The 66,398-nt window shown below is 36.7% G+C and overlaps 5 protein-coding genes across 5 annotated transcripts; 4 read left to right on the top strand and 1 right to left on the bottom strand.

Moving 5' to 3' along the window:
• Positions 1-9,694: 9,694 nt before the first annotated feature.
• LOC131973095 (ceramide kinase-like) lies at positions 9,695-32,874 on the bottom strand. Its single transcript, XM_059334944.1, has 13 exons — positions 32,535-32,874; positions 24,842-24,982; positions 23,586-23,708; positions 23,043-23,168; positions 22,890-22,956; positions 22,558-22,703; positions 21,736-21,810; positions 20,963-21,115; positions 20,386-20,491; positions 19,109-19,188; positions 18,133-18,338; positions 17,811-18,025; positions 9,695-16,914 (listed from the first exon to the last, which is right to left on the bottom strand). The coding sequence occupies exons 1-13, from the start codon at positions 32,668-32,670 to the stop codon at positions 16,827-16,829; spliced, it is 1,662 nt and encodes a 553-aa protein (XP_059190927.1). The 5' UTR covers positions 32,671-32,874; the 3' UTR covers positions 9,695-16,826.
• A 6,087-nt stretch (positions 32,875-38,961) lies between these two features.
• Positions 38,962-40,771, top strand: LOC131973329 (E3 ubiquitin-protein ligase TRIM21-like). The gene is made up of 2 exons (XM_059335300.1): positions 38,962-39,191; positions 39,228-40,771. The coding sequence occupies exons 1-2, from the start codon at positions 38,962-38,964 to the stop codon at positions 40,606-40,608; spliced, it is 1,611 nt and encodes a 536-aa protein (XP_059191283.1). The 3' UTR covers positions 40,609-40,771.
• A 4,056-nt stretch (positions 40,772-44,827) lies between these two features.
• LOC131973760 (nuclear factor 7, brain-like) lies at positions 44,828-48,149 on the top strand. Its single transcript, XM_059335835.1, has 4 exons — positions 44,828-44,877; positions 46,150-46,380; positions 46,826-47,152; positions 47,227-48,149. Exons 2-4 carry the CDS (start codon positions 46,159-46,161, stop codon positions 47,872-47,874), a joined length of 1,197 nt encoding a protein of 398 aa, XP_059191818.1. The 5' UTR covers positions 44,828-44,877; positions 46,150-46,158; the 3' UTR covers positions 47,875-48,149.
• A 6,282-nt stretch (positions 48,150-54,431) lies between these two features.
• Positions 54,432-60,836, top strand: LOC131973386 (E3 ubiquitin-protein ligase TRIM39-like). The gene is made up of 2 exons (XM_059335369.1): positions 54,432-54,507; positions 58,575-60,836. The coding sequence occupies exon 2, from the start codon at positions 58,589-58,591 to the stop codon at positions 60,227-60,229; it is 1,641 nt and encodes a 546-aa protein (XP_059191352.1). The 5' UTR covers positions 54,432-54,507; positions 58,575-58,588; the 3' UTR covers positions 60,230-60,836.
• A 2,648-nt stretch (positions 60,837-63,484) lies between these two features.
• Positions 63,485-65,182, top strand: LOC131973729 (E3 ubiquitin-protein ligase TRIM39-like). The gene has a single exon (XM_059335790.1). The coding sequence runs from the start codon at positions 63,512-63,514 to the stop codon at positions 65,180-65,182; it is 1,671 nt and encodes a 556-aa protein (XP_059191773.1). The 5' UTR covers positions 63,485-63,511.
• The last annotated feature ends 1,216 nt before the right edge of the window (positions 65,183-66,398 follow it).

Raw genomic sequence — 66,398 nt, 5'->3', positions numbered from 1 at the left:
AACATATTTTTAATAACAAATGTTAAAAAAAATCAGTGTTTCAACATTAAATATGATTACAGCTGCGTATACAGAGACTCATTCATGTCATTAGTAACATGTTTGTCTTTCTATCGCAGCTTCAATCTTTTATCTTTTGTCTTCTACAAGTCGGTGGGCCAGTTGTTGTAGACGGACGGACACATGTACTGTCTGAGCAGCAGGTTGACCCTCTCCACGTCTCCTCCCGCCCCGCTGAGGACAAACACACAAACGATTAAAAAATGGAGGGAAAAAACCCAAACATTTTATTGTCATAACATTTGTAAAGCAACTTACCGACTAATCTTCAACTGCTGACTGTCTACATTGTAAATACTGTTCCTAAATATTCTGTTTTTGTTTAAATTGTTAATACTTTTTATATTTCTACTTGTTTAATTGTAAATCGCTAATAACTTTTTATATTTCTTCTTGTGTAAATTGTAAATTGCTTATAACCTATTATACTTAGTTAAATTGTAAATTGCTAATAACTTTTTATATTTCTACTTAGTTAAATTGTAAATTGCTAATAACTTTTTACATTTCTACTTGTGTAAATTGGAAATTGCTAATAACTTTTTATATTTCTTCTTGTGTAAATTGTAAATTGCAAATTGCTTATAACCTATTATACTTAGTTAAATTGTAAATTGCTAATAACTTTTTATATTTCTACTTAGTTAAATTGTGAATTGCTAATAACTTTTTATATTTCTACTTGTGTAAGTTGTAAATTGCTAATACGTTTTTATATTTCTTCTTGTGTAAATTGTAAATTGCTAATAAGTTTTTATATTTCTTCTTGTGTAAATTGTAAATTGCTAATAACTTTCATATTTCTATTTGTGTAAGTTGTAAATTGCTAATAAGTTTTTATATTTCTATTTGTGTAAGTTGTAAATTGCTAACAACTTTTTATATTTCTACTTGTTTAAATTGTAAATTGCTAATGACTTTTTATATTTCTAGTTTATACTGCTTGTTTACTAATTATTGGTATTTTGCTATCCACTTTGCTGCTGTAATTCTGGAAATGTCCCCATTGTTGGACTAATAAAGGAAATCTTGATCATAATCTTGTTTTACAGTAAGAAGAAATCTTTCAGGATAAGTTAATGTGGTTATAAAAGGAAGCATTCACTCTGAGTTATCAGTTTCTCATAACAGAACTTTTTTATTATATCACGTCTCAATAATCCAGCCTGGAGGAAGAACTACACCTGTTCTTGTAACCAGTGGTGGAAAATAATAAAGTTAAAAATAATAAAGTTAATAATAATGAAGTTGTACGTTACTTGAGTATTTCCATTTTATGTTACTTTATACTTCTACTTCACTACATTTTGAGGCAGATATTGTTTTAGTTGTGCTTTAGTTACTTTTGAGGTCAAGATTTACCATAAAACACACAATACATTTAAAGTAACTTTTTAAATTAAACCTCATAACAGTATATCAAGTTAAAATGAGAAAATGTACCTAGAGAAAATTAAAACGCTGCTTACATAAATGCATCAATAATAATAAGTTAATTATATATTTGTAATATATATTATTCTGGAAAAAAATAAGGAATATATAAAACAATCTGAGTGGGGCCATTCTGCATCACCAGTACTTTTGATACTTTCAGTACATTTTGATGCTGATACTTTTGTACTTTTACTTCAGTAGGTTTTGAATGCAGGACTTTTACTTGTAGTGGAGTAATTTCACAGTGTGGTATCACTACTTTTACTTAAGTAAAGGCTCTGAAAATTTTTATTTTTCCACCTCTGCATATACTACATACGGTCATGGGAAAAACATTAGATCACCCTTGTTTCCTTCCTTTGTTTCTTGTTCATTTCAATACCTGGTACATGGTTTTCTTGATAATGATTTTGGTTATTATCAAGAAAACCATGGAAAATATCTAGATATCAGCTCTTAAATTAAACTCTTATGAGCTATTTTTGTTGTTATCATTATATTTGTCCAAACAAATGTACCTTTAGTTGTACCAGACATTAAAATGAACAAGAAAATGAAGAAAACAAGAGTGGTCTAAGAATTTTTCCATGACTGTATCTGATGTTTTTCAAAGTGACCTCAGTCTGAACGGTAATGTCGCATTTTATCCGACTTTTACGTCACTCTAAAGCTCCCTGACTGTAGTCAAAAAGCCCAGGGGAGATGAGTTTCCCTCCAGGATGAACTCCTTCACTTTTAACATAAAGAAACAATGCACTGGAGCTCCACCTAGTGTTGAGAAGCTGCACACTTAGTAATAACTTATAACTGCACATTTACTGCTGAAATGACCACACACACACACACACACACTCACACACACTCTTGTACTTCTATATCTGTGAGGACCCTCATTGGAATGGTGAATTCCCTAATAGTTTTGGATTTTTCATTAGTTTTAGTTTTAAATTTTACTAGTTTTAGTTTTTTGTAATGGGGTATTTGTTGGGTGGGAGATTAAAAGAGGTCACAGTAAATTTTGCCTTCATTTCCTTTGTCTTATCCATCTTCGTTATGTATGAAAAAACTTGACAAAGACAAAAACGAAGGACATTTTCACTATAATTTTAGTCATTTTTAGTTAGTTTTGTAAACACACAATACAGTTTCAGTTAGCTAATTAATTATCTTTTTTTAAACATAAACCTAATTGTAACGTGAGCCCTTAAAACAAAGTCTGAAATCTCAAAAAAGCCTTTAAAGAAGTGAGGACCGGCCGAAATGTCCTCACTTTGCAAAAATGTCCTCATTCTGTTAGTTAAAAACGTGTTCCGGTCCTCACTATGTAGGAAGTGCAAGAACACACACACACACACACACACACACACACACACACACACACACACACACACACACACACACACACACACACACACAATTACATCCACACAAATACACTTTCATAAATGTAAACACATGTACTACCGTGACCTCATCATAACAGTAAACACATTTGCAGTACAGTACATATTACATAAAAACATGCATAATCAAACTGAATGGCATCCATATAAACATAGGTTAAAAATGTACACACACACACACACACACACACAGCCTCTTAAAGGAGCCACGCCATTCTTATAACGCAAAGTTAAAAACATTGCTCCATCCAGTGTTGGAAAAACATGCAGAAAACATGATGGCTAAGCAGCTCTTGTTTGATTTGCAGTTATTAACACTTCCTCTATGTTGAGGCCTACCTGCAACACTGATACTACTTTCAATCTTTTCTACTTTGCAGTGTTTTTTTTGTCAAGCAGTAGAAGCAGAGCAGCCAGTGCAGACTGTTCTGCAGACCACAGTGTGTGTTTAGTGTCTCACCTCTTCTTGACGCCCTGCATGCGGCGCAGGAAGGCGCAGATGGAGCTGTGTTTGGCTTTGGAGCGCAGGAACTCTGCGTATCTGTTGGAGAACTCGATGTCTCCCAGCTGCCTCCTGCGGTCCAGCCCTGCAGACAGCAGCTGCCTAAAACACGCACAATAAAATTAGTGTACTGTTTTTTTTAATGTTCATGTTGTTATGTTTTTTTATTTTATGCTCTTAAGGTTTTTTTTAATCAATAAGTGACAATATACATCATCTACTAGACGTTTGCTACTATATAAAGAAATTTCCATCACAAAGTTTAAATTAACATCTGCAAAAACATGATTCAACAGTAGATAAAAAAGCTTTTTCTGCTGAAATAAACACCTTGTTAGCCGTGAGAGAAAACCAGAACAGTAAAGTTGCAGCCATAAAAATAAACAATGAGCTGATAATCACTTTACAGCTCCTTAATACCACAAGGAGCTCCAAATTCAGCTGATAAGTTCAGTAGACTCCTGTCCCAATCCAGCTCCACCAAGAGACTCAAAAAACTATTTGACAACATACAATTTAAATCTGTTTTGCACCATTTTCCTGCAAATGTTTAAATTTCTCTGCAACTGTTTAAATTTCTCTGCTAATCTTTAATTTATCTGCAAATGTTTAATTTCTCAGCTAATGTTTAATTTCTCTGCAAATGTTAAATGTCCTTGCACATGCTGTAATTTCCTGCAAATGTTTACATTTCTGTGCAAAGTACAATTTCTCTGCAAATGTTTAAATTTCTCTGCAAATGTTTAATTTCTCTGCAACTGTTTAAATTTCTCTGCTAATGTTTAATTTCTTGCAAATGTTTAATTTCCTTGCACATGCTGTAATTTCCTGCACGTGTTTACATTTCTGTGCAAAGTAAAATTCCTCTGCAAATGTTTAATATTTTAGAAAAGGTTTTAATTAAACTTATTATTTAAAAAAAAAAAAAGATCTTAGGTTAAATTTAATGTAGGCCTATGGCTACTGTTATAGGTCAAGTTCAATTTTAATGTAGGCTATGCATAATGTGTGTTCAATGTATGTTTGCATGCTGCTCCTGGATGCTTGAAGTTCCCCCGGAAGTACTTATCTATTTACTATCCTCTTGAAATTGCCATTTCCTGCTCTGTTATGATAAAATATCAACGATTGCTGCTTTAAGGGACATTTTAAGCCCAAACTTTGCAGCAGTGGTGCCTTTAAGAGCTCCACAGGGAGGAGCAGATTAATTTTGTTTGTTTGTTATAACTCACCTGAGTTTGGCCTCCAGCAGAGCGTCTGCAATGTTCGTCCCCGACAGAGACCACGGTGCGTTCAGGTGTCTGATCTCAGTCAGGAAACTGTCCGCCTCATCTTCATCTCTGAGGTCACACGACGGGAAGAAACAAGATTTAAACAAACAGAATAATATCAGAAAACTATGTTTAAAAAAAAGAAAAAGTTTTTAAGTTTTAAAGGAGAAGATTTCTCTGTAATGGAGAGCGTACACAGAGGAAAATAGGACATTAAACAAGATGATAATAAGCTTTTCTGATATTATTGCCAGCTATTGGTGTTAAAAAAGAACCAAAACAAAAAATAAAATTAAAAAAATCCCTGTGTGGAAATTGGGTAACATTACAGTTGATCCCACCTTAGAATATAAATATATGCAGACATGGAGAGAAATTAAAATAAATAGAAATAAAAAATAGGGCAATTAAAAAACCCCAACAATATTTAAAATGTTATTTCTTTATTTTAATTGTATTGTTATTTGGTCAGTCTCTTTTTAATGTGTCTTCTCTTTTATTAAAAAACAATTTTCTGGTGTTTGTGCAGAGCGTTTGGCAACAACTTATAGTGTTTAAAAGTGCTATATAAATAAACTTGACAATACAAAATCGAAAATCAGAAAAATAAATATATGGAAACATTTATAATACAACAGTAATATACAACAGTGTAAATAATAATGATGCTGAAGGTCTAGGCTTAACTCTATTAAAGTGCAAGGACATTATAAATAGGAATATTGGTTTAAATTCAGTATAAATACATTCAGTATTAATTTCAGACGAAAAAAGGGTTTTGTACGGTTAAGAAATACTATTGCACATAATATTGCACATTTAATTATTGAACATTTAATTATTGCACAAAATGATAAAGTTAAAGTCACTCTTGCACAGATATGAAAATGTAAATAAATAATATTAAAACACAATAATTAATACAAATAACTTTTCTTCTTCTCTGATGATGTAGAAGTGGAGTTCGTGATCATATTTCTATTTTTACAGCAGCTTCAGGTGACGTACCTGACAGGAAGTGATGTAATGACGTTGAGGAGAACTAGGAGCACAAACACCTGAGTCACACTGACGGACGGCATCATGAGGAGGATGAAGATGAGGATGATGATTTCCTGTGGAGACACAAAGAGTTTTTACAAGAGCAGAATCCCAGCAGCTTTGGAACATTTTATCAATTTTTTTATTCCTTGTATGGAAGGAAGCTTGTATGTTACAAATGTGAACCTGTAGGAAAGCGTGTATGTTTTGTGTCTATATTTAGTGCACTGTAATAAATTATTCTTATTACTTAATATATTTGATAAAATGTATTGAATATAAATGCGTCCTTGATTTTGAGGCACTTGTTTAAGTAACTTTAATATAAAAATGTTTGAGATAGAATCAACTCATTTTGATGACAATAAACATAATCTTTATGTGTATGTAATTCTAAATCAAGAGAATTTTGAATGAATCCAACACAATAGAATTAGTCCTTTGTAATTGAAAGGCACTTCCTGTTAAGTTATTAACTCAACTTGTAACGTAGTTAGATTTAATTAATAATATTGCGCGCAATCTGTTGCCTCAATTTTATTGAGTAGCTATTATTTATCTTTTTTTTTTTTTTTTTTTTTTTACAGTGTGGTTAAAATGAGCCCTGGCTTGAGAAAATAGACCACTGCTTAGATAACTGCATCAATAATAATAACCTGCTAATAAATTTGACAACCTGTCACTGTTCTGCATAACAAGTAATTTTACTTTTGATACTTTAAGTACTTTTTGATGCTGATACTTTTGTACTTTTACTTCAGTAAGTTTTGAATGCAGGACTTTTACTTGTAGTGGAGTAATTTCACAGTTTGGTATTAATACTTTTACTTCAGTAAAGGATCTGAATATTTTAATTTTTCCACCTCTGCATATACTACATAGTCATGGAAAAAAAAATAGATCACCCTTGTTCTAACTAAAGGTACATTTGTTTGGACAAATATAATAACAACAAAAATAGCTCATAAGAGTTTAATTTAACAGCTGATATCTAGACATTTTCCATGGTTTTCTTGATAATGATTTGGTTATTATCAAGAAAACCATGGAAAATTGCTCGATATCAGCTCTTTAATTAAACTCTTATGAGCTATTTTTGTTGCTATCATTGTATTTGTCCAACCAAATGTATCTTTAGTTGTACCATGCATTAAAATGAACAAGAAAATGAAGAAAACAATGGTGGTCTAAGATTTTTTACTTAAGTAAAGGGACTGAATACTTCTTCCACCACTGATTATTTCTATTTTTATACAGAAGCAAATCTAAAAGCAATCACCCCATGTATCAATAAAGTATTTCTGATCCTGATAAAAGGCGCAAACAACAGTGTGGATGCTGAAGAGACTCACCTGGACAGATCCTGCTCAGAGACCAGATCAGACCTGCAGACTGGGTTTCTGGGTCTGAGCTGCCTCCCTTTGTACCCCTCAGGTATCGACCCTCTGACAGACTTCCCTCTCATTATTTTATCACTCTGATTATTTTATCGGTCTGGTTATTTACTGAGTCAACTCATCGAGTTTGGAGCCAGGTTTAACAGCCGTTTCTCTTCCTGAAATCTTAATGAAATTATTGGATCCGACTTCCTTAATGAGCATTAATCACCTGTGAGAGCTGCCTGAGTATCGATCCTCAAACACACATTTATATCTTTTTATGACTCTGATCTGAGCTTCTGTTTGCTCAGTTCACCATCTGTCCACAAGTGACAAAACTTAATGTCAAACATGAGTCACAGGGGCAATTTTAAATAATGAGCACTTTTATTTTTACATTTTGCTGTAAAAAATTTAGTTTTTTTGCTTTTGAATGCAGGACTTTTACTAGTAATGATGATTTTTTATGGTATATCTACATAAAGGATTGGAGTACTTCTTTCACAACTTTACAGACAATTCTTAAAAGCAAAAATACTTTAGATATACTATAGATAATATATACTATACTTTGGATTTATTTGACTTAATTTATAACACACGACAGGCTGATCATACCAGTTTTAATATAAGAATAAAAATGTTGAGAATCAAAATACAAAATAAAGCCAGAGGTCCTTGCAAGTTTTTTTTCCCTGATTTTTTTTTCTTATTTGTGTTTGCTTTTGTTAAATAGATTGTAACTGTTTATTTGTTTGATTTAATTATTATTATTTATTTTATTTTATCCCTTTATTGTATTGCCATTTTTGTTATTACTGATAATGTAAGGGCACTTTATTGTTAAATTTTCTTTTGCAACAGTCACCTTTTTAAAATAAAAATCAATGCAGGTAATTTATCAAAATTTTGACATAATCTTATTCAAGGCATTAAGATTTAATAAATTATGATTAAAAAAACAACTGTTTTTGACTTGTGATATAACTGATTGGGATCAGCAACTTTCCAACGCAGGTGTGTTCCTCCTTGTTCTCATTAAAATAATTTATATATTGTTATTATTACCTATTTTGTTCATTGATTTTCTTATATTATCCTATACTGTGAATGTTTTTGTAACTTTGGAGAGATCTGGAACCAGAATTTCCTTCAGGATTAATAAAGTTCTATCTTATCTTAAAAAAAAGGAAAAATATCAAATGTTTTGGGGCTTCAGCTCATAAAAATAAATTGTCTGTGGGCTCCACACAGCAGGTCAAACAAATCATCACTACTCTGTACCAAAACTATATAAAAAAGAAAAATGGAGAAACTAATTTGAAGATTAATTAACAATAAAAACAATTATTATTTGCAGCCAGGAAGAAAATGAGGAAATATCTTAAATGGTAAATCAGTAATGGGAGATAGAGAACGGTAAGTGGGGAGAAAATACATAAAAACATGTACATTTTTTAAACAATCAATCATTAAACTGTCTTTCAGATACCTCAACAATAAAATAATGAACTTGGTACACGGAGGAGTTGAATATGTTTTTAATTCCTGATATCTGAAATGGCTACAGCAGAAGGTAAAGATCATATAACAACATCGAGGTCGACTGATTCAAACTGGTTTTCATTGTCAGATTAGAACTTCAGTGTTGAAAATAAAATAAAAACTCTCCGTCAGCTGGAGAGGACTCACTGAGCTAAATGACTTTTATTTTGAAAGAGTTTGAAGACTCACTTCACTGGACATCTGAGTTCAATTATTAACATTTTAGAGAAAACTGAAAAGACAAGAAAGAATAATCAATACTAAATAATCTGTAACTGCACAACTAATCCATCATCCTTCATGCTCTTCATGCTGACACAACACTGGAGAGGTTCTCCTCATTTAATTTACATAACAGCTAAAATAATACAAAATAGCTCATAAGAGTTTAATTTAAGAGCTGATATCTAGACATTTTCCATGGTTTTCTTGATAATAACCAAAATCATTATTAAGAAAACCATGGAAAACGTCTAGATATCAGATCTTAAATTAAACTCTTAAGAGCTATTTTTGTTTTAATCCTTATATTTGTCCAAACAAATGTACTTTTAGTTGTACCAGGTATTAAAATTAACAGGAAATTGAAGAAAACAACGGTCTAATACTTTTGTCCATGACTGTATTTCACTCTGTGCTGCTTTAAAGTCCCAGCATTCATATATCAGCTAAATTTAATGGCAAAATCTGATCATTTCAGTCTTTCTGCTGCAAACAGTGGATGCACAAAAGGGAGAGAATCAAATTTCTGAGTGTTGACCTTTTTGGAAAATTTTGGAGGCCCTTTTTTCACCATTCAGATTTCTAATAAAGCAGCTGGTAAATATAGCCGGGTCTCATCAACATTTAAATCTGAATTTTGCAGTAATTTGCTTCAGTTGTCTTGCTTGAACAATAGGCTGTAAAATAGCAAAATCATTTTTGTTTAACCAGAAACAGCAGCTATATCGTGCTCGCCACATACACCAGACTCCATTGACTAAACCAGTAATTTTACCTTGTTGTGAAACATACTTCGATCAAAGTCAACAGAAACAAAATAAAACTCACTAGGAGGTGAATTAAGAGTTTATTTTTGACCAAACCAGAGACAGTGATTGTTGGAGCAGGAGAAAGAGAAACAAACGGCAGTTCTGTGAGTTTTATTTTGTTTATGTCGTCTTTGAATGACACAGTAAAATGACTGTTTTTATTAATGGAGTCTGGTGTATTTGGTGAGCTGCTGTTTCCGGCACAATAAAAAAAAAAAATTTATTTGCTGTTTTATTTACAGTAAAATACCGGCAGCTGTGGTTGCCAGAACTTCACTACAAAAAAAATACAATGAGTGGGTTTTCTGAAAATTTAAATATTATCTGACTGAACAGTCCCTCTTTTAGGGGAATTCTGTCCTTGTGACATTGTAGTATTTCTCTTTTAATTTTACATGGGAAAAAAATTGTTTTCTCCAGTTTAAAAGTTTTGTACTCTTTCTTGATTTATGGTAATTATAATTGTCTACTATGGTGATATTCGATTTTTAGTTTTTGCGCCCTATTTCTGAGGCAATTTGACAATTTTACTGTAATTTCTACAAACATTTTTTACAGTGTGTTAAACAAAACTGATTTTACTTTTCAGCATAAATGTCTTATTCACTGTTACAATGATTAAAAAGCAGCCAGAGTCTGCTAAGTAGGAAGTTTACCTGCAAAATCTCGCCAATCAGAGCACAATGCGAGCTGTCAATCATGATGCTACAAGCTGTTTTATTGAAATGTATAATTAAAACCAAATTTATCAGAAAAATTAACACTTGAACAAACATTAGCGTGATACGAGAAAAAATTATTTGACGTCTTTTAGCTCATGTCTTATCCACTGGGTGCTGTACTGCAGCCCGCCACCAGGGGGCGCCCCAGATATTTTGGTTTTATCTCTATATACAGTCGATGCTACTGTCGGTTATGTTCACTGCCTGTTCACAAAAACATGCAAATTAACGGGCCGGTTCCAGGTTTGACCGGACGCTAAATCTACTGTACTAAAGCACAAAACATTTAATTAATAATTACATGCCGCTAAATGTCAATAAATATTTTCATCCTCTCATAATAATAATAAAAAATACTAAATCCACCTCATTCATCCGTCATCAGTCGACCTCTGTTCTGTGTGCACATGTTGACACATTTGGTTTGTTGTTGTTGTTTGGAGGTTTTACAGCAAACATTCAGACTCTGATTGTACATCGTTACAACTTAAGAGATAAATCAACACGATACAGACGGCCGAGCTAAAGGTCTTCACAGGTTCCTACTAACATTATGGTCAATTTAATCAGCTCTTTTTAGGGCTGTGTTGTTGCACTAATGCTGCTGTTCTCTGTTTTCAATTTGTTATTCTTTGAAAATGAATTGCGGTACCTGTCAGGTGCCCAATAGAGAACAGTTCTTTGGTTCTCCACCGCCAAAGAACCGGCTCCTGGCCGGGAAATCGGGTTCCACAGCGGCACCAACTTTCTGCTGGTCTTGAACCACAAACCGCTAGTCAGGGACTGGGGGCGGGGCTATCAGACCAACAAGATGCCGTTGGTGCTGTTGTAAGAGACCAACTAAGACCATCATTCATTTATTAAATTTGTTTAACTGCAATGTGATTGATACACGATATCGTGCTAATGTTAGCGGCCGATCGATAGCGTGCTAATGTTAGCGACTGATCATATTGTGCTAGCGTTAGCGGGCTAGCAAGACCAACACCAAATCTGTGCCTTTGAGAGAGACCAACTCAAACGTGTATCATTCATTTATTTGATTTGTTTATCTGCAATGTAATCAATAGGCGCTATCCTGCCAACGTTAGCGGCCGAGCATAGCGTCCTTATGTTAGCGGCCAATCATATCGTGCCAACGTTAGCGGCTGATCATAGCATGCCAACGTTAGCGGCCGATCATAGCTTCCTTGTGTTAGCAGCCGATTGATAGGGTGCTAGCATTAGCGGGCTAGCAAGACCAAGACCAACTAAAACGTGTATCATTCATTTATTTGATTTGTTTAACTGCAATGTGATTGATATGTGCTAGTGGGCTATTGGGCTAGCAGTAGCCTGCTAGCGTTAGCTTACAACTAAGTCCAACACTAACATCTTAAGCTTAGTGTTAATAAGAATGTATTCGGCGTCCATAGTGATTAAAATAAGCAGCACAGATGTGTTGTAGAGACATGTAGTCTCCTGTTGTTATTATACTTGCAGAGAGTGGAGACATATAAAGAAGTTAGCAGTGACATAGTGACGTGGCTCTTGAGCCTGTGGAAGAGCAAACAGTTCAGAGCTGGTCTCAAGTTGAACTAACTGCGAACCACACAAGCACCGGCAAGCACCGGCAAGCACCTCATCGAAAACCCCTATATGTATGGTTCTGGTAGAGTTTCCATCCAGGATTTTGCACCTGTGAAGACCTCGAGGCTGAGCTACAGCTGTCAGACAGCTACATGATAAACTTCGGCTGGTATTTGGTCAGATTGGGATCAAGAAAAAAAGCTGATTGGTTGGTGGTTTGGAGCACCGTGAGCTGCTACTGGTTCCCTCTAAGCTGCATCTGATTGAGTCCAGCTCGACGTCAGCAGAGAGGAAACTGGATTTTCTTTTGTCAACAAACAAACAAACACACAAAGTAACAAACAGCATCGACAGTCTGACAGTCCAGTGCTGATACTCGACTTCTTGTCTGGTCAAAGTTACGATTAATCAAAACATGTGAAATTTGTCCTTAAGGGGGTGCTGAGGGTCATAAAATCTAAAAGTTTCATCCTTCGAGACATTTTCCAGTGATCTGAAAAGATCTGAGAACCAAACTGACATCCTTATCCTGAGAAAATGCAACTTCACTGTGATTAATATTAGTAAAGATGGAAAAATAATGTTACAGATGATGCAGCTACATGTTGTATTGTGATCAACACAGCGAGCAGCAGCTACAGAGACTTTAGCATCAGGCTACGACATGCTCAGAGCTGTGAGAGTTCAACATTAAACAAAGCAAAAATAAGACTTAGTGAACATGTTATTTTGTGAGATTATGGTTGAATATCAACACTGGACTTTACAGTGCAGCTTCCTTTCACAAACCCAGAATCAACTGAACTTCAAATCAATAAAATGAACCTTCCACAAAGAAAATACAAGTCCTAATTGTTGTTTGTGTGTGAGGTAATCAGCTTTTTTCACATTTAGATAAATTGAAATGTTGAGAATATTCTCTTTTTTGTGTTTTAGTTGAGAAAATGTGTAGTTTTTGTTGAAAAATATTCAAAAACTAAACGCCCAAAATAACTATTATTGCAGTGATTGTCAACTTTTTGGCGAGTGACACTTTATAAACAAGGTTAAGTCTGCTGTGACCTCATCACTGGTTGCATATGTTTACTGGTTGTGAGAAGTGAGTTTGAAAGAATTATATTATTATTATTATTATTATTATAGAATTATTGACTGGATACAGTGTTGGAGGCAGGGACCTGTTCATTCCTATGAAAGTTGATCAGTGGGGCATAAAACCAAAAAAAGTAAGACTTTAATGCATAAAATAACTTGTATCTTTCACATCTATTGGACTTCATAAAGCTGTAGAGTCTCAGGCTCATTCACATGAACGGAGAAAGTAAATATTCAGCTTTAGTTAACTTTTAAGTCTTTTTGGGCCCCATGGCATCACGTTATGGACCTGGAAGTTGTATTTCTAAGGTTTGGCCTCTTTTACAGAGATTTTTGCTACATTAGTGTAATGAACATTTGCTGGTATGCTGGCTTTTCTACACTGAACCAAACAGTGTGTGAGTTATGATAGCATGTGGGCATTCTGGCAGAAAAAGAGCTGCGACATGTGAACAACAGTGTCAAAGTTAGATTTTAATGCATAAAATGACGCGTATATTTCACATCTATTGGGCTCCATAAAGGTGTAGAGTCTCAAGCTCATTCACATGAACGGAGGAAGGAAATATTCAGCTTTAGTGCACTTGTAGGACATGGAAAACTGATATATTCTGGGAAGTTGATGTGCCTCAAAAAAGGAAATATCTGCTGATGATAGGAAAAAGTCTTTTTGGGCCCCATGGCATCACATGATGGACCTGGAAGTTGTAATTCAAGGATTGGGCCTCTTTTACAGTGAGTTTTGCTACATTAGTGTAATGATTGATTGCTGGTAATCTGACTTTTAAACCAAACAGTGTGTGATTTATGAGCTTGTTGGCATTCTGGCAGAAAAAGAGCTGCGACAAGTGAACAACAGCGTTGGCTTAGTGTGTTTAAGAGCTAATCCGCCTGCCCAACCTGCAAAAATATGCTTTAATCAACGACCCAGATCTGGCTATAAACCACTAACTTCCTACATTATTGTAGCTCTTTCAGATAGCATGCTGCAGCTGAAGCTCATGGGAAAATTGCTACTTTTGCCGGTTTTATTGGACAAACTGAAAAACTCAATTTTGACCTGATAATGACACTAGAGGCTGGAGCTATGACGCCAAGAAACAACCAAAAACATTGTTTTTTTTGGTCGTTTTTGTTTCTTTACTGGGGGGTTTCGTCAACCTGATGAGCCAGATTGTTTTTTACACAGAAGCCGTCAACCTGGCAGCTGATTGGATGAACCATCTGTCTGTTGCCTAAACCGTCTCTGGTGGTGTGACACAAAAGCACTACTTGAAACTTGAAATCCCTTGATTCTGCGATTCTTGCATGATTTCTCACTACGACGAGAATCCAGCTGCCGTGCAAGGAAATAGTTTAGTATTCTTTTGGTCTTTTGATGTATGCAAATCTTTGATTTGTGGAAGGTTCAGATGATTAACTTGAGGTTTTACAAAACAGAATAAGTTCAGAACATCACGCCACTCTGAGATCAGATTTAACAGCTACAACTTTGTTTTGATTGAAGAATATCTGCACAGTTTGAGTGAAACATTGGTGTTAAAGCAGTGCTCTTTCAGGAGATTTGCTTCGAGTCCTGCGTTTGCTCAGTTCATTTGCATATTGAGATGTAATGGAAGATTTAAATTACATTCAGCTCGCTCAGCCACGACCAGCTTGACTGACAGAAAAAACTAAAATTTGAAATTTGTCAAGGTTTGTCTTTTTCTTCTGAAGTGCTGGGAATTTAACTTTGTAAAAATATAACTTCACAGCTACGACTGAACTCGAAAGAAACATGAAGGACTGGAGACAAATCTGTTTGAAAAGCAGAAAGTTCTGGAAACCTTCACACAGCTGAAGAGGAAAGTTCAGCAGTGGAAAATAAATCTCCTGTCTGCCGACCATGTGAAGGGGATTTACTTTCTACTTTTCGGGACTGGGATTCAACCCCTGACCCTGAATAATCACATGACGCTGAACATGAATGACTTGGCAGGTGTCTGGCATCCTTAAAACATGTAACAGATTATTCCAAATCCAGGATCATTTTGGAGTATTCAAAATAATTCAAACTATTTGAAAAGTGCAAATAAGCCAAAATTTCTGTAACAGCGTCTACTCTACTTATATGCTGAATAAATAAAATAACTAGCAGTCTGCTATCTGCAGCAGGGCTATATTGAAGCAATTCATCTACGAAACAAGAGGAAAAAAACGTCTTGAGACAATATCCTCGAGAACTGATTTGAGCACTAATAATCTGAAAAAATACAGTAGCAAACATAGCGAATGAAAAACAATCTAGGCATTATTCAACAGTATTTGAGACGAGTCCCAGTCAAATAAAGTCAAAATAAGAAGATCGCTGTAACAGATGAGAATAACCAGTGGCCAAGGTCAGGACAAGTCAGAGTAAAAACACCAAAAGAAAACAAAATCAAATAATTGTCAAGACTGCGCCGAGTCCAAAATACTGGAAAAAAACAACCTCTCTAGACAGAAATGGGAGTCGAGGACTTCAGAACAATAAAGAATGGAAGAAAGGCTATACATATAGCATAAGTCAAAGTCTGAGCAGTTTTATAATCACCTCAAAGCCAGGTCCAAATATGGGTCGAGTCGGAGGATTGCAAAATTCTTTCCGATCTGGACTGAGAGAAAACATTTAGACTCAGAAAACAGCCGGACACAGAGAAAACACATCTGGACTGAGAAAACATCTGCACTGAGAGAAAACATCTGGACTGAGAGAAAACACCTGGACTGAGAGAAAACACCTGGACTGAGAGAAAACACCTGGACTGAGAGAAAACATCTGGACTCAGAGAAAACCCATCTGGACTGAGAAAACATCTGGACTGAGAGAAAAAATCTGGACTAAGAGAAGTCAGGTTCGAGACTGAAACCAGAGTGAGTCCAAGTCAAGACTCCTAACAGATGAGATAAGTCAGTAAGAGTGTAACAATTTCAGTTTGAAATCGAAAATGGATCTCAATGACCTTTCAATTTCAGTCATCTATCAAAAGCAGGATCGGCGAAATCTACATTTGACCATATGGCCAGAAAAACATGTCAGTATGTCACACTTTATACCATATAAGCTACATTTTAGATTTTCAAGATTAATTTGAAAATGTAAAGGACATGTCATCTGTTGATCCTTACGAATCAAGACTTGATAGTCTAACAATGGCAGAGCCAGTTTAAAATAAAAAAATTCAATCAAATCAGGACCTTAAAATCCAAAGTCATTTAGAAATGTGGATTAAGAGAATTGTGAGACTCTAGAGGCTGATCCATGCTGCTCCTTTACTCATTGTTACTGTAACATTTGTAACCTGGAGGTGACAAGATCACCAAGTCATGATCGGAGGAGAAGAATCTGATCAAACAGGGCAGGTCTCAGTTCAATAATAAAAATAAATCAGGTGCCAGACACCAGCAACCATTCGACACCAACAAACATAATCTGAGGGCGGAGCTTTTCTCTCCAAGCCAATCATTTTCTGATTATGTGTTTAAAACAGCTGCTAGTTTTCAGGGAATAACTCAACTGAACTTTGAAGAGACTACACCTCACTTCCGAATCACTTTTGGACCCAGAAAAGTAAAGTTTTGTCTCCTTCCCTGGTGCTTATTTGTGTTGCGTAACACCCAAACTTGAGTCTGTAAATCCTGTCGAGTCTCCCGGTGAGAAGGATGTGGTGAGTGTCGCGTGACAGCGGGCAGCAAAAGTGACGCAGAGCGATGACTCCAGTGTCTGACAGGGAATATAATCGGGGTGTGGGCCTATATTGCACAGGGGTTGGTGAGATCCTCAAACACTGTCGGCTCTTCGATCCCTCGTGCGAACAGCTTGATCAACTGGCAGTTCACTCTGAGGAACAAAAACAAAAGAGAAGCTTGTTTCTCAAACCTAACACAATGTTGAACATTTGACAGCAGCATAAACACCCTAAAGTTCAGCCTTTTCTCCTTAAACTGGATTGATTTCAACAAGTGTGGATCAAATTAAGGAAAACTGTGGTTTCAGGGAATCTTGTCTATGCTGGACACTGTTTGATGGTTATAATCGTTTTTAAATGTTTTTATAATGAAGCTCTCTCCCTCTCTCACTGCTTTATTGCCTTTTTTCTAATAGATTTGGTATAGTGCTCGACCTCAATGGAATCAGCACAATTGTGGCTAGAAGTAGGGAGAATTCAGAAATGTCTTTTGTGCGGAATAACACAGCTATAATAAAATAAAGAATAAAAAAAGAAGCAAGCTTAAACTGATCCTGAGCTGAGCTGAACTGAAAAATTTGAATAAAATTGAACCTTTATATTAAACTTGTTTCCAAGTGGCCACAAGTGTTCGAAAAAAAATGAGGGCTCCACATGCTGTACATATTGACCTGTCTCCATTTTATTAACTACGTTTTTGCTGAATTTTTGTCACATTACTGTTAATCTCAGCTGCGTCATTCATGCCTTCCCAGTTCTGCTGAGGAGCGCAGAATTTAATGTTTTTTACAGAATCTTGTTAGTGCAAATGGTTTATTTTTTGCTGAATTTTAAATTAGACATGTCGAATAAAGTGATTTTGATAAAATACCACTATTTTAAGCTTCTATTAAGCTACTTTTTCTGACAGAAGCATTTGTCGCACATGATTTCTACCATTTTTCAAACCTGCCAGCAGGTCCTCGGGGTTCAGAGGGTTAAAGAGTTTGAACCTGGGTTTAAATATTTGACAAGATCAAAGTAAGAGACTCCAGGAGGGTCGCTGTACCTGACATCGATGGCTGTGTGGTTCAGGATCTCGCCATCGCAGTTCCAGCTGCTGTAGGCGGGGGCACAGCCGCAGGCCGGGTGGTCTCGGCAGATCTGGCTGAAGATCTGGTGTTTGCCGCTCTCCCGCAGGTCCAGGTCCGAATCACTCTGGCAGTGACGCGGCGTGAAGCGGAAACGGCGAACCCGGTGGACCTCGACAAAGGTCAGGTCAAACTGCACGGGACAGAACAAGGCGAGGTCAGGAGGACGGCAGGTGTTTGGGATTTTTGGTGTTTTTTTATTATGATGATATGGAGAAAACCAGAATACTGATTCATCACCTGGTCGTCTTTGCTGGTGTGTCGTAGGAGGTGTCTGAGGAAGTTGAAGCGGGAACATTTTCGGACCATGATGAGGTCGGTGGTGCCGTCAGCCAGGTGAGCGGCAGGCGAGAGGCCTTTGGGACTGCGAGGACAAGCGCAGCTCATACTGGCAGCGTTAATAGCCAGAAACTTCCCTCGGATCGTCCTCCACTCACTGTCACTCTCTAAAACCAAAACCAGCCCAAAAAACACAGATATGAGTCTTTTTCTCATACTCTCCATCTTAGTGAATACTCCCTAGTTTTATTCCCTTTATTATTTATATAACAAACCCCACAGCTCCGCAGAACGGTCTTGAAATTGTTAGTTTTAATAAAGTATTAATAAATCATTACTGTTTTGTTATGTTTTTCCCTGGTGTAAAACCTAAAAAATACACTGTTCATTCTCTCTTAAACATTAATAAAGGATTAATCACCTACTTGTTAATGCCAGAGAGGTAATTTATATATTCTGAAGGTTTTTACAGAAAGATTTGTTCATATATCATTCATAGCCTGATTTATATTTATATCACATTCAGTATTTTCTGATTTATGGAGGGATAAAAATAAACATCCAGAATTCCCTCAGTAAAAACCTTTGATTCTAATAAGCCCACAAAATGAAACAATAATTGTAAACCCGGTTTCTTTTGTACAGGCGTGCCTCAGGGCTCTGCTCACGGGCCACTTTCACTTTCAAATACAGTTTAAATATATTTTAACATTTAACAACATGTAAATCCGTCAGCTCTGGATGTATTAAAAGGTGTATTTTTATCACTTTTGTTGAAACCAGGCTTCCATTTTCCAGCTGCTTCCAGTATTTGTGACTTTCAGGTAAAAATCAAACAGTTTCACATGATATCTAGTACTATTCAGTATTTCTCTTTTTTTTCCTATTTCTTTTAACAGTATTTGAGAAGTGCGGGATGAGAATTTGTTGGACTCACCGCTCTCTGATGTTTCGTCCACCTCGTACCTCTCAGCTTTCTCTGAAAGGAGCCTCCCGTTGTGCTGACAAACCAAACAGCTGCAAAATGTACAGACACGCTGATGTTATTTTAAAGTAAAAATAATTAAAACTCACACTAACACATCTGTTTTAGCTACAACTGTTAGATCGCCTGAGCCTACTCGTTATATAGCCCTCACTGAATTCAAACTGAACCAAACTGTTTCACTTTTACGCAACCTGAACAGAATTAAACATTTGCAGCTTATCTGAAATTAACTAAACACAGTAGGATACTAAATTAAATTGTTATCTAACCGGATCCAAATTGTTTTAGCTGCTAAATTTATTGAGAAACTTTATTTAACCAGGAAGATCCCACTGAGATTAAGAACCTCTTTTTCAAGGCCAAGATAGGAAGCAGCAATCACGAAACACAGTTAAAAAATTACACAGTTAAAACACAAACAAAAGGCAACAAATGAAAGGATTATTTACAAGCAGATTATGGAAAACACATACATATTGTAGAGTCGGCCTACAGGTGGGCGATACGGCAAAAAAAAAAAAAAGACCCAAAATAAGCACATTGTGAGAAAAAATTTGTTGTCAGAAAGCCCACTCTGTTTATGTTTTGCTAACTTGTTTATTGAACCAAGTTCCATTTAGTAATAACTTGTTTCTCTGTAAGTTTTCATATGTCCAACGCTCTTGAACGCACCATAGCCGTTCCGACGCTACTGAATGCACCATACCTGTGTGTGAAGTGCTGTGCTGTGAATGTTAGTTTTCTCTCGATAGAGCAGCAGATAGATTGTAATTTCCTTTGCTATTTCCCAACATTCACCTGAACCTCCCTGGTTTATTGCTCCAAGTCATGGCAGACATCTATTTTGTTGCCCTCAGCTCCACGTTTAGCTCCACATTCCGTCTTTCTGTTTCTTTCTCCGGCAACTTACAAACAGCAGTGGAGCAGGAAAAGGTTGACTCTGATTGGCTGTTGTCACGCACATTTTCGACATGTTTGATCGAGTAAATATGCTCACAGCTGATCACCGTAATCGACCTGAAATTTCTTGTGATCATATAATCACCCAGGCCTCAAGTACTCTAAGTTTAGATTTAAAACTGCTTAATTAAATTAATTTCCACTCATTCTGCACCATATCCCATGCAAAAAGTGCAGAGTGGACAAAAAACAGTGTATCAGTGTGAACCAGACTCTGAGTCTTTCTTTCTTCTTCTTATTTAACATGTGTAAAGCATCTCTCTCACCCGGATCGACACTTGTTGGCGTCCCGTGGCGTTCCCATGATGCCTCTGGCCGGCAGGTAGGACACAGTTCCTTCGTAGTAGTGATGAGTCAGAAACATCTTCACACCTGCAGAGCGGGAACATGAAACATCACAGCTAAATAAACAGGACAACCAATGATTACCCTTGAGATTTTTTAAAAATAATGACGGAAAGGCCGTCCGTCATTTCAATAGATTAGAAAACTGGGGTCGATCTACCATAATTAAAGTAATTCCCACTCCTGTCCAGCAGGTGGCGTGTGCATATTAATAAACTATTGCTTAGTTAGTTTATCTGGATCTCACAAGCGAGAGTAAGTAAAAGTTTAAAATTTTGTAAAAATAGAGAAGTATTGGTAACAAAATGTCCTTAAATGATTAAAAGTTCTCACATTGCAGAGTGGATACTGTCAGTTTTATACCATTATATTATTGGATCATTATTACTGATTATTTATTACTTCATATACTTTTGAAAGCTCTAACAATGGAACATATTTCACACTTATTTTGAAAATTCATTAAAAAAAATACATGTATATGTGAAATGTCTGTACCTGAGAGGTCGTATCTGGCCGGTCCCATCCATCTCTTCCTCTCGCTGTCAGTCAGTACGTCGCCGTAGAAACCATATCCCAGCAGGGAGACGGAGTATCTCAGGAAGGTGTTGTTGTTGTGAACCGAGCACACGTCCATCGGCTGCGAGTCTCCTGAACACACATTTTATTCATGTTATTATTATTTTTATTATAGTAATTATTATACTTGTGTGGTGCTATGATCATAAAATATTTTAATTTATTCTAATATAAACTATTATTAATAATAGTAATTTGTATTATTTATAATAATACAAATTATTGTACCAAAATAAATTAATAAAATACTAATAATTGTATTATCTATATATAATATGTATATAAATATAATAATTATTGTCATTATTATTTTTTTGTTATTACTGCACTACTTTTATTTGTACATTAAGCCCTCCAACAAGCGTGTGTTTGCAGCCTATTTCCTAAAAGAACACCAGATGGCAGCATCACACCCTGAAATCAAAGTAAACTCGGTGACATCACATTTGATGCAACTATGTTGGAGGATAACCTGGATACAAAATGATCTTGAGATACCAGGAAAAAGGAATCATAGTGCCCAAAATTACTTAAATTAGACTCCATTAAAATGTTTGCAAATGAGTAAAAACTGCTGTGAAATGGGCAGAACCTGCAGATGCAGCTCTTTATGGAAAACACGTCTTTTGTCCTGTGTATAAGATGTTAATCAACCTGTGTGCTGCTGAACTGGGTGAGATCATGTTACTGACCCACAATGATGTGCAGTGCAGAGGTGACGGGGTCATTGGTGCCCACCGTGGCGAAGCAGATACAGTCAGTTGAACCTGAAAGAAATATGCTGATTATTTTCATAACTGTTGCCTGTTTAAATAGAAAGTTGCACATTTTAAACAACAACACTGCAGCAACGAGCATCAGCAGCCATTAATTAACCAGGTGAGGTGCTTCTCCACTGCTGCAGAGATAATTAATGTCTCCCCGATGACTGAGTGTGTGTGTGTGTGTGTGTGTGTGTGTGTGTGTATATTTATGGAGCACTAAAGCAGAACAACAGAACAACACAAAAGGACACAAATGAAACCAAACAGAAAAAAACATCCTGAGAAACGAGGCCACAGTCGGTACCTGCCTTTATACCCCGGTAACAAGAGAATCCTGCTCTCTGATTGGCTGTCAACTGTCTTTCTAAGATCACATCAGTGTCCACCTCGGTTCAGTTCACATCAACATTTTAACCTCCGTTCCAAATCTGAGCTTTATAAATAAACCTCTGGAGATGGCTCTTTACTGAGTGTGTTGTATTAATAGGAATAAAAGTTTTTTAATATATCAGTAGAGACAGACTGATAAAAAAACAATTGACAGTGCTGATGTGTGCCTTTCATCTGTACACCTTATACATATTTCCACTTTTCTTGTTGTATTTGTGTTTATAAATAGTGAAACTATATTACTTAAAAACTGTGAGCTGTTCTATAACTTAAGGACCTCTAAAAACTCCTCAAGGACCTCTACAGCCTCCTCAAGGGCCCACTGAAAAAGCAGTATTTTTTCACATCTGTGTTTCTGACCTGCGGGGATGATTCCGATGCGGAGCGAGCAGGGGAGCAGAGCCTCATCCAGACAGTTTGGATCCACGCCGCCGTCGATCTGCGTCCTCCACACCAGCCCGTGGATGATCTCACTGAACATGCCATCCCCTCCGACACACACAACCCTGAACCGGGGTTAAAAAAACCATGTTAGAGGGTGCAGTGAGTCTTTTATTTAATCTTTTTTTCTGCCTAATCAGCATGTTTACTGTCATTCCAACTGCCTGACCAATGTGTGTTCTCTCTGTGGTGCTTTTATTTTGGCGGTTCACCAACATTAGCTGTCTGGCTGTCGGGGACATGACACTCACCCGTCAAACTTCTTCAGCTCCGCCTCCGTCCTCAGGTGGTCCCTTGCATAATTGGCGTACTCCGTCACTATGGAGACACACACACACAGTGTTAGATTTATAGTCCCTGAGTCGGGGAAGCCAAGAACAGGAAGTGAGCGATACGAGACGTACCAATAACGTGCGTTGAAACGCCTGCCTGGGCGAACAGCGGGGCGACTTTCTGCTCGTAGATGCGTTTCCCCTGTCGCTTCCCGCCGTACGGGTTGATGTAGACCAGCAGGTGTTTGGGTCTGCTGGCTGCACACAACAACAACAACAACAACAACATTACTAGGGTTGTCACAACACTAAAATTTTTAACTCGATACCGATACTCAGGAAAATAAATATATAGATAATATAGATAAAAACAAAGACCCCAAAATTTAACAGAAATATTTTTATCAACAAGAAAAATGCAACATGTAAAAATTAACAGAACCACAGGTTAAACATTTATAATTAAAAAAAACAGTTGTGCAAAAAGAAACTGCAACTATGATAACAAGCTTCAGATACTCGATACTTTTGAAAATGAGCATCGTATCCGGATACAACGTTTTAGTATCGATACTTTTTTGAGTATTGATACTTTTGACAACCATAGATGTTACTGACAGTTTCTGGAAACAGTCACACGTATGTTAGTCAGATTGTGTTGGTGTGGAGTCGTACCGATGGCTGCGAGCTGCTCCCTGATGCTGGAGACCCATTGTTGACACAGCGCCCCCTCTGGACAGGTGAAGGTAACCTCAGCACACCGCCAGCGGTGCTGCTGAGCCCTCTCCACGTACAACACTGACACACAGACAAAAGACACAAAGTCAGAACTGATCCTTCTAGAACTGAACAGGCTCATTTCTCAGTGTGTTTCCAGATGTTTTTACTACATCAACAGGTGTGTTGGTCGTTATTCTTTGGAGTATTTTCCAGGTGTATCTACTATACATACAGATGTTCTAGTTTATTGGTTTTGCTTTCAGATGCGTTTTCTTTGTTTCAAGATGTGTTTTTCAAGTGCGTTCTAGATCTGTTTACTAGTGTTTTTGAATTGTCTCTTCACATCTGTTTATTGTTCTTCCAGGTGTGTGTACAAGTTTATTTCCACTTTTTTTTTTACTGTGTTTCATCCAGATGCTGTGTTTTCTTTCTTCTATTCTTGTATATTTCCACATGTGTACAGATGTGTTTCCAAATTTTATTTTACTGTTTCCAGGTGTTTAATGTGTTTCCTGATTCATTCATTCATGTTTTAAGACGTGTTTTCATGTATGTTTAAGTTTGTGTACAGATGTGTTTCACTATGTAATCTACTATTTCTAGGTGCCTGTGTAGATGTGTTTCCACATCTGTTTATTGTACTGCCAGATACATTTCCAGATGATTTTCTATTTATGCGTTTCAATGTTTGATTTTTCATGTATGTTTCCATGTGCAACATATGTCCTACCAGATGTGTTTCCATTCACATTTCCAGGTGTACAGATGTGTTTCTCAAAGTTATTTTACTGATTCCAGGTGTTTTCATTTTTGTTTCCAGATGTGTTTAATGTGTTTCCAGATGTGTTTAATGTGTGTCTAGATGTGTTTAATGTGTTTCTAGATGTGTTTAATGTGTTTCTAGATGTGTTTAATGTGTTTCTAGATGTGTTACTAGATGTGTTTAATGTGTTTCTAGATGTGTTTAATGTGTTTCCAGATGTGTTTCTAGATGTGTTTAATGTGTTTCCAGATGTGTTTCTAGATGTGTTTAATGTGTTTCTAGATGTGTTTAATGTGTTTCCAGATGTGTTTAATGTGTTTCTAGATGTGTTTAATGTGTTTCCAGATGTGTTTAATGTGTTTCTAGATGTGTTTAATGTGTTTCCAGATGTGCTTAATGTGTTTCTAGATGTGTTTAATGTGTTTAATGTGTTTCTAGATGTGTTTACCTGTGAAGGCCTGCCTGCAGTCCTTTCCTTGTCTCTCTTTGATTTTTTTCCAGCTGCCATCGTCTTTTCGTCTGCTGATGTCCCCATCCTCTTCCTCTCTGACAGAGATGATCTCTGACACTGGCACACTGTGACACACACCTGTACACAAACAGACACACACACACACACACACACAACACACACACACACACACACACACACACACACACACACACACACACACACACACACACACACACACACACACACACACACACACACACACACACACACACACACACACACACACACACACACACACAGATGGTTTGTTATCTTTAGACTCCAGCAGCGACCTCTCATGCTTCATATTTCGGAGCCACTCTGCAGCACATGACCGCACCATGAACTTCCAGCTTTTACAGAATATTTAGAGAAATGAACTGAAACCTGAACAGGAACCAAATGAAAACAACACAATAAAAGATTCAAAGTGGAACTGACATGAAACCATAACCTCCAGGTTCTGCTCCAGAAGAAATGCAACCTCATCTGAAATCGAAATAATTACTTATTTGTAATTAATAACCTGCACTCTATGTTAGATGTGCATTTAAATTGATTGCATGTAATTAATAATGTCCATCTTTGTGTTATTGAAATGTATTTTCATTTAATTTACTTAATTTTATTGTACTTTTTCTTATTTTATTTCACACTGATCTTGTTAAGCTTGGTGTCTTTTATAAAATACTTTTTTAGTTGGTAAATGGTATTTTGGTATTTACTCAAAAACAGACATTTCGGTGTTTACAGGCTTTTAATAAATAAATATATTTAATACAAGCTAAATTAATACATCATTAGGCCTATCACAGTAATTATAGAAATAAGTGCGATATATTTTTGTCATTTAAGAACCATTTTACGCCACTGATGTAATGATAATATAATAGCAAAAATATCATAAATGAATAAAACATGAACAAAATAATACCACACAACCAAATCAACAAATCAAAAATAAATTACAAAAAATACAATTAAATAAATACATAATAACAGCATATGTATGATGAAAATGATAATAATAATATATTAAAATAAATAATAAATAAATAAATAAATAATTATAATAATAATAATAATATCTAAAGCAACCACTGTGTTTAAAGAAACAACCAATTCTTATAATGAAAAGAAAAAAACCTGCTGTTTTTCTGGCATTTTGTTGGTTTAAATATTGGTGACGTTCTTATTTAACGTGCATGTAAACACAACAGGTGATATCTGAGGATATTAAGACATGACTCTGATCATTTTTGCCGGCTTTGACAGGTTAAACATACTTTAAATCATTAAACGAAGGCGTCTCCTCACAATCTAAAAATGAACACACTTAACTGGTTTACAAGTAAACATTTACAGTTTGTCTGTGTTTTTTGTGACTAAGTAAAACAATAAACACACTCACAACACGGACCACCTGAGGCCTTCAGTCAGTGACTCACATTCCCGTAATACACAACGTTAACTATGAGGAAGGAGTGAGAAAACTGTGATGACGGAGGGAAAAATGAGGTCTGCTGTGACGCCCTCAGGCACGATCACTTCTGTGACTCAAATTAAAATACAATCTCATAGTATAGTGTCAGTAATCATCTTGTTAGCCTGTAATCTGGCTACTACAATTATGGAAAGATTATTAGATCATTGTTTTCTTCAGTTCCTTGTTCATTTTAATACCTGGTACATTTAAAGGCACATTCATTTGGACAAATATAATGATAACAACAAAAAAATGCTCATAATAGTTTAAGAGCTGATATCTAGACATTTTCGATGGTTTTCTTGATAATAACCTCAATCATAATCAAGAAAACCATGGAAAATGTCTAGATATCAGCTCTTAAATTAAACTATTATGATCTATTTTTGTTGTTATCATTATATTTCTCCAAACAAATGTACCTTAAGTTGTACCAGGCATAAAAATGAACAAGAAATTGAAGAAAACAAGGGTGGTCTAATAATGTTTTTTCACGACTGTATATACAGTAATATGCAAAAGCCAGTTTTGATAACAGATGCTTTTATTTTGAAAGGACAAAAAGAGACTTGATCCTGTCAATCGTAAAACTAAACTGTAAATATAACGTCAAGGAGTTCAATGTTTTATATTCTAGGCCCCGAAGAGGCATGAGGTTAGTTTTCACAGTAATCTTGAATGTGTTTTGTGTTTAAATAAGTTTTAGATAAAATTAAACTCAGTAATTCATGCTAACAAGGTTTGATACAGTAAGCTAGTTTTGCTCAAATTAATACTCTTGTATTTCTGTGTGTTTTATAATTGTTATTGCAACGTTCAGTTTGCAAACTGCAGCTTTATCCAACTTAAATGAACAAATACTGATGATCTGTTTCAGTGTTTGTTGCACCTCTGCGTCTCCTCTGATTCATTTTCTCAGGTGCTTTGACTGTCACCATGACAGAAACAACAACAGTGTAGACCTGAGTGTGTGTGTGTGTGTGTGTGTGTGTGTGTGTGTGTGTGTGATTATGTTTCAGGTGTGAATCTTTAATGATTTACTCAGACAAAAGAAACAACAAAAAATATCACAGACTAAATTATAATTCAGTTATCCATGAAAATAACTGGCAGATTGCAGTTTTCTGACTGCCAGCTTGCAAATAATTAATTTATCTTGAGAATGATCATTTGAACATCTCACTCTCACAAGGATTTTCCAAAATGTTGAATATTCCTTGTAAGATCAAACAGTTTCCCCCCCTGAAAGCAGCAGCAGCGGATTAAACTACAAACTAAACAAACTACTGAAACTATTCAACCAAACTACACATCAATCACTGCACCAGGAGGACAGCATGTTTCTGCTGGATGTTGATGGAAAACAGCAACAAAACTGACTTTATCTACTGTGAAAACATGAGTTTTATTCCAAAATGGGAGTTTTAAAAAACTCATGAATGAAGGATGAAGCCAGTTTCTATCTTTTAGATTTTAGGATGCATTTTTTAGTGCTAATCAAGAAGCAGGATGTGAAAATTTGAATCATTTTGGAACGTAACTGCAGGTTAAGTTCAGCCATCACACGCAGAAACATGTTTTTTTGAAACAGCAGCACCACAAACTAAACTACAGGCTGCACCGTGGCACCGTGGGAGCTAAATCTCCTACCTGAGTCTGGTCGACGAGTGAATGAAGGAACACAAAACCCTGCAGGAGAACCACACAGTTACCAAACACTCCACAGAGCAGCGCTCAGCCAGGACGGCCTAAATAAAACACGCTCAACAATAAATAAACCAGCTTCTCTGCAGAGAGTCGACAGTGAGGAGTCCCAAAACTAATAAAAAGCAGTAAAAATCAGCTAAGTGAAGAAATTTATATCAAGTAAAATAATTAAAAAAAAAGTAATAATAAAAATAAATGATAACAATAATGATGATTATTATTATGATTATAATAATAATTATTATTATTATGATTGTAATAATAATAATAATAATAAATAACAAATAAATTAAGAAATTTTTTTATAATAAATAAAATATATCTTAGTATTTCAAGTCTGTGCACAAAATAAAACTAAAGGGGGGAAGAAGTCAACTACATCTCCCAAAATGCATTTCAGTCAAAGCAAAAACAAAAAAACAACAATAAATCAGCTTCTCTGGGGAGAGTCAAGAGAGAGAGGAGTCCCAAAACTAATAAAAAACAGTAAAAATCAGCTAAGTAAAGGAATTCATATCAAGTAAAAAAAAAAAAAAAAAAAAAAGTAATAATAAAAATCAATGAATAAATTATAATCATAATAATAACAATATTATTAATAATAATAATAATGATAATAAATAACAGATACATTAAGAAAGAAAATGAATAATAATAAATAAAATATATCTTACTATTTCAAGTCTGTGCACAAAAAAACTAAAGGGGGGAAGAAGTAAACTACATCTCCCAAAATGCATTTCAGTAAAAAAACAACAAAAAAACCCAACTTAAAAACCCCCAAATAACAAAGTTTCAAAATCTGTTGTTTCTCCAAAGTATTCAAATCATTTACTGAAGTAAAAGTACAAAAGTACTTAAAGTATCAAAAGTAAAAGTACTCATTATTATTATTATTATTATTATTATTATATTAATTTTCTCAAGGTAAGGCTCATTTGACCTACTTAATATACTGTTGTGAGGTTTAATAAATATAAATGTCCAATCACTTTAAATTGATCATGTTTTTTTTATGTTAAATCTCGACCTGAAAAGTAACTAAAGCTGTCAGCTAAATGTAGTGGAGTGGAGAAGTATAAGTTGACATAAAATGGAAATACTCAAGTAAAGTGCAAGTACCTCAACATTGTAAATAAAGGGTTAAAATATTTAAAAATCAATGAGTGTTTGACATCAAGTATTAAGTCAGATGTCGGTGAAAAAAATCAGTACAATGAAAGTAGAATATAATAATAATGTATATTTTTATGGCTTGCTTTTAAAGAGCACACTTTATGACACTGCACAAAATATAATAATGCAACAAAATCAATGTTGCTGCTAATCATTTACAAGTTCAAGGCTGCAATAATTCAACTGTTTTTTATTTTATTTTTTACTTTGCTTTACTTTAAATAATTCATATTTTCTGTTTTTTCCCCCATCTAAAACATGGTGGTATTAAGACAAAAATCATGGCATTTAAAGGGTTAAAATATTTAAAAGTCAATTAGTGTTTGATATCAATTATTAGGTCAGATGTAGGTGAAAAAAATCAGTACAATGAAAGTAGAATGTAATAATGTGTAATATTTTTTATAGATTGCTTTTAAAGAGCACGTTTTATGACACTGCACAAAAAATAATAATGCAACAAAATCAGTGTTGCTGCTAATCATTGAATAGTTCCAGGCTGCAATAATTCAACTGTTTTTTATTTTATTTTTTACTTTGCTTTACTTTAAATAATTCATATTTTCAGTTTTCCCCCCATCTAAAACATGGTGGTATTAAGACAAAAATCATGCCATTTAAAGGGTTAAAATATTTAAAAGTCAATTAGTGTTTGATATCAATTATTAGATCAGATGTAGGGGGAAAAAAATCAGTACAATGAAAGTAGAATGTAATAATGTGTAAAAAATTTTATAGCTTGCTTTAAAAAAAATGCGTTTTATGTGCTAAGCAGTACAAGTTTGCATAAAATTTGAACGGGCCCTGAGGGTTAAGTAGAGTACTAAATTAACTAAATGTACTTAGTTACACTCCACTCCATTGTTTATGTAGGTAAATATTCAGTACATTTACCTACATAAACAATGAGCAGTGTAGAAAAGTGTGAGTCAGTGAACCTGAAGCAGCTTCAGTCTGATCTGCTGCTTTGAATATTCAAAGAGTTTCCTGAACGCAGCTCAGCTGTCAGACTGAGGACACACCTGAATGAACACTGAGGCTCTAATAATAAAGATGAAACGGTCAATAAAAAAAAAATCATAAAAGAAAATATTGCTATTATTATTGTGAGTATTATTATTAGGGCTGGGTAATTAATCTAATATTATTTTGGCTTCCAACTATTATGAAAACAAGATAATCGAGATATAACGAATATTGTGTTGCATTCTGTCTTGTGTTACTAATCAAACGCATCTTGTTTGCCTGTTTTCACAGAGTTACTAACTTGAATGTTAAATATAGTTATATACCAAAATATTGTTTTTAAAGTAATTTATTATTTAATATATTTAATATATGTTTAGTAGTTTTTATTAGATTGATAACATATTTTATCTAATTTATTTTTATTTATTATTTTTATATTGAATATTTTTTTGTAGTTCACTTCACTAATGTTACAGTAAGTTTATTTATTTTCAAATTAAATGTATTTCTTATTCACTTCTTAATTATATATGATTAAATTATATCTAATGACTATGTTTTAATTTTTTTAATATATATATATATATATATATATATATATATATATATATAAATATATAGCTTAAATGTATATATCTAACAGTGGATGATATATATAGCTTAAAAATGTATATATCCAACAGTGGATGATATATATATATATATATATATATATATATATATCCACTGTTGGATATATATTTTTTAAGCTCAGTAAATACATGATGTTCCCAAAGTCAATGAATAATCATGTTGACCAAAATAATTGTGGTTATTATTTTTGCCTTATTTATACTCCCTGTCCATACCGACATTATTAAATTAATATATACTTATTTTCTGAATAGGGCTATACATCCTCTGAATACTTTGTGTTTCTAGTTTGTGGTTGTAAAGTTTCATGAGGCTGTGATTATCCCAGAGGTCACAGCAGCTCATTTTATACAGTGAGGTCAAGTTTCAAGGAATGCTCTCACGCCAACGAACTACCATGGGGACTAACATCAACACACATGGATACAATTGGAGTCTCAGCTTTCCATTGATATCAAATTCATGCAATTCAGAGACTGTGTCGGGACCCCAGTGTGCAGAAATATTCAAATATTATAAAGGAAAAATAAATAACACATTTATACTGTGTGAGAAAAACTGCATGGTTTTTGCCCCAAACTGCATGTTATCAGCACAGAATCCATTTTAACACAGTTTTTTATTTTGCATCCCAACTTTTTTGGAATCGGGGTTGTAGTATTTTTCCAGATTGATGTAATGTTACCAACTTTATATACTGTCAAGGAACTTAAATCCATAATAATACCTAATGATTAATTGGTTAATTTATATTGTATTTTGATGATCTATCTATCTATCTATCTATCTATCTATAGTCATGGAAAAAAAAATTATTAGACCACCATAGTTTTCTCCAATTTCTCATTCATTTTAATACCTCGTACAACTAAAAGGTACATTTGTTTGGACAAATATAATGATAACAACAAAAATAGCTCATAAGAGTTAAGTATCATGAGCATTAATGTTACTTCAAAGTGTCATTAATGTTCATGACACATCCCATGTCATGTTTATGACACGCTCATGTCACTTTTATGTAGACACCTTCAAAATAAAGTGTTACCATATCTTGCTTAAGTCACAAAGGCATGTTCAAAAAAATTGCCTAAGTCACATTTTATTTTGACTTAAGTCACACAATTGACATAGGCCATTATCTTAAAGGGGTGAAACCACATGATGTGATCAACTGAGGATGTAGGAGATTTTACCATAGGTGGCTATGAGGAGATGATTTAGGCAAAAAACAACAACCAAAAAACAACAATTTTGACAAAAAATGACTTAGGCGATTATTTCACATAATAACAGTGTGACGATAGTTAATAATTTAATTGCCTTTATTTACTCCTTGTATCTAAAATACAGCAAAAAACGAATGGGGTCTGGTGTGTTGTTGTTGTGTGTCGCCTGTAGCCTCACTGTGACCTCCACATATCGGGTGTCAGAGTGGATGTTGCGCGTTATGTAACCGGATATATCATATCTCACTCATTGTTACAAGCCGGACTAAATAATGCTGTTTAAAGTACATTAATGTGTGTGTTATCTCCACTTCTGTGTGTCCAACATGTCCTCTGTTTGTCCTTTAAGTCCTTTGTTTATCACACGGGATATCGCGGTGAATTAAAGGCCGACAGACAGAAAGATAAACACACGCGGGCATTAACAGACATATTATTCGGGTCTTACTGGGTCTGAACGGGTGGTACACCGGGCTGGAGGTCCGTCTCTTCCAGGTGAGCAGGGACCGGCTCAGGCTCACATCGTACGCCGCGTTTCTGACGCGCAGCTCGGACAGCAGCAGCAGTCTGCCCGGCCTCTCCATCTGCGTCTGTCCGTCCTGCTCCTGTCCTACAGCCGGCTGAGGAGGCAGCAGCAGCCCGGGGACGGTTACCTCTGTCCGGGCATGTTCTCTCTGTGTGTCCGGTGAGGATACAGACCCCCGTAAAATAACTACAATAAAGAGCGGAGGTGGCAGTAAAAGTGTGTCCGTGTAGCGGATTTCAGCTCGGGATGTTTTTTTTTTCTCCTGACAGATAGCGGTTTCTTACCGGAAGGAGGAGGGACCTGGTGGTGCGTTCAAGTGCTGCCAGAAAACTGACTATTTCAAATGTATCCTAATTTATCAATTTTTGCGGTGCAATTTTATGCAAACCTGTTTGTCCTACATTAATGTTATTGACAGAACATAACATTCTCAAATTCAATCGAATCTGTTTTTTGTCGCTATACTAATATACTAATCCTAATTTAAAATGCAGATAAACTGTTATTATAATAATAACAACAACAACAACAACAACAACAATAATAATAATAATAATAATAAGTATTATTATTATTATTATTATTATTATAGAAAGCTCTATCCATTTTCCATGGTTTTCTTGATAATGATTTGGTTATTATCAAGAAAAAATGAAAAATGGCTAAATATCAGCTCTTAAATTAAACTCTTATGAGATATTTTTGTTGTTATCATTATATTTGTCCAAACAAATGTACCTTTAGTTGTACCTGGCATTAATTGAACAAGAAAGCAAGGAGAAAACAAAGTAGGTCTAATCATTTTTTCCATGACTGTATTTTGCAGTGCACTTTAATGCAAACCTGTTTGTCCTACATAAATGTTATTCACAGAACATTACATTCTCAAATTCAGTTGAATCTTCATTTATTTTTTGTCGCTATACTAATATACTAATCCTAATTTTTATTGCAGATTAAATTAAAATTGGTGAATTATCCTCCTCCCCTCTCACTGATAATTTATTTGTATTGGTTTGTCTTTAAGTCATAATTCCAACATTTTGTACAGCACCTGAATGCATCAGAACTCTTTTGCGTATGTCCTCAGGTACGTCACCACGTCCTCTGACTGATCCTGGAGGAAGAACAAAGCTCCTCTCTGCTAGAAATAGAAAATCAAACTACAACACTAAAATAATACATTTTACATAACTGCAAGATATAATACATCGTAATACATCAGTCACAGAGCACATTTTTCCTTATGGGGTAGTTTGACGCAATGATTTAAGTACATTTCAATGATTATACCTGCATACTTTATACCGAGCTTTACTAACTTATATTTTCACTTTTACTCCAGAGCACATAAGAAAGTGGACTTTGAGTGTTAGATTGTTTGGTCAGCTGTTGAGGAACAGCCGTCTCCTGTTTCTTGATGTATTGGGTTTCCTGTCAGGAGGTTATCTAAAAGTCTAAAAATACACCCTTACAACTCCTGCATCAAAGTCCTATCAAAGTACAGAAGTATCACCGGCTACATTAGTCAGGCAGCTTAGCTAAATAAAGGGGACACGCCAGAAAACAATAACATGAAATAAAATTCCACAAGTCTCCATCACCATAAGTTTCATTTTTTGATCGGAGATGGCAGCCATATAAAATCTATGAGGACCAATATATCTTCCAAGCCACTTAGAAGGTCAATCTTTGTGTCAAAATATACATTTTCTGGGCCAATGAATCATTTAAAGCTATTGAGAATATCACTAGATTCAGAAAACCCAGAAAATGTCTATTTTGACACAAAGATTGACCCTCTAAGTAGCTTGGAAGATATATAGGTTCTCATAGACTTTATATGGCTGCCATATCTGGTCCACAATCTTGATGAAGTGGCTCCCACCAAAAATTGAAACCTATGGTGATAGAGAGCATGTGGAAAAAAATTGGTGCTTTTGTCCGACATGTCCCCATTCTTCTTAAATCTGCCCCTAAGCCGCCTGATTATATGTCCTTAAAAAGGTCATGGTAGAGGTCCTCATTCTGTAGTCAAAGGTCTCCTGTGAATGATGAATATCATTATATCTGAGAAGACCTGGGTTAGTTGGCACTTTCTAGTCTTTTGAGGGTCACAGCAATAAAAAGAAAACATTAAAATGTTTGTTTTCTTTGCCTTCTCTCACCTATGTTAAAACATCTGAAAGTCACTAACTTATTTGGTGAGGGTGCACTAATTTAACTGAAAGTTTAAAAAAAAAAGTGGTACATAGAATAAACAAATAAACCTTATAAAGATACGGGAAATGTGTATCTTCTACTCAAAGATTCACCAAATTTTGATATAAGATTTAAAACTCTGTGATGGGTGATGTTAGCTGGTTAACAAAGTGGCACTTGTGGCACATTTGCTGTTAATTTAACTATTTTAATGGGAAAAAAAATCAGTGTGATTTGTTGAAATAATCACTGCAAACCTGTCGCACAAGATAATATCAACATTTTCAAAGGTTATTTTGACATTTTCCAGGATGTCAAAATCAAAATCAAATAGCCTTTATTGTCATTATATAGTTAACTTTACAATGAAATTGGGAGTGCCACTGCTTAAGGTGCATAGTAAAAGCAATCATAACAACAAAACAAACATAAGTGAAACGTTTAAAAATATGTCTCAATGATTGGAAAGTTCCAGGTTTTCCAGGATGTGTTGCTTTTGTTCAAAGCCAGCAGGGGGCGCTGCTGCTGCACTTTCACTGTGCAAAGTTTCTCTGAGAAGCTTCTAGTAATTTTTCTTTGATATGAGTTCAATTTGAGCCAGTTAGATTTCTGCTAAACTGTACAACTCATCTGTGGTGACAGAAGTATTCAGATCCTTTACTTAAGTAAAAGTACTAATACCACACTGTGAAATTACTCCACTACAAGTAAAAGTTCTGCATTCAAAACTTACTGAAGTAAAAGTACAAAAGTATCAGCATCAAAATGTACTGAAAGTATCAAAAGTAAAAGTACTCGTTATGCAGAATGGACCCACTCAGATTATTTTATATATTCTAAATATATTATTGGATTCAAATTATGATGCTTTTATGTAAGCAGCATTTGCTTTGATTAAGATAGGGCCCATTTTAACTACTTAAAATACTGTTATGAGGTTTAATAAAAGAAAAATGTATTTTTTTTTTTAATGCTAAATCTCGACCTGAAAAGTTCGAAAAGTTGTCAGCTGAATGTAGTGGAGTAAAAAAATACAATATTTGCCTCTAAATGTAGTGGAGTAGAAGTATAAAGTGACATAAAATTGATAAAAAAGATCCAGATGACACTTAAAAGTGATGCACACGTCTGGACGTGCTTGGGATATTATCACGTTATTTCAAGATAATGATAATTTCATGTTATAATGTAATATATAGCATTAGCCCGCTAGTCCATATCAATCACATTGCATTTAAACAAATCAAATAAATGAATGATAAAATAAATAATAATAATAAATTAACATTTTAGTTGGTCTCTCTCAACAGCACAGAGTTGGTCTTGGTCTTGCTAGCCCGCTAACGTTAGCATGCTATGATCGGCCACTAATGTTAGCATGCTATGATCGGCCACTAACGTTAGCATGCTATGATCGGCCACTAACGTTAGCATGCTATGATCGTTGTAACATTATTACGTGAAATTATCTTTATCTTGAAATAACGTGATAATATCGCATGCTTGTTCAGACGTGTGCATCACTTTTAAGTGTCCTCTGGAAACACTTCTTTTGTGTTGTGCTCTATTTGCAGCGCGTTTTCTAAATGCTGCGCTTGTGTTGTCAAATTGATGAAGATTTTTTCTCAATTTGCTTGTGTTTTGTGTATTTGTATGTGTTTTCTTAAGTGGAAGCGCTGTGAGCGCGCAGGGCCACCGTATTTACCTCTTCAATACAGGACGGACTTTCAAGAAGACTGTAAAAAAAACAAAAAACGGTGGTCCGTAGCGTAGTGGGTTACACAGGCGCCCCATGTATAGAGGCTACAGTCCTCGCTGCGGTGGAGCCGGGTTCGAATCCGGCCTGAGCTCCCTTTACCGCATGTCCTCCCCTCTGTCACCCCCTTTCTATCTGTCTCTCACTTTCAATAAAGCATGTAAAATGCCAAAAAAAATAATCTTTAAAAAAACACCAACACTTTTATTTCCTGATTCAATTAAATAAATCGAATGGAATAAATACATCCAGAAAAAAAATCCTCACTGTGACAGAAACACTGAGTTTTCCTAATATGTTAATGACTTTTATTTTGACCCTGTGACTCTCAGTTTCAGGTCACCCAGCCAACAGTCGCCCTCTCCTCCCCCGGGAGGTGGCGAGCAGAGATGGATGAACATGACAGGAAGCCCCTCTCCGCCCCGTGATTGATGCTGCTGCCTCCGACGCTCAACAAAGCGGCCCGAGGAGGGTGTAGGTCAGGGTTATATATAGAAAACAGATGATGAGCCCTTTGCTCCGCCCTTCTCCAGCTGTGTCCACCCAGGTGATGTTATCTAAAATGGACGATGGGCGAAGTGGGAGAACAGCTGTCCCAGTACAGCACAGACTGGGCCCCAGCCACGTAAACTCACCGCAGCACGATGAGGACACCCGACCGGCCAGACTTCAGGTCAAAGGTCACGGTACATTAATGGAGTAAATGGGGCTGTATTCACAAAACATCCTAAACAAATTATTGGCCTTAAAGTAACTTATGAAACATTTAGTCAAGAAACTCCTGCTCATAGTCCAGAGATGGAGGATGTATTGAAGAAACATTTTAAATGCAGGTCAAATATACTGGCGATACTTAGTATTTTGTGGTATTAGTATTTATTTTTACTTCAGTACAGGACCTGATTATTAATCTGTCTCTCCCTCTTTGTGATATACCCTGACAGGTGGAGCAGCAGTGAAACAGGAGAGCTGCAGCCACATCACATTTCCTGAAATGAAACTAAAAGTATGTGAGCCACAGCAGAGCTGCAGTCGAGACAAGTCTCTCTGTTTCTCTCTAAAGAAACTTTCAACTGAATCCAGCAGGTTTTTATCAACAACAGCAGCAGAATCTGGTGAGTAAACTGTCCTACAAAGACAAAATACACTCACTGAAGGTTTAGTCAAAGTTTAGCAGTCAAAGAAGCATATTATATTATATAACCTAATGCCTTATTTTTTGTGATAATTAACATTTGATGTTTCCAGAAGCACAAAACAGAGGTTAAAAAAAATCTAACTCTAGTTCCAGTCAACAGGCCTGTTTCTTGTATGAACTCAAAGCCTCAGATCTAGTCAGACAAGAAGTTATACTCAGACTAAATGTTTAACTGTGATTCATCTGTGGCAGTGGGGGATGTGGAGAGAAATCATGTGACAGTAAATATTGATAAATGTGTTAAAATTAAAAGTTAAAGTGGAATCTCTAATTGAAGAAATCAAATTGTTCAGAGGTGAAACAAGTACTCAGATCTGTTACTACTAGCACAGTGTAGACATACTTTATTACCAGTAAAACTCTTTTACTTCAGTAAAAGTGCAAAAGTTTTAGACTCAACCTTAAGATACTAAAACAACTTATTATGCAGAATGTCCCATCTTAGAACAATGTTTGTTATATAATTGCATTATAATTATTGATGCATTCATTTGTTGATTGCAGATGTTAAAGATGGAGCTGATTTTATTTACTTTATATAAGATTGGGTAGCTTGTAAATTACCCCCAGAGATCAATAATATCTAAACCAATGATGATACACCATCATTAATTCATTTATATTTATTTTATTATTCACTTTAATTTGCAAAGTAACTAAATGTATCTAAATAATGTAGTGAAGTCAAAAAGGACTTAATAAATGCTAAGTTGAGTAGAAGTATAACATAGAAAATAGAAATGTTCAAATAAAGTACCTTAAAAATAGTACTTAAGCAATATAATAAAAAAAAACTTAATTATATATAACTTTTCTTCAAGTTTTATATGCCCTTGTTTTTTCCAATTATATCTTCAATTTGTTCCCCAGACATGCGTGCAAGTTAATGTTTGTTAATGTATTAAAATTAGATTAGGCTCAGGGTTACAATATTATCATTTTTGAGTAAAGTAATTTCTTCTGCAGGCAGACTAAGTAGATGTTTTGCAATTATGATCCTTATGTTATCACTTATTTTCTGAATTTGATGATGTCATAGAAATACAATCACTGAACTGCAGATTTGAGCTTTTGTTCACTTGCAGTAAATTCATGTAACAGGATTCTAGGCTAACTCCTTACATTCCGCTAAACATAGTTTGAATTTATGAAACAAATAATCAAATTTAGTTTTTTGTCCCCAGAGTGTAGCTATGTCTGGTGCTGCCAGCTGTCTGCTGACTGAAGATCAGTTTCTGTGCTCCATCTGTCTGGATGTGTTCACTGATCCAGTCACCATACCATGTGGACACAACTTCTGCAAAACCTGCATCACTAAACACTGGGATATTAATGTCCCCTATCAGTGTCCCAACTGTAACAAGGTTTTCTATACACGACCTGAGCTGCAGGTGAATACTTTCATCTCTGAGATGGCTGCTCAGTTCAGACAGTCAGCTCAACAGAAAGCCAGCAGCAGCAGCTTAGAGCAGCAAGTTTCTGAACCAGGAGATGTTCCCTGTGACGTCTGCAGTGGAACCAAACTGAAGGCCCTGAAGTCCTGCCTGGTGTGTCTGGTCTCCTACTGTGAGTTTCACCTGGAGCCTCATCTGACAGTGTCACGTTTCAAAAGACATCAGCTGATCGACCCTGTGGAGAACCTGGAAGGCAGGATGTGTCCGAAGCACGATAAACTACTGGAGCTGTTCTGCAAGACCGACCAGACGTGTGTCTGCATGCTCTGCACTGTTTTAGATCACAAGACACACAATGTTGTTCCTCTGAAAGAAGAATATGAAGGAAAGAAGGCCGAGCTGGGGAAGACTGAGGCTGAAATTCAGCAGATGATCCAGAAGAGACGAATGAAGATTGAGGAGATCAAACACTCAGTGGAGCTCAGTAAGGAAGATGCAGACAGAGAGACAGCAGATGGTGTTCAGGTCTTCACCGCTCTGAAGGAGTCTGTTGAGAGAAGCCAGGCCGAGCTCATCGACACGATCAAAGAGAAGCAGAGAAAGACAGAGAAACAGGCTGAAGGCTTCATCAAAGAGCTGGAACAGGAAATCTCTGAGCTGAAGAAGAGAAGCACTGAGGTGGAGCAGCTCTCACAGTCTGAAGACCACCTCCACCTCCTCCAGAGCTGCACCTCCCTGAACGCTGCTCCACCCACCAAAGACTGGACAGAAGTCAGCGTCCGTCCACCTTCATATGAGGGGACTGTGGTGAGAGCTGTGAATCAGCTGGAGGAGACGCTCAGTAAACAGATGAAGAAGCTGTTTGAGGCTGAGCTGAAGAGGGTCCAGCAGTCTGCAGTGGATCTGATACTCGATCCTGATACAGCACATCCCTGGCTCATCCTGTCTGATGATGGAAAGCAAGTTAACTGTGGTGATGTATGGAAGAATCTCCCAGACAACCCAGAGAGATTTGATCATTGTTCCTGTGTCTTAGCAAAGCAGAGTTTCTCTTCAGGAAGATTTTACTACGAGGTTCAGGTTAAAGGGAAGACTGAGTGGGATTTAGGAGTGGTCAGAGAGTCGGTCAACAGGAAGGGTAGCATCGCACTGACTCCTCAGAATGGTTACTGGACAATATGTTTGAGGAATGAAAATAAGTACAAAGCTGGTGCTGGCCCTGCAGTCCGTCTCTCTCTGAAGTCTCGGCCTGAGAAGGTGGGGGTGTTTGTGGATTATGAGGAGGGTCTGGTCTCCTTTTATGACGATGATGCTGCAGCTCTTATCTACTCCTTTACTGGCTGCTGCTTCACTGAGAAACTCCACCCATACTTCAGTCCTGATCTTAATCATGGTGGTAAAAACTCTGCCCCTCTGATCATCACACCTGTCAATCACACTGAGTAGAACAACCATTTAATTTTCCATAAAAACGTCCAACGTCCACTATCATTTAATGTAATAAATGTGTATTCACTTCTGATGTAAAGTCTATACATAGTTGATTTAGCAGATTCTGATCAGGACACCATTTACACTTTTTTCTTCAAAGTTTTAGTTATTACATAACAGATTTTAAGACAACGATAGAGTAATTTAGAAAATATGAAATGTACTTTAATGAATGTATTACCTGCTTTCAAGACTGTTAAATCATCAGAAAAATGTACTCATAATCAAGAAGCTTTTTCTGTTATTGCCTGATAATTGTCTTGATAACAATTACTCATTGAGAGTCATGTAAGCCCTTATATGTTAATAGGAGGTTTTCAAAATTAGTTTTTATGGGTTTCATTTCATACCATTTTAAATTGAAGGACAAATTAAGAGATCTCTTTCTGGCACGTTTTCTGGGGTAAATTATGTACATATTTGTTAGTTTTGCAGACGAGAGTAAATTTGTCTGCCTGCTGTTATTTTTTATTTTGTTTTGTGTTCATCTCTCTGTAGACTGTAAAGTTTGAACAAAGTGAATACATTCTCAACTGAATAAAAACAAAGAGTTTCCACTTCCTTTCTCTCAAAGTACCTCCAAATTGGGCCAAATTTTTGAGAGAAATATTCTACTTGAACTTTATTACATTAACCAGTTCTAGATCGTTTTTCAAATTAAGATAATAACAAAACATGATCTTCCTACTTTAAGTACGTTTTGTTGCTTGTACTTATGTACTTGTATTAACTTGAGTGTTTCCTTTTTCTAGTTGTCTGATAGCTTTAGTTATTATTTTTTTGTCCCTTTCCTGTCCCATGAATATCACGTATTTCCAGATGTGATGATGTTGAATGTTTTGATAACCTGAAGAATGAAGTGTTCCTTTATTATGTTTAGAAAATTCTCCAACTTCTTAAGCTAAATAAACTCTTTAAAAGCCCTCTCAGATCAGCTGGAAAATGCATCGTCACAAAGTTAAAAAAGAAGAAGCCATTTTTCTGACCTTTTAGAGATACGTTATAAACAATTGACAATCTTATAGAATATGATGCATTGCTATAGATTAAACTAGCCAACAGCATGTAAATTAGTTAAAATAATCACAACCTCAAACATCTACAGCTGTAAAATGAAACATTAATGCAGCAGTGATATTATATAAAAACTTCTTATGTAATGTTTAGCAGATTTCAGCATCCAACATCTCTCCTCTGGAGAACAGGAGGAAACAGGTAAAGATGATGACAGACAGAAAATTTAAGTCTTTTTGTCTGGGTAGGTGAGACAGAAGTAGATTTGTTTAGATATCAGTATCAGAGACTGCTTACACTGTTACAGTTATATTATTTTAACAAACTGTGGCTTTCCTTGAACAATTTAATAAAGGATCTCTCATTTCTTTCTTGATTTATGTCTGTAAGTTTCTTCTCAGTTATGGCTTCTTTGTTTTTAACAAAGGATCTGAACCTGAGCTAGGCCACACAAAAATAACAGCAATAATACAACAAATAAACACACTGGGAAGGGAAAAATGGTATTGAAACAAGAGAAAAGAGCACAAATTGTCTCATAAAGAATAAATCCAAACCATGCTCCAAAGGAAGTGTATAAAAAAATGAGAATATATGAATAAGAACAAAAAGAAAAGGCATACAAAGAACAGAAACATATACTTTTCTCTTTTGTACTCACCATGTGTCTCTGCCTTCTGCTGTATCTATATACAGTATTATTAGAGGAAAAAAACAATTCTTTGATAAAGTGCGTCATAATGTCAGTTGTCCAGCAGATGGCGGAGTCACACCACAGATCAGAACAAGAGTTTATAGTAAATGACTTTATTGAAAGGCTGAACAGAAAACACTCACATGTCAGTCAGAAGTTTTTAAAACTTCAACAGACACACTTTATGTACATTTATTTAATTTTACACAATAAATACTAATAACAACCTTGTTGAATACTAAAATTGACATATACAGATACAGAAACTTTTTCCTTCAGCAGGACTCAGGTTTAGCGGTGACCTTTGACCTGCGGGTGGTTCAGGCGGGGTTGGCGTTGGGCCGTGTGGACGAGGGTCTGGTGATGGTGCTGTGGCAGATCTGATAGCAGGTTTGGTTCTGTCCCCCGTCGTCCTCTGCTCCGTACGCCGTCAGACACAAATCCATCCACGGACGCTCACCTGATGCAGACACAAGATCAACATTTAACATCTGAGATCAACTTCACACACTCAACACGTTTCCACCACTTTCACAGAGAAACACTGAATATAACTCGTGTTAATGAACCGACTCTTTACTGCTTACTGCTTTCAGGGCACAGGAAAGTCAAAATCATGAATATGTTTTGCTCAATAGGTGTATGTTGTCTTGCCATTCCTGTGAGTGTTGTACATTTGGTGGATTTTTCATCAGAAAACTCCTCAGAGTTTTGAATAAAGGAGGTTTGTGTAGAGAACTGGATTCAAACTGAGCTCCGAACTCTTAGAAATGTCTGTTTATTGCTCCGATGTTGTTTCTTTACCTAAATGTTATGATCTTTTTGCTGTGATTCAGCAAGTGGTGTATATTTGGTGGATTTTTCACCAGAAAAATGAGCTGTGAACTCTTAAGTTCAGGAGGGGTATGTAGCTCTCTGAAAAGCATGAAACAGGGTTAATACTAGCTGACATGAAAGAACAATCAACTGAAACAAATACCTAAAGACCTCACGCCATTTTTTTCACTTGTATAGGGGTTAGATGGAGCTGATGTCTTTTGCTTTACAGCTGGAAACCTCTTCTTCTTCTACTCTACAGGCTTTACCTGCAGCTTACAGCTATGGGTAATGTATAGCTTACAGCCCGAACTTCTGACGAAAGTATGCTTTGTGCAGCCTGGTTATTTTGCTTCAGGTCAGTTGATGGAAATGTGCCTAATTGCACATTTTTTTTCAAAGGTTTCCTCAAAATTTACTTCTGAAACACGACTTGTGACGTTGCTGCCGGACTAAATAGTTTTAGACTTTAAACCAAGCGGAAACCACTTGTCCGGAGCTGTGAAGCTAATGCGGACGTACCAAAAACTGCAATTCCTCAACTCACTGCTTGAGGCTGGCTGCAGAAGGGAGCAATTTAGATTGACTCTCTGAAAAAATGTTAAAATGTCCAATTTCACAGTAGAAATAAACATGTTCACAGCTTGGTTCAAAAGATGCCTCTGTCTGCAGAGCTAATTTCCCTTTCCATGACAACTCGGAGGGGGGTGAATTTTTTCATATTTAACTCATTTAATTCTTGAAAATTCTGCATAATTGAGGGCGCTCTGCTTTGAGTGACAGGTTGGTGCCTATTTTGATACAGTCTATGCTTTAAACTCTTTAATCCAGCTGTTTTAGGGTGTGACAGTTGTACCAGTGCTGCCCCCTGCTGGACAGACAGACTCCATTGTTTGACGGATGATGTTCTGAGCCTCCTGATTGGCTGCTGCCTCCTCTGCCTTCACGCGGAAGAATGACTCCTGATGAAAGACACCAAACATCATCATCCTTCATTAATAAAAAACAACAAAAAACACCTTCTATCAAACAGTTGAACAGGTGGTTTCATCATGTAGTTTATTTTTTTCCCTTTTATTGTTACTTAAAGATGTTTATTTGATGTCAGAACTCTCACCACTGCAGTAGTTTAAGACACCAACGAAGCTGAAATGTTTCAACTGTTTGTGTTATTTTCACTGACCACTTTGACTGCTTTCTGTAGACCTGTGTGTCTCTGCTGGTACCTGCTGCATTCACTGCAGAGACTGTATGAATAAATAAAGGAGCAGATTCACTGTTACTCTCATCACCTCCTGCTCTCTCTTCTCTCGTCCACTCACACATCTACTGTCCTGCCTCTTAAAGGAGCCGCTACTCTTACAACAACTCATTTCTGCTTTTTATACTTTCAGCACATTTTGTTGGTCATACTTACTTTGACTCCAGTCAGGTTTTGAATGTAGGACTTTTCCTTGTAGTGGAGTATTTTCACAGTGCAGTATTAGTACTTTTACTTCATTAAAGGATCTGAATACCTCCTCCACCCCTCCTTCTTTGTCTCTGGTCCACGTCAACTTTCCGGAAACAAAACTGAAAGTTAAGTGAGCGACAGCAGAGCTGCAGTCGAGACAAGTCTCTCTGTTTCTTTCTAAAGAAACTTTCAAATAAATCCAGCAGGTTTTTCTCAACAACAGCAGCAGAATCTGTGTCAAACACTGGTGAGTAAACTGTCCTACAGAGACAAAATACACTCACTAAGTACATTTTGATACTTTTGTATGTTTACTTCCGTAAGTTTTGAATGCAGGACTTTTAATGTAGTGGAGTAATTTTGCAGTGTAGTGTTAGTACTTTTACTTAAGCAAAGGATCTAAATACCTTTTTCTACTACTACTACTACTTTCTACTTCAGTGCAGGTTAACCTCTAACCTTCTTTACAACTTTAAGCCCGACAGAGAAAGTTTCAAGTCACCAAAGGGTCATGAGCTAAATAGATCTGAACAGAATATAATGGAAACTAACAAAAAGGGGGGAAAATGCAGCTACATGAACTAAGACAAAAATTTAACAGTTATTTATCAATTATTACTTGGAGATGAAGGATGGGGTACGACACAAATGTAGCAGGTTCAGATGTGAATTCCACAAAAAACATTTATTTTTGTTTATTATATTTTGTTTTAATCTCCTGCCTGTATGTGAGTTTTACCTGAGTTGTGTGTATGTGTGCGGCGTCTGTCGGCGTGATGACATAGGACTGTACGTGCGTGCTCCGGTCAAATCTGTCTTCTGTTTGACCGGAGGTAGGCACAAAACTACCATTCTCTTCCATTAAAAGTTAATATAAACGTCAGTTACGGTTGAAACAATGTCGGATTAACATATATAACGGGTGATGATGTCACGGATGTTGCCTGTTAGTTTCGCCGTAGTCTGTACAGTTTATGTCGAGTTTTTTGTGTAATTATATCCCGCTAAATGCGCTAGCATTGTTTAGCTCTGTTACTAACGGCATCCGTCTTGCTCCCATCAGAGCTGAGAGACACCACGCCGCTGCTCATCACACTGTATGCTGTTTTGTTTCTTGTGCCACTGCAGTAAAGTGCTGTGTGTGGAAATCTTGGGTCTCATCATTCTTCATTTACCAGAACACAATGCAGAGAAAATACAGACCGGTTACACAAACATACATTTTGTCTCACATTTGGTCTGGTCAGCCTGGTTTAAGCTAATTTACAGACTTAAAATTAATTTTGCCGTAACCACTGATGCAAAAATCAGCTTTCATCCAGTGGAAACATCAGGGAGTTAATCCTTAGTGGAGCTGGATGGAAATGGTATTTGCTTTAAATGCATATTAACATCAAATTGGTCTTTGGGATTATTTTGGGTAAGCAATAGCCTATTTTTATAATCAAATTGTTGTTTGAAACAATTCACTTGAAATACTACACACTCACTAACATACTTTCACCCTTCTTGTCCTCAGAGTGTAGATATGTCTGCTGCTGCCAGCTGTCTGCTGACTGAAGATCAGTTTCTGTGCTCCATCTGTCTGGATGTGTTCACTGATCCAGTCGCCATACCATGTGGACACAACTTCTGCAAAACCTGCATCACTGAACACTGGGATAAAAATGTTCCATGTCAGTGTCCCAACTGCAAAGAGGTTTTTGACTCAAGACCTCAACTGCGGATCAATACTTTCATCTCTGAGATGGTTGCTCAGTTCAGACAGTCAGCTCAACAGAAAGCCAGCAGCAGCAGCTCAGAGCAGCAAGTTTCTAAACCAGGAGAAGTTCCCTGTGACGTCTGCACTGGAACACAACTGAAGGCCCTGAAGTCCTGCCTGGTGTGTCTGGAGTCCTACTGTGAGACTCACCTGCAGCGTCATCTGACTGCGTCAGGCCTGAGAAGACATCAGCTGATCGACCCTGTGGAGAACCTGGAAGGCAGGATGTGTCCGAAGCACGATAAACTGCTGGAGCTGTTCTGTATGTTCTATCATGCTCTGCACTGTTTTAGACCACAAGACACACGATGTTGTTCCTCTGAAAGAAGAATATGAAGGAAAGAAGGCCGAGTTCGGGAAGACAGACGCTGAAATTGAGCAGATGATCCAGAAGAGACGACTGAAGATTGAGGAGATCAAACACTCAGTGGAGCTCAGTAAGGAAGATGCAGACAGAGATATAGCAGATGGTGTTCAGGTCTTCACCGCTCTGAAGGAGTCTGTTGAGAGAAGCCAGGCCGAGCTCATCGACACGATCAAAGAGAAGCACAGAAAGACAGAGAAACAGGCTGAAGGCTTCATCAAAGAGCTGGAACAGGAAATCTCTGAGCTGAAGAAGAGAAGCACTGAGGTGAAGCAGCTCTCACAGTCTGAAGACCACCTCCACCTCCTCCAAAGCTTCACCTCCCTGAACGCTGCTCCACCCACCAAAGACTGGACAGAAGTCACCGTCCATCGATCTTCATATGATGGGACTGTGGTGAGAGCTGTGAGTCAGCTGGAGGAGACGCTCAGTAAACAGATGGCGTTAGCGCGCACCCACCTTCATTTGAGCGGACTGTTTTGAGAGTTGTGAATCAGCTGGAGGAGACGCTCAGTAAACAGATGAAGAAGCTGTTTGAGGCTGAGCTGAAGAGGGTCCAGCAGTCTGCAGTGGATCTGACACTCGATCCTGATACAGCACATCCCAAACTCATCCTGTCTGATGATGGAAAACAAGTTAAACATGGTGATGTAAGGAAGAAACACCCAGACAATCCAGAAAGATTTGATATTTGTCCCTCTGTCTTATCAAAGCAGAGTTTCTCTTCAGGAAGTATTTACTACGAAGTTCAGGTTAAAGGGAAGACTAAGTGGGATTTAGGAGTGGTCAGAGAGTCGATCAACAGGAAGAGAAAAAACATAGTAAATCCTCAGAATGGTTACTGGATGATGTGTTTGAGGAATGAAAATGAGTACAAAGCTTGTGCTGACCCTGTAGTTCGTCTCTCTCTGAAGTCTCGGCCTGAGAAGGTGGGGGTGTTTGTGGATTATGAGGAAGGTCTGGTCTCCTTTTATGACGTTGATGCTGCAGCTCTTATCTACTCCTTTACTGGCTGCTGCTTCACTGAGAAAATCTACGCATACTTCTGTCCATCTCTCAATTATGCTGGTAAAAACTCTGCCCCTCTGATCATCTCTCCTGTCAGTCACACTGAGTAGAACAACCATTTGATTTCTCCTGAAACATTTACTTTCATTTAATATAATGTATATTACTGGTGATATTTTTTCTGTAAATAGTTATCTTTGATGTGTCAAATTATTACAACACAGCGATATTATTACACTGATATTTTCAAATGGAGATTAATCCATTATACTGAGTGCATTATCTTCCTTCAATACTGTTAAAACAAAAACAGTTCTCTCAGAAATAACAATCATTCACACGTTCCTTAAATTTCTGGGTGCTAAATTCAAAACCTTCTGTTTTATGTGCATTTTAAATATAATAAGTGTTTCATACTGTCACTAATTACTGGGGAAAACAATCTTTTTTTTGTTAACAAGATCTTTTCAAAATTAGGTATTTAAGGGTTTTAGATTTTCCACTACCATTATTGTGTTTTATTATGAAGTATTTTTCTGAGACGTATTGATTTATCTGATTTATTTTAACATTATTAAAAACTACTGGTGAATAACTGATGATTGATTTTGATTTGTTGCTGAGAATACAAGTTACAAATGCTAATAAATTTGATGTAGCCTAAAATGAATACTAACCAAGCATGCAAATGTTAATGACAGCACTCGCCCAAAATGCTTGATTTTCTCGAGTGATTTTGTCTTGTTTCTTTGCAGATTATCAATTTGACAGACTCTTTAAAACTCCAACTAGTTGTATGAAAAACTGCTGCTGTATGATAAAAAAAAATGCAATAAATCCAAAGGAAAAGCAAAAGTGTCCAGTGCGTCATATTTCCTTGAAACTGTTTTGGACTTAATGCAGGATGGAATAACTCAGTGTTTTCAGGTGTTGATTAAGTATTAATTCTTCATTCATATTGTTCAAAAAGTAATTGATATTTGAAAATCAACTAAATCTGTTCAAGGAAACCATACAGCTTTTTGTCTCTTTACAAAAGCTTGTCGACTAGCAAGTATTCCTCGTAGTTTAGATTACCACCGTCCATTGTTGATCACAAAAGAACAACTAATACTTGCAAAATAGACACAAGAGCAAACGTTTAGTATACATTTAGTGGAAGTGTGAGAAGAACTGGAGAGGTGCAATGTTCAGGTCGTATGGGTTTTAAGGGTTGACAGAGAAAAAGACAGTTGTGACCGCAGAGTTTAGTTGTGTCGGATTAAAATACTACTTGTTGACAGGGACAGACGTCAACTGATGTGAGGTCTCCATGTTAATTCTGTAGTTATCTAAAAACACCAAAGTCAGTTATATCAAATATTTTAGAAAAAGCATTCAACCCACTGAATCATAACTTGAAAAACATATTTGTACTTGTAATGAAGAAACACAAATCAGGTCTCACAGTATAAAGAGCTTTAATAATAATTCTCACTCACTTCAGTTTTAAGTCCTTGTTATGTTTTTCACTGTAGAGGTCTCTCCTTCACTGTGATCGGTCCAACAGCTGTTTCCTGTTCCCACTGAGGACCTGAGACACAGAAACAACACAAAACATATGTGCATATAAGGATGGAATATGGTGACTTAAGGTCATTTTATGGATCATTTGCTTAGTTTTATTTCTATGAATTTAAACTCCTAAAATGTGTGTTACTTTACCAAGTTTTCAAAGGTAAAACATCCCTTGAATTTGAGAGAGATACCATTAAAAATACTTGAAAAGATTAGTAAATAGTAATGTAATATCCACTCAAAATCAGAGTAAATAATTACATGTGTAATAAACAAGTGGAAGTGGAATTAATTCAATCTAATTTTAAAGCTGTTGGTAAATGTGTTATTTTGTTTCGAGAACAGATACAGATTGATTCACGTTTCATGTGTCGTCTCTGTGATGAATTCCATTGGAGCAGGTAAAACCTGTCCCACTGGTCCTGAGTCCGTCCACTCACCTGTCCCAGCCAGGTGACTCTGACCTCCACAGTCTGTATCACAGCAGCTGCAGACTTGATGGCTGCCACTGGCCTCCCTCCACCTGTCAATCAAAAGCTCTGCTTTTAATAATCGATATACAAGTTAAAAGATAGGTTGCATCTCTTCATATCTGGAGATTTTCATCCATTACCTGACAGCTACATGTAACTTTGAAATCTTGAATAAAGGTGCATAAAGATGACAGTATTTAGTTTTCTTTGAATCACAGATTTTCAGCTGGTCTCAAACAAACTCTGAACTCTGACCCAGGAGACGGTGTTTGTGTCCTGTGTGAACCCAAGAGTCAGTGTTGTCATTTGGAACAGACTTGCATAACTGTGTCTAGAGTTTAATGAGGAAGTGTCTGCTTTAAAGCCCAACCCTGTTCTTTTCTCCTAAACGTTGGTATGTAAACACCTTGAGATTTCAGATAAGTATGTTATTTGTCTCTTAACCATTTAAGAACTACAATTAACTGAGTAGAATATGATATTGTTGTCCATAAAATACTTTAAAAATCTAAATGAAATCACAACACACAGTGGGGAGGTGTGGCCTACAGTCAAGTGCTGTGCGATGTCTATGGAAAACTGAATTCAGTGAGTTCCAGCCATTTTATGGTTTTGAATTATTGTTATCATGTCTTGTTTTTCTGTGTTTTTTTTTTATTTATTTGATTTTTAGGTTAAGCATGTTTTTGTACATTAATAAAATGTTTTTTCATATTTTTATTATTCATGCAATTATTTATTATTCATCATTTTTGTCACTTCTATAATTGTATCATTATTTCATTTATTATTATCATGTATATTATTCACATCATTTTTATGATTCATTAATTTTTCGTTGTTGTTTTTATTATTAATATAATTTGTTAATTGTCATTAAAATAATTTTACCATCACTTTTATCATCATTATGCTCATTCATATTATTATGGTCATGGTTTTATTGTTTATTGTTATTTCATTATTTCACTCGGCCTGTAGAAATACGACAACGTCATCATATTTTGAGTAAAGGAATTTTTTCTGGAGGCAGTTAAAGTGGATGAAACTCTGCCCCTCTGATCATCTCTCCTGTCAATCACTCTGAGTAGAACAAGCATTCAAATTTCTAGAAACAAAAACAGTTCTCTCAGAAATAACAATCATTCACACGTTCCTTAAATTTCTGGGTGCTAAATTCGAATCCTTTTGTTTTCTGTGCATTTTAAATATAAGAAGTGTTTCATACTGTCACTAATTACTGGGGAAAACAATCTTTTTTTTGTTAACAAGATCTTTTCAAAATAAGGTATTTAAGGGTTTTAGATTTTCCATTACCATTATTGTGTTTTATTATAAAGCATTTTTTCTTAGATGTATTGATTTATCTGATTTATTTTAACATTATTAAAAAGCACTGGTGAATAACTGATGATTGATTTTGATTTGTTGCTGAGAATACAAGTTACAAATGCTAATAAATTTGATGTAGCCTAAAATGAATTCTAATCAAGCATGCAAATGTTAATGACAGCACTCACCCAAAATGCTTGATTTTCTCGAGTGATTTTGTTTTGTTTCTTTGTAGATTATCAATTTGACAGACTCTTTAAAACTCCAACTAGTTGTATGAAAAACTGCTGCTGTATGATAAAAAAAATGCAATAAATCCAAAGGAAAAGCAAAAGTGTCCAGTGCGTCATATTTCCTTGAAACCGTTCTGGACTTAATGTAGGATGGAATAACTCAGTGTTTTCAGGTGTTGATGAAGTATTAATTCTTCATTCATATTGTTCAAAAAGTAATTGATATTTGAAAATCAACAAAATCTGTTCAAGGAAACCATTCAGCTTTTAGTCTCTTTACAAAAGGTTGTCGACTAGCAAGTATTCCTCGTAGTTTAGATCACCACCGTCCATTGTCGATCACAAAAGAACAACTAATACTTGCAAAATAGACACAAGAGCAAAAGTTTAGTATACATTTAGTGGAGCTGTGGGAGAAGAACTGGAGAGGTGCCATGTTCAGGTCTTATGGGTTTGAGAGTTGACAGAGAAAAAGACAGTCGGACCACAGAGTTTAGTTGTTTCGGGTTAAAATACTACTTGTTGACAGGGACAGACGTCAACTGATGTGAGGTCTCCATGTTAATTCTGTAATTATCTAAAAACATTCACTTTCATTTAAAATGACGTATATTACTGGTGATATTTTTTTCTGTTAATATTTTTCTTTGTTGTGTCATATTACTACAAAAACACACATATATTATGAGACTGATTGATATTTTCAAATGTTGCCCAATTAATTGTAATGACTGCATGATCTTCCTTCAAGACTGTTTAATCAACAAGAAACGGCTAAATCAGAAATAAGAACTATTCACATGTTCCTTAAATGTCTGGGTGCTAAATTCCAACCTTTTTTCTACCAGTCTACAACTGGTTGTATGAAAAACTACAGTGTACCATTAAAATCTTCAATAAAAACAAAGGACAAAAAAGAGCTTAAGTGTTCAGTGCGTCCTCTTTCCTCTAAACCATTTTGGACTTTAGGCAGACATTGAGGCAGAAAAGGAATAATAACTCAGTGTTTTCAGGGGCAAATAAAGGATTAATAAGTCAGAATGAATTGATATTTGAATATCAAGAAAATATGTTCAAGAAAAACACTCAGCTTTAGTGGTTTTACACACCAGAGAAGAAGAAAAGTTATCTCACTTGAGTTATTTTCACTTCATATTGTCTACAAAGAGTTTGAAATGTTTTGTTTTGTCAAAAAAACATAATTGGAGATGTCATGAAGCAGGGAGCTCTGGAACTCTACTGCAAAGAGTACTAATAAATTAATCAATTTTAATTGCCACAAAAACAGTTCAGGGTACAAGTCCAGTAAATGTGATCCCATCAGTTCCGTTTATTTGTGAAAAAGTCTCTGCTGTCAGATCAGCACACAGAAAGTCACCCAGACAAACTGTGCCATTCAGCACTCTAAGGCTACATCTAGAGTGCAGGAAAATTTGACACAAATCCGATTTTTTGCTCATATGTGACTCAGATCAGATTATTAAGATCCGAGTGTTAACAGCACAAATCTGATTTTTTCCAAATCGGATCCAGGCCACTTCCATATGTGGTCCTAAATCTGACACAAATCTGATGTGTTCTAATGCGACCTCAGTCTGAGCGGTTGTGTTGCATTTGATCCGACTTTTACGTCACTTTAGCTCTCTGACTGTGGTCAGAAAGCCCAGGGGAAATGAATTTTCCTCCAGGGTTAACCCCCTTCACTTTTAACAACAGAAAGTAATACACAGGAGCTCAACTTGGTCTTGAGAAGCTGCATCAGGGCCGGTTCTAGGCAGCATATATGAGGGGGCAGTCAGAAATATGAAGGGGGCATCATGTGTACACATCATGCTCCAGCACTTTTTTTTCTGTGCTTATAGTAACGATGCTTTCTTCATTGAAAGGGGTCCATGTGCACCACAATAAGGTGGCAATCCCTCAGGGGGGGAAACTGAAAAATAAAAATAAAATAAATGAATAAAATAAAATAAAACATCCTTCATCCAGATTTCAACCAACAATCGTGTCTCGCTTTTTCGGTGTATTGTCCACCACTGCAGAACATTTTGTCAAATTGTAATGCATAATAATTTTGTGAGTATATTAAAATGTGCTTTCTCAACTTCTAAAATTTTGATTTGAGGGGGCAAGACATTTATTTAAGTAGAGCTGGCCTTGAGCTGCATACTTTATTACCTTATAACTGTGACTTGTACTGCACATTTACTACTTAGTTGACCACCTTTACTCCTTTCTCCACTTGTTTACTGCTGCAGATCACCTGCTCACTCTCTCTCGCCATTGAGACACGCCATTCTTAAAGTGCAAAGTTAAAAATGTTGCCCTTCTGTGCATGCAGGTCAGTTCGGGGCCGTGAGCAGTCCACACTGGAGTCTGATTGATATATGCCACATTTAAAAAAGAATGAATAGCCAAACAAAAAAATCGTATCCAGGCAAAAAATCTGAATTAAGCATCGAGGCCTGCAGTGTGAATGTAGCATAAGTCTTGGTGAAACTAAAGGACACCACAGATCCTGACATCCTTTTGGAAACAGATGTAGGCACAGAGATCACTCAGCTCACCATCCAACACCTGGCCAGCAGAGGAGCTTCACAGTGTGGAGTTTATTTCCTCCACCTAATTAACACTATTACTAAACTACAGATAATAAAAAGGAAAAGCAGTAAGTGTTAACATTTGTAAAGCTGGAACCCTAAAAGAAATGTTTTGCGTTCAAGCAGTAACATTTTTCAAAAAGCAAAATATATAATAATAAAACACTGAGAAGGAATGTTTTACTGCACAGTGAGTACTTATACTTTCCATACTTTAAGCACATTTTGTTGGTAAAACTTACTTTAAATGCAGAACTTTTGCTTGTAGTGCAGTATTTTCACAGTGTAGTATTAGTACATTTACTTCAGACAAGGATCAGAATACTTCCTCCACCACTCCTTCTTGGTGCCGGGCCACTGGGAGGTGGAGCCACAGTGAAAGAGGAGAGCTGCAGCCCCGTCACATTTCCTGAAATGAAACTGAAAGTTTGTGAGCGACAGCAGAGCTGCAGTCGAGACAAGTCTCTCTGTTTTTTCTCTAAAGAAACTTTCAACTGAATCCAGCAGGTTTTTCTCAACAACAGCAGCAGAATCTGTGTCAAACACTGGTGAGCACACTGTACTACAGAAAGAAAATACACTCACTGAAGATTTAGTCAAAGTTTAGTTCAAACCAGAATCTATTAATTTTGTTTTACCATATAAAATTATTATATCAAATAATCTAATGCATTATTTTTGGAGAAATAACATGGAAATGTTTCCAGAAATACAAAACAGACGTAAAAAACAAACTCTCGTTCCAGTCAACAGGCCTGTTTCCTGTATGAACTCAAAGCCTGAGCTCGAGTCAGACAGGAAGTTCTACTCAGACTGAATGTTTCACTGCGGTTAATCTGTGGCAGTGGTGGATGTGGAGAGAAATTATGTGACAGTAATTTGTATTTAAATGTGTTAAAGTACTCAGATCTGTTACTACTACCACAGTGTAGAAATACTTTATTACCAGTAAAACCTTTTTTACTTTAGGAAAGTGCAAAAGTTTTAGCCTTGACAAGATACCAAAACAACTTATTATGCAGAATGTCCCATCTCAGAACAATGTCTATTATATTATTGCATTATAATTTTTGATGCATTCATGTGTTCACTGCTTTCATGTTACAGATGTTAAAGATGGAGATGATTTTATTTACTTTATTTACTACTGGGTATCTTGTACAATCCCCTCAGAGGGTCAATAATATGTTAAACAATTACGATACACCATCATTTATTAATTTATACTTTAATCTGCAAAGTAACTAAATGTATATAAATAATGTAGTGAAGTTATAAAAAACCCCGTCTTAATTAATGCTGAGTTGAGTAGAAGTATAACTTCGTAGAAAAGGGAAATGTTCAAATAAAGTAAAGGAACCTTAAAAATAGTACTTAAGCAATATAATTTAAAAAAACCTAATTTATATATAACTTTTCTTCAAGTTGTGTGTCCTTTTTTTTCCTATTACATATCGTCTTTGTTTCCCAGACGTGTGTGTAAATTAATGATTGCTAATGTATTAAAATTAGATTAGGCTCAAGGTTAAAATATCATAATTTTTGAGTAAAGTAATTTCTTCTGCAGGCAGATTAAGTAGATGTTTTGCATTATGACCCTTATGTTATCACTTATTTTCTGAGTTTGATGATGTCATTGAAATACCACCACCAAAGTGCAAATATGAGCTTTTGTTCAATGGAACATTTCCCAAAATAAATGTATCGATACCTCTAAACGGGGCACCATTTATGTTGTAACTGGCGTTACCAGGGACGTGCACATGATTATAGAGGGGGAGGGGCTCAAAGTCAGAAAAGTGCAGCATGTGTTCGCCCCCAAAAATGTTTCTGGTCCTTTACACAATATTAATGTAAAATTTTAAAAGTACTGATAGAAAGCTAACTACTTAGCTCTGTGTCCTGTGTAGGTGAAAGTGATATGCAATTGCCATTTATTTTGTGTCAACAAATTATTGTCAACATGAGTTCATTCACATGATCATAGGCTTGGAAGACATGCAAAGCAATAAAACACTGGTTTATTATTAGGCTATTTATTGTTGACAATAAGCACTTTAATATTGAACACTGAACAGTTAAACATGAACTTTGAAAAAAAATACAAAAATAAATAGCCAAATGGAAAAAACTTAAATGTGAAAATCAGTCCTTCCTTCCTTAAAGCAGCAGCCTAACCTTCTGGGGGCCTTAAAGCATAGACGGATTATCATGACCACGGGCCCTGGACACAAACTCGCCACGGGCCCCTGCCTAGCCGGCAAAGGCGCTCTTCCCATTACGCACATAACAACACCGGCCAACACACAACCACACAACATAACTGTCATTTTAGGTCTGTTTTGTTTGGCACCTGCCACGTACAGGACAATATACACATAGACGGATTATCATGACCACGAGCCCCTGTCTGCACACGCATTATGTGAGCGTGCAACGGTGCTCTTTCCATTACACACGTAACAACACCGGAGAGACAGAAAGCTCAAATAGCCAGCCCTTGCAGTATAAATTAAAATATAGGTAACCACCTATTTTAAAAAACGAAACTATCAACCAGCTTATCCCTCGCGCTGGCCGGCGCACACAGACGCACTTACACACACAAATACAGGCACATGCCATGGAGGAGTCATGTTGTAATGGTAATAAACAAATGCACTAAATCGCGCTAATGTGTTCAGACCGACAGTCCGACCGGGGGGTTGAACATGGCACTCGTAGTAGTCGGATACAGTCCTAGAAACTACTCACCTAAACCATCGGCTTTTTCCTGGCATTCTTCGAGGAAAAAACCTTGATAAAGTAATCACAGTCCAACTCTCAGACCAGTTTGGCCTCTACGGCCAGATACATAGTGTAGTTTCAGCCCTTTCAGCTTTTTCTTTCCTCTGTTTTCGTTTAGCTGATCCACTGAGCGCCCACGTCTCCATTTTAAAAACGCACTTTTTCAACTTTGACCCAAGCGACCAGCGTATTGTGTCATCACACATTACTGATTTAATCTTATAATTTCTAAAGCATTTAATTGATTCCATTATCATACTACATTTTCAAAGCCACATTCATTCCAATCTATTTTTAAATTGTACCAAAGAAAAAAAAAATCTGAAGGCCAAGGGCCCCTATTGGCTCTAGGGCCCTGGGCACACGCCCACTTTGCCCATGTGTTAATCCGTCTATGCCTTAAAGCAGTACCCTTCTGGGGGCCATGTCCCTGTAGATAGATAAACTTTATATCTAGACTAGAATAGCAGTTTTCAGAACTGTGGCATGACAAACAGCCCACACTATAGGGGTTGTAAGAACCACAAAACCAAAAACACCTAATTTTAATCCAGAGGCGTAGGAAAATAGTCTCACCACCAGACCTTCCTCTACAGAAGAAAGTAGGACAACAACTCGGTGCAGACCTGTTGATCTGCCTATTTTGTGATGTTAAAACCTCAGACCTGTAGTGAGGGAAATATGATCGGCCGTAAACACGGTGCATTTTATTTTTAAAATGTATTTGAAAAAAAAATAGATATATATTTTGTACACGATTTCCTGCGCCCTGCTCTGACGACTGGTAAAAATAGAGTAGTGATAGAGTAGAGCTGCAGCCGATGGAAGCTGACACATTGACTAAAATAGGGCGTTTTTCTGAAATATGACCCATATTTAAGCGAATAAGTGGACGGCGACGAGTTAGACCATAACTCACAGGTTCAAGTTGCTCCACTGTCACGTCTCCTCAGTTATCCAGGGGGCAGCGGCTTCTCTCCCTCTCACTTACTCGCCCGCTCTCACTCTGTTTCTCTCTCTCTCTGGCGGCGAGTGCACGATGCAACAGACAGAGAAGCGGCAGGCGCAACACACACAACAACCCTGTATTACAAGAAAATGAGTACGGTAAAATAATGTGGAGTTTTTGTTTTTACATCCCTATTTATTCATGTTATTTAAAAAACAAAAAACACTTTTTAATACAAGGCAAAAAGGGCAGGGGCTCAAGCACCCCTCGGGCCCTATGTGTGCACGTGCCTGGGCGTTACCATAAATGCTATCCCTCCCATGGGGAAATCAAATATGTAAGGGTTTATATGCCCTTATTAAGAATGGCCTCTTACTACCTTGGAGGACAAGGAAGATGTATAGGCCTGGAATTCTTCTAGAAAGCTGTAAGTCTGTTAAAAGCCAATTTAAAGTATATTGCGTGTGAATTAGTGTGTCAATCAATTAATTAAGTTGGTAGAATTAGTTTGCATGTACGACTTAATGTTTGTGTAAAGCAAAATCAACATAACTTCAAGTGATGTGGACACACAAATATTACACCAATAATACTTAAAACCACACATAAACCAAACAATTAATTCCAGGTCAATACTTATGCTTAGTCCTTGCTGGATACTACCTTATCAACTGCCCAGTACCAAACCAGTGGAAGGAGGTTTGGTTGCAGGCTGTCTTCCAATAATTTGCTGTCTTGCAAATTAAGTTAAATCATGGTGCTGCATTTTAATTCATGTCAGTTCAAATGTACAAATGAACCAAAGTTCACATGTGGCAGGATCCCAACAATAGTTTGAATTTATTAAACAAATAATCAAGTTCTGTTTTTTGTCCTCAGAGTGTAGATACAGTATGTCTGCTGCTGCCAGCTGTCTGCTGACTGAAGATCAATTTCTGTGCTCCATCTGTCTGGATGTGTTCACTGATCCAATCACCATACCATGTGGACACAACTTCTGCAAAACCTGCATCACTGAACATTGGGATAAAAATGTCCCCTATCAGTGTCCCAACTGTAACAAGGTTTTCTACACAAGACCTGAGCTGCAGGTGAATACTTTCATCTCTGATGTGGCTGCTCAGTTCAGACAGTCAGCTCAACAGAAAGTCAGCAGCAGCAATTTAGAGCAGAAAGTTTCCAAACCAGGAGAAGTTCCCTGTGACGTCTGCACTGGAACCAAACTGAAGGCCCTGAAGTCCTGCCTGGTGTGTCTGGAGTCCTACTGTGAGACTCACCTGGAGCGCCATCTGACGAGGTCAGGCCTGAAAAGACATCAGCTGATCAATCCTTTGGAGAACCTGGAAGGCAGGATGTGTTCGAAGCATGATAAACTGCTGGAGCTGTTCTGTAAGACCGATCAGACGTGTGTCTGCATGCTCTGCACCATTTCAGACCACAAGACACACAATGTTGTTCCTCTGAAAGAAGAATATGAAGGAAAGAAGGCCAAGCTGGGGAAGACAGACGCTGAAGTTAAGCAGATGATCCAGAAGAGACGACTGAAGATTGAGGAGATCAAACACTCAGTGGAGCTCAGTAAGGAAGATGCAGACAGAGAGACAGCAGATGGTGTTCAGGTCTTCACCGCTCTGAAGGAGTCTGTTGAGAGAAGCCAGGCCGAGCTCATCGACACGATCAAAGAGAAGCAGAGAAAGACAGAGAAACAGGCTGAAGGCTTCATCAAAGAGCTGGAACAAGAAATCTCTGAGCTGAAGAAGAGAAGCACTGAGGTGGAGAAGCTCTCACAGTCTGAAGACCACCTCCACCTCCTCCAAAGCTTCACCTCCCTGAACGCTGCTCCACCCACCAAAGACTGGACAGAAGTCAATATCCATCCATCTTCATATGAGGGGACTGTGGTGAGAGCTGTGAATCAGCTGGAGGAGACGCTCAGTAAACAGATGAAGAAGCTGTTTGAGGCTGAGCTGAAGAGGGTCCAGCAGTCTGCAGTGGATCTGACACTCGATCCTGATACAGCACATCCTGATCTCATCCTGTCTGATGATAGGAAACAGGTTAAAGATGGTGATGTAGCGAGGAATCTCCCAGACAACCCAGAGAGATTTGATATTTGTCCCTGTGTCTTAGCAAAGCAGAGTTTCTCTTCAGGAAGATTTTACTACGAGATTCAGGTTAAAGGGAAAACTAGGTGGAATTTAGGAGTGGCCAGAGAGTCAATCAACAGGAAGGGAGACATCACAGTGAAACCTCAGAATGGTTACTGGACCATATATTTGAAGAATGGAAAAAAGTACAATGCAAGTGCTGGCCCTGATGTCCGTCTTTCTCTGAAGTCTCGGCCTGAGAAGGTGGGGGTGTTTGTGGATTATGAGGAGGGTCTGGTCTCCTTTTATGACGTTGATGCTGCAGCTCTTATCTACTCCTTTACTGGCTGCTACTTCACTGAGAAACTCTACCCATACTTTTGTCCTTGTATTAACAATGGTGGTAAAAACTCTGCCCCTCTGATTATCTCTCCTGTCAGTCACTGAGTGAAACGATCATTTGATTTTCTACAGAAACTTTCACTTTTATTCAATATAATGTATATTACTGGTGATTTTGTCTATATATTTTCTTTGATATGTCAAATTACTACGACGACACACAGATATTATGACATTGATTTATATTTTCAATTGTAGTGCAATCAATTCTAACGATTGCATTATATTCCTTCAAGACAGTTCAATCAACAAAAACAGTTTTCACAGAAAGAAGAAGCATTCACACGTTCCTGAAATGTTTTGGTGCTAAATTCATTCATTTTTGTCTGTGCATTGTATATATAAGAAGTGCTTCATACTGTCAGTCATTACTGGGAAAGCTTTTCAAAATGAGGTTTTTAAGATATTTAGTTTCCATTACCATGATTGTGTTTTATTATAAAGTTTGTTTCTTAGATATATTGATGATTTATCTGATTTGTTTTAACATGATGAATAACTATTGGTTAACAGCAGCAGCTCAAAATGTTTGATTTACCCTAGTTTTATTGTCTTGTTTCTTTGCAGATTGATAATTTGACACTCTTTAAAACTACAACTAGTTGTATGAAAAACTGCTGTGTACCATTAAACAAAAACAAAGGACAAAAAAGAGCTAAAGTGTCCAGTGCGTCCTCTTTCCCCTAAGCCATTTTGACTTAAGGTAGACATTGAGGCAGGGGAATGGAAAGGAATAAATAACTCAGTTTTTTCAGTGGCAAATTATGCAATAATTGGTCATAATTAATTGATATTTGAATATCAAGAAAATATGTTTAAGAAAAACACTCCGATTTAGTGATTTTACACACCAGAGAAGAAGAAAAGTTATCTCACTTGAGTTATTTTCACTTCATTTTGGTCACAAAGAAAGTTTAAAATGTTTTCTCAACTTATACATTTTCATATGTTTGGTGTACAAACATCTGAGATTGTAAAGTAAAAGCTGTAAAATACTTGTAGAGTAGTAAATAAGTACATTTCCCTCTGAAATATAGTGGAGTATAGAAGTATAAACTGGCATGAAAAGATAAATACTCAAGTAAATTATAAGTACCTCAGAAACTTTAATCATTCGCATGTTCACTCCATTGATTCGGAAAAACAAAAGTTTTGAAGGAAACATAATTTCATAAAGATCCATTTAGCCCACAAACATAAAAAAACAAATAAATAACAACCGAGATGATGGTTTGCTGATTCTCCACTACTTGGACGTGTTAATAAAGTCAGTCTGAAGTGCTGATTAACGTTTCCAAACCAGGAGAAGTTCCCTGTGATGGCTGCAATGGAACCAAACTGAAAGTCCTGAAGTCCTGCTTGGTGTGTCTGGTCTCCTACTGTAAGACTCACCTGCAGCCTCATTTGACAGCTTCAGGCCTGAAAAGACATCAGCTGATCGACCCTGTGGTTGAAGGCACTTCTGGTTTGCTAGCTGCTCAGACCCGGAGGTTGCCGCCTGGTTTTAACGCTAAACCAGTGATGCCAGTTTGTAGAGAATAAGAGTCATCTGAAGACGCCCTCTAGTGGGGGTCAAGGCAACAATGCAGCCTGTGGCCATGTGAGGACGTGCTCTGAATAAATAACAGCACAGTCTGATGCTGAAGGTTATGTGAAGGCAGAAGCATGATGAAGTCTCCATCTAACTGAAACAACTACTCTCAGTAATGTCACCAATGAGCCTTTTTATTAACAATGTCGTTTTTGGGGCTCGTTTTAAATTGTTGGCTTCACTTTCACCTAAAAAGACTTTTACTCAAAAAGTATTGCCCTAAACTACTCATAAAAAGGGAGAATCATAGAGAACGAAAACATACATTAATCTACTGTTTTGGGCCAATCAGCAGGATTCTCCATCCCAGGTTTAAACCCTTGTAAAACTTCCCAAGATGCAATAAAATATCATTCATACACCTATACTGAGAGGTGGAGCAACACCGGAAGAGCAGAGTTGTGACAACGCTTTTTCTTCAATAAAATCAAAGTTTGTGTGAGCGACGGCAGAGTTGCAGAAGAGTCTCTCTGTTTCTCTCTGAAAAAACTTTAAACTGAATCCAGCAGGTTTTTCTCAACAACAGCAGCAGCATCTGTGTCAAACACTGGTGAGTACACTGTCCTACAGAGACAAAATACACTAACTGAAGATATAGTCAAAGTTTAGTTCAAGCTTTGATCTGACTTTTTTTTTTTAACATCCGTTTTAGCACATAAATATTTCCATATGTTATCTTATATTTGCAGACAAAAGATAGATAAGTCCAACAGTTACAAAGAAAAGCAAAGAAATTCCAGATAATAGACTAGGCGGGACGCCCTTTGGACTGTCCACCAGTACAGCGTCTGATTTCATGAGATCATTTGTTTTATGATTTGTAAAGTCATAAAGCCATTTTACAACTTATATCAGCCCAGCAATTACACTTTGATCAGTAGCCTTGAAACTTTTTTTCCTCAACCTGACACAGCTCCTGCAGCTACTGCTGTCTTTGTTTCAGCAACCAGTATGAACTCAAACTTGAGCTCCACTCAGGAAATTCAACATGCTCTACCCCATTAGATGCTTTAAAAAAAGAGCAAATACTAGGTACATACTGTAAATGATGTAAATTGTCATACATGTGTTGAATAATACATAAATTGGAATAACCATGTTTAGCCTACGTTAAGAATAATTACCTCACACTTCAATTGTAGACACTGAAATCTTGTGTGGAGAGTTGTGTCCTATTCAGCCAGTGTGGTTGTAATTTCTGGTATTAATTTGGAGTTGATGGGTCACATTACATAGAGGCTACTTCAACAAAATGCACATTTTTCCATGACTGATAATTAATTCTGTATTGGTACATTTTCAGGAATATAGGTAAGTAAGCATCAGTATTATGTTAAACAGTGATTTGTTGATGCTTTGTGAGTGAATGGCTGTCGAATATCAAACTTCATACTTCATATATATACTTCATATATTCATATATATTAAATAACATTCACAATAAAACTATCTCCCCCCTCCACCTGCTCCATTCTGTAGCTCTGCTTTTGTGTGTTTTACTGATTAATATTTGTGAAAGTATAAATAATTGCATTTCACTTGAAAATGATGTTCCATTACTTTTTAATATTATAAATATTATGGAACAAAGATCATCATGTTGTTACTTATTTTTTGAGCATGTTGATCTGACAGAAATACCTGCACTGTTGCTTGGGACGAATACACATTTGCAAATAATCAATAGATGTGCATTTACACTGTTTTTTTACACTTCTTGTCCTCAGAGTGTAGATATGTCTGCTGCTGCCAGCTGTCTGCTGACTGAAGATCAGTTTCTGTGCTCCATCTGTCTGGATGTGTTCACTGATCCAGTCAGCACACCATGTGGACACAACTTCTGCAAAACCTGCATCACTAAACACTGGGATAAAAATGTCCCATATCAGTGTCCCAACTGTAAAAAGGTTTTCTACACAAGACCTCAACTGCAAGTCAATACTTTCATCTCTGAGATGGCTGCTCAGTTCAGACAGTCAGCTCAACAGAAAGCCAGCAGCAGCAGATCAAAGCAGCAAGTTTCCAAACCAGGAGAAGTTCCCTGTGACGTCTGCACTGGAACCAAACTGAAGGCCCTGAAGTCCTGCCTGGTGTGTCTGGAGTCCTACTGTGAGACTCACCTGGAGCCTCATCTGACGAGGCCGGCCCTGAAAAGACATCAGCTGATCGACCCTGTGGAGAACCTGGAAGGCAGGATGTGTCCGAAGCACGATAAACTGCTGGAGCTGTTCTGTAAGACCGACCAGACGTGTGTCTGCATGCTCTGCACTGTTTCAGACCACAAGACACACGATGTTGTTCCTCTGAAAGAAGAATATAAAGGAAAGAAGGCCAAGCTGGGGAAGACAGAGGCTGAAATTCAGCAGATGATCCAGAAGAGACGACTGAAGATTGAAGAGATCAAACACTCAGTGGAGCTCAGTAAGGAAGATGCAGACAGAGAGACAGCAGATGGTGTTCAGGTCTTCACCGCTCTGAAGGAGTCTGTTGAGAGAAGCCAGGCCGAGCTCATCGACACAATCAAAGAGAAGCAGAGAAAGACAGAGAAACAGGCTGAAGTCTTCATCAAAGAGCTGGAACAGGAAATCTCTGAGCTGAAGAAGAGAAGCACTGAGGTGGAGCAGCTCTCACAGTCTGAAGACCACCTCCACCTCCTCCAAAGCTTCACCTCCCTGAACGCTGCTCCACCCACCAAAGACTGGACAGAAATCAACGTCCGTCCACCTTCATATTTGGGGACTGTGAGGAGAGCTGTGAATCAGCTGGAGATGAGGCTCAGTAAACAGATGAAGAAGCTGCTTGCTGAGGCTGAGCTGAAGAGGGTCCAGCAGTCTGCAGTGGATCTGACACTCGATCCTGATACAGCACAACCCAACCTTATCCTGTCTCATGATGGAAAACAAGTTAACTGTGGTGATGTAAAGAAGAATCTCCCAGACAACCGAAAGAGATTTTATTGTGTCTGTGTCTTAGCAAAGCAAAGTTTCTCTTCAGGAAGATTTTACTACGAAGTTAAGGTTAAAGGGAAGACTGAGTGGGATTTAGGAGTGGCCAGAGAGTCGATCAACAGGAAGGGAAACATCACATCAAGCCCTCAGAATGGTTACTGGGTGATATGTTTGAGGAATGAAAATAAGTATGAAGCTTGTGCTAGCCCTTCAGTCCGTCTCTTTCTGAAGTCTCGGCCTGAGAAGGTGGGGGTGTTTGTGGATTATGAGGAGGGTCTGGTCTCCTTTTATGACGTTGGTGCTGCAGCTCTCATCTACTCCTTTACTGGCTGCTGCTTCACTGAGAAACTCTACCCATACTTCAGTCCAGCTCCTAATCATGCTGGTAAAAACTCTGCCCCTCTGATCATATCTCCTGTCAATGACACTAGACACTACAGAACAATACTTCTGATGTAAAGTCTATACATCGTTGGTTTAGCAGATTCTGATTAGTACATTATTTCCAGATTTTAGACAATGATAGAGTAAATTAGAAAATATGAAATGTACTTTAATGAATGTATTACCTGCCTTCAAGACTGTTCAATCATCAGAACAATGGACTCATTAACAGGAAGCTTTTTCTACTGTTGCCTGTTTATTGTAAATATTACAAGTGTTAAATACTGAAACAAATTAGTCCTGAAAGTCATGCAACCCCTTATATATTAATGGAAGCTTTTCAAAATAAGGTGTTTTAAGGGTTTTATTTCACACCATTTCAAATTGAAGGGCAAATTAAGAAATCTCTTTCTGGCACATTTTCTGGGGTAAATCATGTATATATTTGCTCGTTTTGCAGACCAGAGTAAATTTGTCTGCCTGCTGTATTTTTATTTTGTTTTGTGTTCACTTCTCTGACTGTAAAGTTTGAAGAAAGTGAATAAATTCTCAACTGAATAAAAACAAAGAGAGTTTCAAATGCATTTCTCTTAGAGTACCTCAAAATTGTGCCACATTTTATTGAGAAATATTCTACTTTAACTTCACTACATTAACAGCTTTTTTAATAGTCAAATTTTAGATAACAAAATATGATCCGTTTATAAAATATGATCAGTTGATCCAGATAAAACTATCAAAATGATATCATGTAGTAACAATTAACTTGACAATACAATACAATACATATGAATACATCTAATATACATACTAATGATCCAATAATAATATAGTATAACTGACTACTTTTACTACTTAAAGTCCATTTTGTTGCTTGTACTTATGTACTTGTATTAACTTGAGTGTTTTCATTTTATGTTATTTTATACTTCTACAGCACTGCATCTCAGAGACTAAATGTTTTACTTTTTACATAACTAGTTGTCTGATAGCTTTAGTTACTCTTCAGTTTTTTGTCCCTTTCCCGTCCCATGAATATCACGTATCTCCAGATGTGATGATATTGAATGTTTGTAATAAAATTAAGGATGAAGTGTTCCTTTATTATGTTGAGAAAATTCTCCAACTTCTGCAGCTAAACAAACTCTTTAAAAGCCCTCTCAGAATAGATGGAAAATGCATCGTCACCAAGCTGATTTGTGAAGAGATACATTTCAAACAATTGACAATAGAATATGATGTATCGCCGTAGATTAAACAAGCCAACAATATATAAATGAGTTAAAATCAG

This window comes from Centropristis striata, chromosome 6, assembly GCF_030273125.1.
Source record: "Centropristis striata isolate RG_2023a ecotype Rhode Island chromosome 6, C.striata_1.0, whole genome shotgun sequence".
In the NCBI taxonomy this organism is placed as follows: domain Eukaryota; kingdom Metazoa; phylum Chordata; class Actinopteri; order Perciformes; family Serranidae; genus Centropristis; species Centropristis striata.
The sequence above is the reverse complement of the archived record's forward strand: the minus strand, read 5'-3'. Positions and strand labels throughout refer to the sequence as shown.

Bases quoted from the DNA above. Each gene is read 5' to 3' on its own strand.
- LOC131973095 (XM_059334944.1), bottom strand. From the start codon at position 32,670: ATGGAGAGGCCGGGCAGACTGCTGCTGCTGTCCGAGCTGCGCGTCAGA. The intron at 20,492-20,962 runs GTACAGACATTT...CCCGCTCTGCAG, and splicing joins GGCCAGATACGACCTCTCAG to GTGTGAAGATGTTTCTGACT. The intron at 19,189-20,385 runs GTGAGAGAGATG...TACATTTTGCAG, and splicing joins GCCAACAAGTGTCGATCCGG to CTGTTTGGTTTGTCAGCACA.
- LOC131973329 (XM_059335300.1), top strand. From the start codon at position 38,962: ATGTCTGGTGCTGCCAGCTGTCTGCTGACTGAAGATCAGTTTCTGTGC. The intron at 39,192-39,227 runs GTTCAGACAGTC...AGCCAGCAGCAG, and splicing joins ATCTCTGAGATGGCTGCTCA to CAGCTTAGAGCAGCAAGTTT.
- LOC131973760 (XM_059335835.1), top strand. From the start codon at position 46,159: ATGTCTGCTGCTGCCAGCTGTCTGCTGACTGAAGATCAGTTTCTGTGC. The intron at 46,381-46,825 runs GTTGCTCAGTTC...CACTCAGTGGAG, and splicing joins ATACTTTCATCTCTGAGATG to CTCAGTAAGGAAGATGCAGA. The intron at 47,153-47,226 runs GTGAGAGCTGTG...CCTTCATTTGAG, and splicing joins CTTCATATGATGGGACTGTG to CGGACTGTTTTGAGAGTTGT.
- LOC131973386 (XM_059335369.1), top strand. From the start codon at position 58,589: ATGTCTGCTGCTGCCAGCTGTCTGCTGACTGAAGATCAATTTCTGTGC.
- LOC131973729 (XM_059335790.1), top strand. From the start codon at position 63,512: ATGTCTGCTGCTGCCAGCTGTCTGCTGACTGAAGATCAGTTTCTGTGC.